The sequence below is a fragment of the Anastrepha obliqua genome, chromosome 1 (assembly GCF_027943255.1).
Source record: "Anastrepha obliqua isolate idAnaObli1 chromosome 1, idAnaObli1_1.0, whole genome shotgun sequence".
Lineage (NCBI taxonomy): Eukaryota > Metazoa > Arthropoda > Insecta > Diptera > Tephritidae > Anastrepha > Anastrepha obliqua.
Window position 1 is genome coordinate 172048911 of NC_072892.1, and position 72089 is coordinate 172120999.

Below are 72089 nucleotides of genomic sequence, written 5' to 3' on the forward strand. Positions count from 1 at the left end.
CTTTTTGCTCAGAATTTTTAAAAAAATTGTTCATATAAAATTTCAAACTTTTTGCTGAGAATTTAAAAAAAATTTCTTCATCAAAATTTCAAACTTTTTACTGCAATTTTTAGAAAAATGTTTTATCAAAATTTCAAATTTTTTACACCGAATTTTTAGAAAATTTTTTATTAAAATTTCACACTCAGAATTTTTAAAAAAATTGTTCATCAAAATTTCAAACTTTTTGTTCAGAATACTTAGGAAAAAATTTTCATCAAAGTTTCCAACTTTTTGCTGAGAATTTTAAAAAAATTTCTTCGTCAAAATTTCAAACTTTTTACTCAAAATTTTTAGAAAATTTCACAGTTTTAAATTTTTTACACCGAATTTTTAAAATTCTTTTAAAATTTTTTCATCAAAATTTCAAACTCAGAATTTTTAGAAAAAAATTTCATCAAAATTTCAAACTTTTTACTAAAATTTTTAGAAAAATGTTTCATCAAAATTTCAAACTTTTATCACCGAATTTTTAGAAAATTTTTTATCAATTTTTTACTCAATTTCAGATTCAGAATTTTTAAAAAAATTTAAAAAAAATTCTTCATCAAAATTTGAAACTTTTTACTCAGAATTTTTACAAAAATTTTTTATCTAAATTTCACACTTTTTACTCGGAATTTTTACAAAATTTTTTCATAAATTCTCAAAATTGTTAGAAAAAGTTTTCATCAAAGTTTCAAACATTTTGTTCAAAATTTTCAGTAAATTATTCATCAAAATTTGAAACTTTTTACTCAGAGTTTGTAGAAAAATTATTCATCAAAATTTGAAACTTTTTACTCAGAATTTGTAGAAAAATTTTTCAGAAAAATTTCAAACTTTTTACTCAAATTTTTAGGAAAAAATTTAATCAAAATTTCAGACTCAGAATTTTTAGAAAAATTGTTCATCAAAATTTCAAACTTTTTGCTCAGAGTTTTTAAAAAATTTCTTCGCCGAAATTTCAAACTTTTTACTTAAAATTTTAAAAAATTTTTTTATCACAATTTCAAACTTTTTGCTCAAAATTTTTAAAAAATTTCTTGACCAAAATTTCAAACTTTTTACTCAAAATTTTTAGAAAATTTTTTATGACAATTTTAAACATTTTACTGAGAATTTTTAGAAAAATTTTTCATCAAAATTTCAAACTTTTCCTTTAAAATTAAAAAAAAAATGTTCGTCAGAATTTGAAACTCTTTACTCAGACTATTAGACATTTTTTTTATCAAAATTTCAAATACTAAAAATTTTTTACACAGCCTTTTTAACTCAGAATATTTGGAAAAATGGTTCATAAAAATATCAAACTTTTTACTCAGAATCTTTATAAAATTTCGTGTATGCAGTTTTATACTAGGTCATTGAATTTTGTGCAAGCTTCAATTGGTTGCAAATTTGCTTTGATTCTGACAATTTTTTTCTGCTGACGGGTTTGGAAGAAAATGCACAAGATCGCGATGGATAAAAAATTTTCACATATAAGTGAATGATTTTTGACCTACTAGAAACTTGCACTTCATTCTATGAAAATTCAATAGTCTTTAAAACTGCGCACCTGAAATTTTTGTAAAAATTCGAATATTTATAAATTTTATACACAACTCGAAACTTTGACTTACATGGTTTTGTTGAAGTATGAACAAATTTTTTTATAACAAGATAACTCAAATTACAATTACAAAAGTTTAAAATTTGGATGCAATTTCTTCGTAAGCTTTTGTAAAATTTAGAATAGTTACCAATGGAGGAAATGCGCAAGAACGCGATTTTCCGATATTTTATAAATTTTATACAAAGCTTTCCTTACTATGGTTTTTGTTGTAGTACAAACTGTGTTTTTATAATAGAATAATTTAAATTAAAAAGTAAATGGTTAAATCCCTGACGACCCTCTTTACCACCTAGACAAACAAACTCAAACTGCAGATAACGGCGAAAGTCGATGACACACCAATACCGACAGTTAACAACCCGAAAATTTTGAACGCCGTCTTTGAAAGTTCGCTCTCTTTCTCACCGCATACAACCGCAATTGCTCCTAAAGTTCAAAACCTCAACAAGGTCTTACAATCGCCAGCCAGTAGCACTTGGAGCACAAAGACAAAGAAATGTTGCTGGCAAGATTTAAAGCAATTGATCGGCTGATACTAAATTCCGCACTAATCGCAGTGGACAAAGCTACAGACCTGTTAAGATACTGCTATCAGAACTGCCGCAGGATACCTCTCCTGACATCTCCTCTACAACACCTTTATAACGCACAACAAAATACTGAGCAAGCAATTTATGCTAGAGTGCTACCGTAGGAATCACCCTAGCAGAGATTAGCCGGAGCCTGGGCCACCTACCAAATGAGTCAGGAGACATCTCTTTGACTACACCGACAAAATCTAGGACGAAACCCAACTGCAGCTACTGGATCGGATAGTATATCGACAGGCATCAAACGAAATTCATCGGGAGACTCTCATCACTTTCCTAAACTTAACAAATGCCGTTATCGGAGTCCAACCGCTGCGTATTGCAGACAAAGATCTTCAGCTGTCTCATGAGACCTGCGCAACTTTGGCTTAGTTATGATTTGCATGCTATAGCAGATTAAACTCCTACATATCCAGAATCGACTCTGCCGTGCTCGTAATATGTATGTCTTGTGAAGGTACGCCGATACGATACGAACCGCCTATTCACATGCCCTCATAAACCCACTCATCTAACACTTCACCACCTTTGGACCCAGCTTGTCGAAAAAGCAGGTTTTCTGAACCTACCGTTAAAAGAGTTAGACGATATTGATTAGTGATTAAGCCACACTGGCAGGGCCTAGTCAACTGCTACAACACCAACAGTTTCTACTACCTTATTTTTTTCCATATGGACACCCTCTATTTCCGACTAGAAGACACTACAATAATTAGGAAGATGCACAGATTTGTCAATGCTAAGTCTATGGGAATATTTCACCAGCTCCAACATCACAATTCATTTTAGAGCCATCTGCTAGACTGTTGCGGCGAAGTTGTTTAGTGAAACTCCCTTACTTGTTTGGGAATGCTGTTGGAGTGACAGTTTTTGGTCGGTTATGGCTTTAAACAAAATGAATCCGGGTCGTTGCGGTAACAAAGAACCAACTGCTGTAGGAATGTTCTTTGCTCAAGTCCAGTTGTTTAATTTTACGTTTAGCGTTCAAATGTTGTATTGAGTCAGTTTGTAACCGGTTCAGGAAGCTTTCCAAGTAATAATGTTTACGAAAAAAAAACACTCATGAGCTATAGAAATCACCGCTCTTATGCAGGATTGGTTAATAGAGTAAATTGGACACGATAATATTAATAATACTCAAGTCATTAGGTACAGATTTGTAGAAAAAATGTGGTCGAAATTACTGCAAGGATTGGGCGACGAAAGCTTCTGACCTGAAGACCAATTCACCAACTTTAAAAAATTCGACAATTCGAATATTGTACAATACCTACAATACAATTTTCTAATATCGTAAAGGTTTGTATTTCAATTCACCAAAATATAAAGTCTCTGCATATGCTTCTTGAGAAAAGATTTCATCCGATTTATTTTTGCAGATCTATTGAAGCACATAAAAATTATTTGACTCCTCCGGACGACATTACAGAGCCAACGTAGCCACTGGATCTTTATTCGCTGCGCTATGTCTATGTCATCGTAAAGCTCATACAGATCATCGTTCCATCGCCTGCGATATTTGCCGTTGTCAACGTGCAAAGGTCCAAAAATCGTGCGCAGAATCTTTCTTTCAAACACTCCAAGCGACGCTTCATCAGATGTTGTCATCTTTCAAGTTTCTGCGCCATACGACAGAACGGGCATGATGAGAGCCTGGTAGAGTGTCACTTTTATTCATTGAGAGATTACTTTAATACTCAATTGCCTACTTAGTCCAAAGTAGCACTTGTTGGCAAGAGAGATTCTACGTTGGATTTCTGGGCTGACATTATTATATGTAGGTGTTAATGCTGTCACATGGATTACCCTGTACTATATAATATACAAAATGCGCATTTTTTCAAATTTAAATTATTTTATTCAATTTTGAAGTCCTTTAATTTTTTACACAACTAATTAATTCGTAATTAAAGTTACTTACTTTCCCTTCTTACTTTATTACTTATAATAAAGCAAAATGCATAATTTAACAATAGCGCCAATGTCAGCTGGGCGTAAAGCTCGCAAAGTGCAAACTTAATTTAATTACTCAGAGTTCTCGTATTACATGGAAGCGCATGTGCGTACGTCTGTATGAATTTTGGCCACTTCCGCTGCAGACACTGCCGCTGCTCGATGCATGATGCAACAAACAATAACAATACATACAAACACACACATACATATTTACGCACACTAACTCTGATGTTAATTTATTTAAAATGAGTTTTGTGTTGCGGATAGCGTCTCGCCAATGCCAGCCTGCTGGAAATATGAAATTGTAATAAACTTTAATTAATTGTGGAAAGTTTTGCAATAATCAACAATGCAAATTAATATTTTTTTTGTGAGAGAAAGAATTATGCAGAGCACTGAATGATGGGTTGACTCTTCATTGCCTCTCATTCACATTTTTGTGCCGATTTTGTGCCGAATAATCGTCATTTGCGGGAAGTGTTGATTTTCCGCCTGCATTCGAAAAAAATTGCGGCTGAAGCGCATCGAGAGCTACAAAAATTTTATGGAGATGCTGATTTAAGTGAAACAACGTGCCGAGATTGGTTTCGTCGCTTCAAAGACGGTGATTTTAATGTTGACGACCGTCCGCGTGGAAGACGGTCAAAAACCTTCGAAGCCGCTGAATTGGAGGCATTGCTCAATGAGGATCCATGTCAAACGCAAAAAGAGTTTGCTTCAGTATTACGAGTTAATCGCCAATCCATTTCTAAGCGATTGAATGCTTTGGGAATGATTCAAAAACAGGGGACCATGGTTCCTTATGAGCTAAGTCCAAAGGATGTTGAACGTCCTTTTTTCGTTTTTTCGCCTGTGATCAACTGCTCCAGCGGCAAAAAAGGAAGGGTTTTCTTTATTGCATCGGGACGGGTGATGAAAAATGGATTCATTACAGCGATCCAAAGAAGAGAAAGTCATTGGGACTGCCCGGTCATGTTTCTACGTCGTCGTCTCGGCCAAATATTCGCGCTGCGAAGGTTATACTATGTATTTGGTGGGACCAAGTTGGTGTTATTTATTATGAACTATTAAAACCAAGCGAAACCATCACTAGAGATCGGCTTCAATTGATGCGATTGACTGCGCGAGAAGCGGCCGCAATACGCGGAGAGGCATGAAAAAGGCACGCTCGGCCTCACGTTGTCAAGCCGTTAAAACCTGACTGGAAACACTGAAATGGGAAATCCTACCCCACCCGTCATGTTCTCCAGATATTGCGCCGCCTGATTATCACCTGTTCCGATCGATGGCACATGGTCTAGCTGACCAGCAGTTCCATTTATATGAAGACATCAATAAATGGCTTGATCGGTGGATAGCCTCAAAAGATGAACAGTTTTACCGTGTCGATATACGAGATCTACCAGAAAGATGGGAAAAAGTAGTAGCCAGCGATGGGCAATACTTTCGATGATTCACTTGTAACCATTTTTGGAGAATAAAGTTGTATTTTCATCAAAAAACAGCGAAAACTTAAAATGACAAACTGTGTTGATATATCTGTTCAGTTCTGTTCATCATGAATTGTTTAATGCCACAATAATGCTTCCGAGTTGTGGCAATTTACTTTTGAAAAAATAAATGTTCGCGAAGTTCATAAAGCAATGGAAGTTACGGGGGCATGGCGAGCACTATCGAGTCATGCTGAGTGAATATTTGTTTTCAAACATTGACGACATTTGGTTCCAACAAGAGCGCGCTTAACAGTCGCTTTATGGCATTATTCAAGCCACCACTAACGCCGTGCGGCCAGATTTATTGGAAAAAATAATTGAAAATTGGACTAACCGAATAAGACATGCAACTCGTAGTCACGGCGGGCATATGCCGGAAAAAATTAATGCTATGAAATACCAGATTGTAATAAATATGTTTTGTAATATTATTTTACATTTTCAAGCTCTTCAAAAACAACCGAAATAATATGAGCTAAGGTGAGTTGAGCTGGCTTGATGTGAGGTGAGATGTAGTGGTTTGAAGTGTTCGATCTTCCTTTAACAATACAAATAATATACTAAATTTGTAGATCAAAAATAAATTTTTTTTCATTAACAATGAAACTTGTTTTTATTGAAAATAAAACTCATTTCGTGAATATTATTTATTCTTTCAGAAATGAAACTTAACTTTTGACTTTTATTTTTAATTTTGGCAGCTAAAAATCTCGAAACGCCACACTTCAACTCAGCACATCGACACTCACTAATGTGTTAATTTTGTTCATACATGTCACCAACACAATCTCAGTTTTTTTGTAAATAAATCGCTCTTTCATGACCCAGGTTACTTTTGCCCACCAGCTGATCTTTTCAAATTCGTTGAAAGCAGGTTAACAGTCTAATATTGAGCACAACTTTTTAGTTCTTTTCTCCATGCAATTTTTCGATCTGCCAATAAAAATAAAACTCAAAAACTAATTTTTTTATCAGAAATAATATTTTTTTCCGGTTTGCAATTGTGATCAAAATTAAGGTTTTTTTTTATCGAAAATGAAATTTATTATTTTTAATTTTTTTGTTTTTATTTTTATTTTATTTTAATTTAATTTAATTTTATTTTATTTTATTTTATTTTATTTTATTTTATTTTATTTTATTTTATTTTATTTTATTTTATTTTATTTTATTTTATTTTATTTTATTTTATTTTATTTTATTTTATTTTATTTTATTTTATTTTATTTTATTTTATTTTATTTTATTTTATTTTATTTTATTTTATTTTATTTTATTTTATTTTATTTTATTTTATTTTATTTTATTTTATTTTATTTTATTTTATTTTATTTTATTTTATTTTATTTTATTTTATTTTATTTTATTTTATTTTATTTTATTTTATTTTATTTTATTTTATTTTATTTTATTTGAGCTTAATCCATCTCGGCTATTGCCGGAGATTACACATCCCGGATAAAATTTTCAAGGGATTGTGCTCTGGTGGAGCGTAGTCCAAGTTCTACGCCCATGCGATTACTATTGCTTAAATATTTAAAAATCTACGAACTATTGCACATGTGTCCAGTATGGTCGACTTCTGCATGTCTTCTAAGAGGTGTTGGCAGTCATACTTCTTCAAGTTTTTTATTAAATGCTTAGGCACTAATCCAGTGGACGATATAATTATTGGAATTATATTCACTTCCCTCGCTTTGTACATCTGTTTCAGTTCTATAGCCAAAGCTGCATACTTCGATACTTTGGTGGAGTATGTGCTTTGGATGTTGCGATTAAGGGGCACCGCTATATCGATTACTTCGATCGTTTTATTTATCTTGTCGAACAAGATAATGTCAGGTTTGTTGGCAGCTGCTGTTTGATCTGTGGATATAAATCTGTCCCAGTACAGTTTAAAATTTGCATTTTCGATTATTGCCTTTGGTTCATATTTAAAATACAAGACTTCTGCTTGTAAGAGACCGTGTTTTATCGCAAGTTGTTGGTGGAGGATCTTTGCTATATTGTTATGTCTCATGACATATTCACGGAGGGCAAGTACGCTACATCCAGCAATTATATGGTCGATTGTTTCGCCGTAAATGCCGCACCTTCGGCATCTATCTTCTATTGCCTCGCCATGTATCGACCTTCGGAAATTTCTTGTTGGAATAACTCGGTCTTGGATAGCGATTGCGAAACCTTCTGTTTCAGAAAATAGTTTTCCTTTTTTCAACCATAAATTGGATGATTGTGCGTCGATCCATTCCATTTCGAGATCATGGGGGTGGGCACCGTGTATTGTTTTTGCCTTCCATGCTGCGATCATTTCTGCTGGGGATTTAACCCCCTCAGGTACTTATTTAATTTTATTTTATTTTATTTTATTTTATTTTTTTTATTTTTTTTTTTATTTCATTTTATTTTTTTTTGCTTGGCTGATGACAAATTGAATTTGAATATTTCGACCTGCCAAGAAACTGAAAACTAGTTTCTTTTAGAAATAATATTTTTTTCGAGTTTTATATTTTTCATTAAAATTTTTTTAATATTAATCGAAAATGAAACTTATTTAGAGGGCTTTATATTTTCTCTCAGCAATGAAAAACTATTTTTTGTATTTGTATGTTTTTTATAGATTAAAAAGCTCAAAAAGCCAAGCCTCAGTCACTGCATCTGAACTCACCTCAACTCACATCGCATTAACTCATTTAATCTCATCTCATGAAAATTTTATCACAGTCACATGAAATCGAAGTCCATGAAAGTTCTGAAGAAACCCCGCTCAATTCAGTTTTATTTTATGTTGTCTTATGTTATTTTAAGATGGAAGCGTACAACTACTCGTATCACAGACCAGAGCAAGTTTACGACAATTTGGAAGTACCTTACGCTCGTGGTTCCCACGACTGCAGCACAATAATGTACATCTTGGCGGACTGATATGAAATGCAAAGGTTTCGATTATCCAAAACCCGCTCTAATTCAAAATTAAATATTGACAACACGACTTTGCGAGTTATAGAACTTCCACAGCATTAAACTAAACTCGGCAAAAAAAAAGAAGTGACTCATACGCCACGTCTCACATATTGAAATGGTCTCTAAGCAGTCAATGCGCCTAGTACTGGAATGTACCTATACAATTACATACTTATAAAAAAAAAAACAGTTCAGAACTCCACGCAAATTTCTCGAGTGCGTATCGAATTTTTTCTTTCGAACGGAGAGTACAGCGGCTTCAAAAAAGAAACATACTTGGAACTCTTTCTATCATTTCCATTGCAGATATTCACAGTGGTGCACGATGTGCCTCGTAAAAGTCGTTCGTGCGGACTGCTGCACCAACTGTTTCTATTTATTCTTCTGCCCACAATCCACGCTTCCTCTACTTCTCGCTCGCTCGCCACACGCCACTCAACACAAAGCGAAACATCAAAATGAGCATTCTTGAAACATTAAAATAAAATTAAATCAACTGAGCAAAGCTGAGTGCAATTCTTTTTAATTTAATTTGTAGCAAAAATAAGAGACATACTTTTCAACCGCTTCCCTTTAAATTATTCCAGAACTACACGAAATCCATGCTAGTAATCCATTCTATTTGCATTCATTACTCTTTTCCTTCATAGCCACAATTGCAGTTGCGCATTTGTATTTCCTTATTATCTTTTTGTCTTTTGCCAGTGCGTTTATTTTTTTTAATGCTTCTACATTATTTTTTATACTTTCTGTACGAATAAAGAATTGTCTGTATGTAACGAAGTGTGTGCCTGTGTGAACTGGCAACTGCAGCTTTCAGCATTCAAATGCATGACTGTGTAACTGTGGGGCGTATTTGTAAATTTTTTTGGGGGTGATTTGTAAATTTTTAAAATTAAAAAAAATTTTTTCAGAAAACAGTCAGCATAATCATTCGGAGAGTCAGCGTACAATTGGAATTTGGAGAAAGGCATTTCCCCGAACAGATGGTGTTAGTCGTAGGATTTGTTTAAAGGACCACTTTAAAAACTTCGCAGAAATTAGAAAAGACCCCGAGGAATAACATAATGTAGCTATAAGTCAACAACTGTACGCAGGAGGCGTCTAAAAAAAATGAGATTTGCTGGGTGGGCAGGAGCAAAAACGCAACGTAACTGGTCTTTGAAGCAGTGAAGATTTAATCTGTGATATATTTCCATTTTTATAAAGGGTGGTTAAGTTTCAAGGGCCGGAGTTGATTTTAAATCAAACACAATTTTTTTAGGAAATCATTTCTCTTTATTATGATAATATTGGTATGGCCCAATTACGCACGGAACAATATATTGGCCAAATGGCCGCCGCGGCCTCGGCGGCACACCTCCATCCGATGGTCCAAATTTTCGATGACGCTGAGGCATAATTCAGGTTCTATGCCGTTAATGTACCGAATTAGCTCATCCTTTAGCTCTTGAATTATTGATGGCTTATCGACGTACACTTTTTCTTTCAAACAACCACAAAGAAAGAAGTCCAACGGTGTCAAATCACATAATCTTGACGGCCAATTGACATCGCCGCGACGTGAGATTATTCGACCATCAAATTTTTCGCGCAAAAGAGCCATTGTTTCGTTAGCTGTGTGACAAGTGGCACCGACCTCTTGAAACCACATATCGTCCACATCCACATCTTCCAATTCGGGCCAAAAAACTTCGTTATCATCTCACGATAGCGAACACTATTCACTATAACTGCCTGACCGACCTCATTTTGGAAAAAATACGGCCCAATGATGCCGCCGCCAAAACAGCACCAAACAGCACTCTTTGTGGGTGCATTGGTTTTTCGGCAATCACTCTTGGATTATCATTCGCCCAAATGCGGCGATTCTGCTTATTGACGAATCCACTGAAGTGAAAATGTGCCTCATCACTGAAGATGAAAATTGCCCATTCACTGTTGCCATTTCCTGCCACCATTCTGACCATTGACGACGCTTGAAATGGTCAAGAGGATTTAGTTCTTGACTCAATTGCACCTTGCAAGCGTATAAATGCAAGTCCTTATGCATAATGTTCATCAACGACGAGCGTGAGAGGTACAATTGTTGGGCACGACGACGAGTTGAGGTAGACGGCTCTTCAACCGCACTATCGCGTACAGCAGCAATAGTTTCTGCTGTACGAGCTGTACGAGCATGCACTGGAGTTTTCACATCTCCTACAGTCCCGGTTTGCTCAAACTTTTGCACAATTCTTCCGATTGTACGTACATTTGGACGATTAAATTGACCGAAAAATCACGAAGTGCGCGATATGCATTTTGGTTTGAACACCCGTTTTCATAATAAACCTGAATAACTTTAATGCGTTGCTCGATTGTGTGTCTTTCCATAGTTCAAATTGAATTAGTCTGAAATTGAAAAATGTCAAATGGAATGTAGAAAAAGCTTGATGTTTAGGTGTGGTTCACATTCAACATCGGCCCTTGAAATTTAACTACACTTTATATTCTTTCTCTCTCTCTCTCTCTCTCATTCTCTCTCGGGTCTCTCCCTCTTTCTTTGGCTGCCTTGAAAGCTTCACTTCTGTTATGTGTACTACGCTACACGCACTTTTTTTGTATTTTCTTTTAAGTGAGAAGCTAAAATTCTAAAAGTTTCTTTAGATAATTCCAGCTCTCTTACTAATTCATTTAGCAATGAGGTTCTGGTTGGCTAAATATATACACTACATTATCTGATTTTTTTATGTTTTTAATCAAGCATTTTTTATCATATTTAATAAGCACTAAAAGCACTGAAAGCTAACCAAAAAATACGTCTCACATTCTTATAAAAATTGCAACCCCAAACCCCTCTTGTGTGCAGACGCCCTCGGAACACTCTTCGCAACTGCACTCATCTCCGAGCTGATTCTGGCTGCCCTGAAAGTAAGCACTAATTAAATTAAGTGTGCATGCAACTTTTCCTACAAACACAGTCAGGTGAATGTCAGCAATGACTAAAAAACACTACACAATAATTACAAATATGTTTCTTAGAATAATAAAAATAAGTAGCACAGTACGCGATATATATGTATATGTAGGTACGTATGTATGTATAAGGAGCGTAAATGTAATGGAAATAAGTTGGTGGAGTTTTACTGCGAAGAGAAAAGCTTTGAGTGCATTTTCGTTATGAAAAAAAAATCCTCCTGAAAACCATCTGGCATTCAGCGGTGGCACAAAGAAGAAGTAGGGACAAAATCCTGAAAAAAGTATTCATGTGCATATATTAGAATTAATGCTTTCTTTCTTTATTTCTTTCATAATTATATATTTTTTTTTTATTTTAATTTATTTTACTTATTTGTCTTTATTTTTAACATTTATTTCTTTATTTAAAAAAAAATTTTTTTTGTGTTTCATTTATGTATTTATTTATTATGAATTAATTAATTTATTTATTTATTTGTTTAAGTATTCATTTCTTATTATTCCTATTATTTATTTATTTTATTTTTTGTTTCTTTCTATTTTTGTATTTTTTTTTCATTATTTATTTCTTTATTTCTCTTTTTACTTTTTTTATTTATTATTAATTATTTAATTTATTCAGTTAAGTTTTATTTTATATTTATTTATTTTTATTGTATATATTTTTTTATATATTTATTTATTTCAATTTTTTTATTTATTTATTTTTTTTTTGTTTTATTATTTGCTTTTTTTAATTTTTTTTTTTATTTTTGCATTTTTCTTATACCTATTTATTTATTTTTTTCTATTTATTTATTTTTTTTTTATTTTTTTAATTATTTATTTATTATTTATTTATTACTTTCTTTATTTGGTTAAGTATTTATTTCTTATTTATTTATTTATATTTTTAATTTTTTTTTTTTATTTGCTTTTTTCCTGTTTTTTTTTTAATTTTTCTGACATTTGTTTCTTCATTTATTTATTTTTTACATTTGTTTCTTTAATTGTTTATTTATCATTAATTATTAAATTTATTTATTTACTTTCATTTTTTTATTTATTTCTCTATTTTTGTTATTTATTTATTTATTTTTTTTTTTGTTTTATTTCTTTTTTTATTCTTTTCTTTATTTCCTTTTTTCTTATTTCTTTGATTTTATTTTTATTTTATTTTATTTATATTTTCATATTTATTTTTTTATTTCTTTATTGTTTGTTTTTTTTTTAATTATTATTATTTTTTATTATTTATTTATCTATTTATTCATTATTAACTAATTAATTTATTTTTTTAAGTAATTATTTCTAATTTAATAATTTTTTTTTAATTATTATTTTTTTATTGTTGTTAATATAATATATTTCTGTATTAATTTTTATTTTTTTACTTCTTTCTTCTTCTTATTTATTTATTTTTTTATTTATTTATTATTAATAAATTTATTTATTTAAGTAATTATTTGTTATTCATTTATTTTTTAATTTGCTTTTATTTATTTTCAAAGTATTTATTTCTTATTTATTACTTATTTATTTGCTTATTTATTCATTTATTTCTTCTAGTTGAACTCATTAAGAGCAATTGGTGCGTTTCGGGCAAACAATTTTTTTACTACTTCCATAAAAGGGGTGGAGATTTCGAAGTTTTCTTCGTGGAGCATTAAAATTTATTTTTCTCGGATGAGCAGCACAGTCAAAATCTCCTTTTAAAATGCCATATACAAAGTTAAGGAGAGTACAGGTCAGAGGATTCAGACTTAAAAGCAGTAAATTAACATTTTCTGATGGGAGAGATTCTTCTTCTTCCCCACGTTTCTTTCTTGTAGTAACCGCCGTCACTTAGAAACACCAAGTGAAGCTAAGCCCTTCTCCACCTGATCTTTCCAAAACGCAGAAGAGGTCTTCATCTTCCTCTGCTACCACCAACTGGTACCGCATCAAATACTTTCAGAGCCGGGGTGTTTGTATCCATTCGGACGACATGACCCAACCAATAAAGCCGCACTATGTCTATGTCGTCGTAAAGCTCATACAGCTCATAGTTCAATCGCCTACGATACTCGGCGTCACCAACGCGCAAAAATCCTTCGCAGAATCTTTTTCTCAAACACTCCAAGTGACGCCTCATCGAATATTGTTATCGTACTTTGGTTCGTCGAGATAGGATGTTTAGACTGCTACTCCTTGTTAAACTACTTTGTTTAAAGAAACCCATTTATCTTGCTGGCTTTTGTATCCCTAAGGTCATCAGTAGCATTCGAGGACGATAAGCCGAAGTATCTAAACTTAGTGGCATGCCATGCGGAGCAGTGACAGAGAAGATATCTGATAGACTCTTCCACCTTCTCATTCTAGTAGCTTCTGCAATAGTAGAAAGGCGTTACTTTCAATCTTAAAGCATTTCCACCTAGGAGACAGTGGCTTGTGATCATAGCAACTAACAGGGAGGCGTTTTTCCTTGAATGTTTAAGTATCGCTTTTGAGCGCCTGACGTCCCATTTTGGTCAATATGTTAGGCACACAAACTTTCATCGCAATCGGTGGTATGCTTTAGGAGTCCCTACGAATGCAAGACAAATACACAGCCACACACTTTTATTGAAAATTTTGAAACTTACAAATTAAAAGTATTTAAATTAAATAAATATTTATTTGTATTTGCATCAAAAGTGGTGAATATTAATATAAATACTTCATGTGGCAATTGTGTAGATTTGCTTGCTACAAATTATCTTATCAATTTTTCAATTTTCTCGTAAAATTTTATGGCATTCCATTTAAACTTTTTCATACAAATTTCAAGAATTTCGAAAGTAATCCAACATGTAAAATCCTTTGTACAAATGCGCTTAATTTCATTTCAAAGGAAATGTCTGTAATAGGAATTTACATATTTGAAATTAGTTTTTATTTCTGAATACTAAAAACGTACTTACATGAATTCCTATTGCAGATGTGCCATACACAGATACAAAATAAAGCCTGATCGTTTATCTTATAGACGTTTTAAGTAATTCCTTTTACATAAAAGTGTATTTTTACCAATGCATACTAATTTTGTGTAAATTAGCAATCAAAAGCATAAATCATATCAAAAGTCATAGATACATACATACAGTCGCTCACAGCTTATTTGATACAGATACGATTTTTTGTAACGTATTCTATATTTCATAATTTATTTATTTATTTATTTAAAAACGTTAAATAATAATACAATTACTCTTACACGGATAGTTAGCTTACAGGTCTTACATGTAAAAGTGAGACTGGAAAAACTCTGACATTTTTGATATATTTTCTGAAGTAGTTCTTGACGGTGTAGAAGATATTTGGTTGCGGAAGACACTTTTTCTGATTTTTGCAAAATGTGGGCAGTCGTTGAATAGAAGCAGACCGTTAAACACGTGGGTGACATGAAGCATTGAACTGGAACACGGCAAGAATACACAAATCACTGACCAAAGGAGTGACAAATCCAATTGGCACACTACAGGCACCGGATAGTACTTTTACAAGCAGTTTTGACGGAACACAAGAGGTTCCTCTCAGAACTCACTTTCCGACTGTAGGCTTAACGCAATCTGTGGCACTGATCTGGCACTGCTTGTTCATGTCAACACACACACTCTGTTCAGGTCAAAAAACCCTACTATCTGCTGAATGGTAAACTACGAAAGGGTAGAGTGGGAAATCAACTCGTTCAAACCCTACAAATCACACGGACCACATGATATTTTTCCAGCCCTGCTCTCCAAGTGCACTGTGAAATTGATACAAATTCTGGTACAAATATTCAGATCAAGTCTTATCTTAGTCTTGGGTTATGTCCCTAAGATTTGGCGGGAGGTCAAAGTATTATTCCCACCAAAGGGAGGCGATAAGCTTCCTGAGTCTTCGAAATCCTATAAGCCAATCAGTTTTACGTCTTTTATTTCAATAATCCCAGCACTACACACAATTGTTCGCGATATAGAAAAGGCCCGCGATATAGAAAAGGCCATCCCGACCTTACAAGTGTGTTTAATTGCCCTGCGCTCGCTGAGTTGACGAGAAGCCCACCTCTCCAGGAGGAGACCACAGCTAGTCTACGCAATCCCAATCCTTTCGTTTTTCGGGGTAACTACCTGGCCAGTCCCTTGTCTAGCCAGCTCATCTGCCTCGCAGTTTCCTGCAATGTCGCTATGGCCAGGCACCCAGTTGAGCCTTATATTGAAGAATTCGGATGCAATCGAAAGTGAAGTCATGCATTCCCCAACCAATTTCGAGTGTACCATCATCGAGTCTAGGGCCCTGATTGCCACCTGGCTGTCGGAGTAGATACTAACCTCCGTGACAGTTATTACACAAGCGAGCAGCCAACCAGCTTCGCTACCTCTGCTTGGAGTACACTGCAGTGGTCCGGTAGCCTGAACTTGAGTCTGATGGAAAGCTCCTCGCAGAATACTACTCCGACAACCCTTCCATCCAATTTTAAGCCATCCGTGAACAGGTTCATCAAGCCCTGACCTTGGGATAAAACCTAAGTATTTTGCTTGCTGGGCTAGCGTTAAACTAACGCCGTCCAACTTTGGGACATTCAAGTTTGGTATCATGGTTTTTACTCGGGTTCACACTTAAACCACAGTCTGTGTCCCAGTTGCTGAGTAATCCCAGAGCTGCTTCCACGATCTCTCTGATTATTGCTGGAAAAATTCTTGAAACTATGATCACTATGTCATCCGCTTATCTTCTTCTTCTTGATTGGCGCGATAACCGCTTACGCGATTTTGGCCGAGTTTAACAAAGCGCGCCAGTCTTTTCTTTCTCGTGCTTACCGACGGCAGTTGGAAACATCAAGTGAAACCAAGACCATTTTCAACCGATTTTTCCAACCTAGAGGAGCCATTTCTCTTCCTTTTCTACCACCAGCTAGTATCACATCGAAAACTTTCAGACCCGAAGCGTTTGTATCCATTCGACCGACATGAAATAGCCAACGTAGCTGCTGGATCTTTATTTGCTGCTCTATGTCTATGTCGTCGTAAAGCTCATACAGTTCATTGTTCGATCACCTGCGATACTTGCCTTAGCCAATTTGCAACGATCCAGAAATCTTTCTCTCAAACATTCCAAAGACGTCTCATCGGATGTTGTCATCGTCCACGCTTCTGCGCCGTACGATAGGACGGGCATGATAAGAGCCTTATAAAGTATTTCAGGCTGTGAGGCAGTGAGTATTGTTAGTAGTCTATGCTTCTCTCAGTCGAGCGTATAACCTTATGAAGAGCTGTCGCAGCTGAACTTAGTTATTGCTTTCTTTTTTTCTTCTTAAAAAATATATTAAAAACTCTATTTTAGGCATATTAAAGTAACTTTTAATTTTCTTAAGTACGTTTTGTTAATTTTTTAAATTGTAATTTTTTTTTTCTTAATAAAATACTTAAAAGTTCTATTTTAAAATAAAAACACAATAAGCCGCACAATAACGGCAAAAGTAAACTATTCTTAAAATTTAAAATCATTTATATTCCACATTTCACACCATTAGTATCCATTTCGTCTTCAGGCGTTTCATTTTCCAATATAGCAGTAGCGTTTGCCGAGTCCGCTGAAATGTGATGGAAAATCAAACCATCTCTGCCAAATCGCAAACAGCCGAAAGAGAATTGCATCAAATCGTACAGAAGTACGCGAAGCAGAAGAGTCGCGCACATATTTACATTCCGATTGATGAGGCGAATATTGTCTATGCGCAGGCAAATATAAATCGGTAGTGGTGTCAGTAGCGGCATGCAAGCGGCGGGTGGTGCAATTAGGGCAATGGTCCTACTAAGGCTATAGCGTTCATTAAGGCACATATCGAGCCGTATTGCCAATTCGGAGGGAATGAATTGCGCAGAGAAGCAAACTGCGGATGAGAGGAGAGGCAAATTATGTTTAATAGATAAGGAAATTTTTTTTTGTTTGTATATTTTTTGTGGATGTCAATGTAGTTTATTTCGGGTTTCGGAGTGGGATTCAGTAAACTTTGTATTTCAAATTTACAAACATAGATATTTATTTATTTTAGTCTATCGCTACCAATAACTTAACTGCAGTTAAATGCTCTGTTAAGTTCCAGAAATATAATACTGCGCGTCTCCATGGCAATACAATTAACTGCAACATAAAATTTTTGTTTATATTTTTGTTTATGTAAGGGGTGGTTAAATTTCAAGGGCCAATGTTGAATGTGAACCCCACCTAAACCTCAAGCTTTTTTGTGTATTTCGTTTGACATTTTTCAATTAAAGACTAATTCAATTTGAATCATGGAAAGATACATAATCGAGCCACGCGTCGTCAATAGTTAGAATGGTAGCAGGAAATGGCAAAAGTCAATGACCAATTTTCGAAAAAATCATCTTCAGTGATAAGGCACATTTTCACCTCAGTGGATTCGTCAATAAGCAGAATTGCCGCATTTGGGCGAATGATAATCCAAGAGTGATTGCCGAAAATGCTGGGTGCATTGGGTGACTGTTTTGTACGGTTTATGGGCTGGCGGCATAATTGGGCCGTAGTTTTTCCAAAATGAGGCCGGTCAGGCAGTTACTGTGAATAGTGTTCGCCATCGTGAGATGATAACGAACTTTTTATGGCCCCATTTGGAAGATATGGATATGGACGTGGTTTCAACAGGACGGTGCCACTTGTCACATAGCTAACGAAACAATAGCTCTTTTGCGCGAAAAATTTGATGGCCGAATAATCTCACGCCGCGGCGATGTCAATTGGCCGCCAAGATCATGTGATTTGACACCGTTGGACTTCTTTCTTTCGGGTTATTTGAAAGAAAAGGTGTGCCTCAATAAGCCAGCAACAAATCAAGAGCTAAAGGATGAGATAATTCGGCACATTAACGGCATAGAACCTCAATTATGCCTCAGCGTCATCGAAAGTTTGGACCATGGGATGGAGGTGTGCCGCCGGCGGTCCTTTTGCCAATATTTTGTTCTACACGTAATTAAGCCATACTAATATTATCATAATAAAGAGGAATTACAATAATTTCCTAAAAAAATGGATTTGATTCAAAATCTACATTGGCCCTTAAAACTTAACCACCCTTTATAAAATGGAGCATTTCAGTTAGAAAAAAAGATAGAACTGGAGCTATGATTTTTTACAAAATCAGTCTGCAAGCCAAAAATCGCAAAATTTGATTCCATTAATTTTCAAAAAAAAAATGTTGTTGTCCCCGAATGCTCTTTAGTTTCATTGTAGAACTCAGAACTATAGAAAAAATTCTAGCAAAATCGAATGTGACGGTCAAAAAGGTGTTCAGTTTGAAAGAGCATTGATCCAAATTAGCGTAGAGAAATGGCTATCCATCAAAAAAATGAAATGTCTTCCTTTAAGCCGCAACAACATTGACTCTTATCCTTTCTTTTTGACATTTTTTTAAAAAACTTTTTTTTTACTAAACGGACTTGTTTCTTGACTTCCATTGAATCAAGTCATCAAAGCGCCGATCTCTGTTTGATTGTTTGATAAGAAAATATGGTAATTTACTATCTCACTTTCACTTTCTTTCTTACCTGCTTCATCTGCCTTTATCTTTATGCAATTTTACATAATATAAAATTACAAATACCTACATACATATATAAGTACCTACTCACAATTATTGTTCAGCGATTCGCCCAGTTTTAGTCCCAAACAACATCGGCATGCGCTGTTGGTGCACCGGCAGGGCTGCCATAGTTGCGTCAAATCCACCACACTCTGGACACCACTCCGCATATATTCCTGGGCAGTTGCTTCTTGGCCCGTGCGAGGATCATAGATGACTAATCGAAAGGGACGTCCTTTCGAGTTAGTTACAGCTGCAAACAAATCATTTTTTACTGCGCTGCTGTGATCCATCAATCCAGAGACGTTCAAAGCGACGGCGATAGTGTTTAGTTGCAATAAAAGTTGTATTACTAGCAACCACTGGCGATTTTGTTGGACAGATGATAATCGGAGTGAATTCCTTATATTCATTTTCTCAGTTGTTTCAACTAAAAATATTATAAAAACTTAATGAGAACCTTAACGCACTTCAAACTGGCACTTTATTACTATGAGTAAATAGACTCTAAGCCTGCATCCTCGAAATTTTTCCAAAGATTCTGATTAAAAAGTTTATTATATTTATATATTATGAAGTGAAACTTCTTAGGCGTCGATGGACGAGCGAGAATGGTGAGTAAAATTTCAAGGCCATGCAACGTTTTGGGCATATATGGGAGAAAAGATATAACGTAGGCGAAAAAAATGGAGAGACCTTATATATAATATATCTTAGATACACTTTAGGCTATTTTTCCTGAGTTTTTCCTTGCGGTTGCTAATTTCTAGTGAGAAATAACACTGGCTACTTTTTGGCACTTGTTTGTTGATGTAAACTTGTAGAAAATATATTTTTGGTGCCTTCTTTTTGGCGTTATATTTCCGCTTCCTGGCTATTGCTTGGGCGTACTATAAAGTGCTATCCATTCCGGCGTCGCATTTATTGGTATTGCCTTGCAGTAATTTGTGACGTCCGGCGTTTACCTAGACCGGACGACCCTTCTCCGTTTTTTTGTAAATTTTGTCTATTTGTATTCTCTGAAAGTTTCACTTCTGTTATGTGTACTACGCTACACGCACTTTTCTGTCCCCATCATGATTACCTATGTTTAACCGACCGTTTTTTCCAACGGAAGCGGATCAGCTAATAACCACCTATCAACCCGTTACCCGCTGCGTCGGCCTAAGTTAAGTCTAAGTCTTGGCTAACAGAGTGATAACAGAGCGAGCGGCTTTACTCTGAACATTACTGGTCGGTAAAGCGATGACCAACCAAATTATGTACTATATGCCCAGTAATTTAGTTTAGTTTAGTCTTTATGAAGATAGTAATATTTTCATTTAATACAGCTGATTGCAGTCAAGGATGAAGAATTACCAAGTTTGATCAACCAAATCAAAATTGTTTGACTAACTTCGGTTGTAACGTCACTGGCGACTCGGTAGCAGAATTCTGCCCGCTCACTTCAGTGAGCGCAATCAGTGAGTGAAGACTGTGTAGAGTTCTTTGGTACATCACCAACACAATCCCAATTTTTTCGTAAGCAAAACGCTCTCACAACAACGGTTACGCCAGCAATCATCCGAAATCGCTGAGAGCCAGTTAACAGTTTAATGTTGGCCAAACATTTGCATTCTGTATAAATTATAAAATATGGATTTCATAACAAATAAATTTAGAATAATCTTGTAAGCTAAGCAAAGCTAGCAATCGTAGCCATCTCCAAGCTGGTCCATTTGAAAAGAACTCACATTAACCAATTCTAATCGAATGAAGGTGAACTTCACACTTAACTGCTCTGTTCGCTCTCACAGCAATCGACTCCCACTTGCATAGCAACTGCGAGTGTGCGTATGATATTCGCTGTTAACTGCACTCGCTCTTCCAATAACTGCAAGCGATGCGTATGATCTTTGGTGTTAACAGCACTGGCTCTCACTGCAGCCGACTCACACTTGCATTGTAACTGCATGGGATGCTTTAGAGTCGTTTGCGTATGATGTTCGCTAGTTGGACAGCAGAGAGCATATTCGTTTACGTCGTAGGCGATTGCAGTAGTATCCACAAACATTTATTCGCTATCTCATACAAAATTTTATATTTTTAGATACATTTCTTATACTTTCATATATTCAAGTGACAAAGGAAAATAATAATATCGAAAAAACATTCTTTCATTTTATGGATGTATAAATCTCTAGCCTCCGAGTGTATTTCTGTCATGCAAAAGTTCCTCATAAAAAATATTTGCCATTCGTAGTCGGCTTAAAACTGTAGGTCTCTCCATTTGTGGAACAACATCGAGACGCACGCCACAAAGAAGAGGAGGAGCTCGGCCGAACAGCTAACAGAAGTTTACGCTGCAATTATTTGTGAAAAAGTCGTGCCTTAAATACGACTTTTACAATATCTTGGCGATAGCTCCATGTAACTGAAGCGACAGTAATTTTAGCTATCAATGAAAGTCTCAAAAGTATAGATTGTGCCTATCCGAACAAACAGCCGGACAGATAAACAGACCAAACAAAAACTTTAAACTCCTTCTTTGAATAGTAGTCACAAGCGACTATAGTATGAGCTGAAAAGAAAACTTTTACTTCAATATCGCTTACAGACACTTAAATTTTATTTATATGCGCGTAGATAAGTTAAAATTAAGTTATGTGAAAGTAAAACTAAAAGTCAACATAAAACCATGCATAACCTTAAATATGCACGAACATACACATACACACACACATACTCATTTATTTGCACTCATCCGAGTATATTTGGCCTATCGAATTCCCTCCACAAAGATATCGCAGAGCAACCAAAGAAGTTTTGCTCAACAAAAAACCAACCAGACTAGCCATTTTGCATGAAATTACGTAATTTCATTTCTGTCCTTCTTTATAGGTATGTTTATCAACTTTTTACAAGGAAATGACTGGCTGTCGACTGGCCAACAACACTTTGTAATTTATGCTGTTATGGCGATGATACTCTTAAGTCAAAGTTCATTTGTCTGGATAGACCAACGTTTGTTTGTCTCACTGAGCTTTATCTGGCCAGGCATCTGCATAAGTATTTTGCGAGCATCTACGCATTCGAACTTGTATTTGTTTTCGAATTTTAATATATGTATGTACAAAACCTACGGCAGCATAAATGAGTGCATACACTTATGCTCACTTATCTAAGTCACTTGAACTTTTTGATAAAATCTCAATATTTTTTTTTTCTTGTAAACTTTTTCGTGAATTCATATATATATTAATAAAAATTATATATACTTACATACATATATAAATTATAATAAAAATATAGCTCATTGTATAACAAAAACCTTGTAAATAAAATCTCCATACTTTGTACAAAATTCAGAAAAATTTTAAAAATTTCAAAAAATTATCAACAAAATTTTAATATTTTTTAAACAGAACCGATATAATTTTTCTGGGTATGCAGTTTTATAGAACAGTAAATTTTAGTCTAATAAAGTGACAGCACCAAGTAGCTTTAAATTCTCTTTGATTTTTGACAATTTCCTTTTCAGGGGTTAGGGGCAGTAAGAGGCCCGAGTAAATTGTGAACAAATTAAATTTTCAACAACTTTTTTTGAAATGGAGAGTAAAATTTCAAGGTCATGCAACGTTTTGGGTATTTTCGTTCCACGAGAGAGAATAAAGATATAACGTAGAGGAAAAGGAGAGAGAGAGCTATACCTTATATATATCTTAGATTAACTTTAGGGTGTTTTCCCTGAGTTTTTCTTTGAGGTTGCTAATTTCTAGTGAGAAATAACACTGCCTACTTTCTGGGGTTTGTTTGATGGCGCAAGAGTGTAGGAAATATATTTTTCTGCCTATTTTTGGAGTTATATTTCTTTGGTGCCTACAGTTCGGGGCTTATTTCTCTGCAAATGTTGTAAATTTATTTAGATATATATTCTTTCTCTCTCTCTCTCTCCCCCTCATTCTTTCTCGGGTCTCTTCCTCTTTCTTTGTCTGCCTCGAAAGTTTCCCTTTTGTTATGTGTACTACGCTACACCCACGTTTTTTTGTTTTGCTAGTCCATTGCTTTATTTCACAAAAATAAAAATATAGCATTAATACATCACGTTTCGGCTTGACTTTAGCAAAATTAAAAAAAAAATTAATAATTGTAATAGTTATCGCTGTTTGTGTGGAGCCCGATTCTCCAGAAGTCCCTTGCGATGATCGTCACAAGTCCTGAAGCTTCATCTTAAATCAACCGGACAAGAGAAATTAGTTTCATTAATAGATAATCTTGTGCCTGATCGAAGCCTTTTTTTCAAAATTAACCAAATGGCGGACTCAGGAAATGTTTTTCAGGTTTTCGAGAAAAAAACCGACAATAAATTGTTAAAAAAATCGAAACTTTTGAAAAAAAATTCCTTCGATCAGGCACGATTCTTTAACGTTCTTTAAAAGCAGTATAACTTTTATTGAAATCTATCAAGCGGTTTTAAAGTTACAGTGATCACCAGTTCAAAAAATAAAGCAGCTAGCTACTTGCTCTCGAACGCTCCGAAGCGCCCGAGCGCCCTTTGTTAATTACTGATTCACTTCAAATTTTCACATAATATTTTTAAGATATTATACTTAAAACGAATGGAAAAAAATCCAATTTTTTGGAAATTCTGACTACCCCTAACCCCTTAAGGAGGGCCTCTTATCGATAGATATGTATATTATGCAATCGATAGATATGTATATTATAGCGGAATTCAAAGTGATTTCGGAGTAACAGGCCTGTGTACCGTCCCTCGTGTGAGTATACTGTCTACCTTCTGAAAACTTTGAACACGTTTTCTCAAAGCCATGTGTTTGAAAATGGCGTGTAAGGTTTAAAAAGCGACGAAAGTTATCGTTTCAAACCGGTAATCTATAAAAAGATAATTAAAATGCGCAACTAATTAACTAACAAAATACAAAAAAAAATTCATTTTTCAATTTTATTTAACATCTTTTTTGAAAAAAAGCGAAAAAAGCATTTTTTTCAATAATTAATTGTGTGTTCATTTTTTCATATTTTTATACAAGAGTAGTCTATTATATGCGGGAAAGCCTTCTGAATAAGACAATATTTTTCTTTTGAGTTTCAGGTGAAAACTACGACCGCAATCTTACACGCCGTTTTACTAGCGCGCAACGAGAAGCTGTGCGAGATCCCTCATATGTCCGCCATTCTGCTTTTTTATTTACGTTAAAGCTCCCGAAGCTAGGCAACAACGAACTACTTCGCAAAGATCATGCAAGGTACCTCGGAATAATACTATATAGATAGTAAATTGCTGTGGAAGCACACTGTTGAGGAAAGGGTGAAAAAGGTGAGTAATGCGTTGTACGCATGTAAAATAATGCTGGGCGTTACTTGGGGTCTATCACCCTCCCTGATGTATTGGTGCTACACGGCGGTAGTTAGACCGATATTGCTTTATGGTATAGTGGACTGCGATAAAAAAACTAACATACTTAATGCCACTGGAAAGGACTGAACGACTCGCTGCTCTGTGCGATGGAAACCACTCCAACGGCGGCGCTGGAAATGATACTCAGCATGGCACCTACTAACCTTATGGCGGAAAACCTAGCAGTGAAACCCGCGGAGAGGTTAGTAGCTGCTGCAGTATTCACCTGTAGTACCTTCGGAAATAGTTCAATAGGAAAGAGGAGTTCCGGTTGTTAGTCTGTGACTCCGAACTTTAATTGGGAGTGAAAGTTTCGTTCTACACAAAGGCAAGAAGCCTGGCCATAAGACTTTTCACGGCCGAATGCAGGAAATGCAGAGAATATGTTGAAGAAACCTTAGAACACTTTCTCTGCGTTTATCCGGCATTATCAAAAATGCGTTTAAAATGTCTGGGAGCCCCATTGTTTGAAGGTCTGGAGTACGTCTCAAAAGCGGATCTCCCAGCGCTGCTTAGATTTGCCAAAAGCGTTGGCATCTATTACTACTACTACTTTCACCTTTCTACTTTAGGTATTTATAGAAGTGGATCTCGATCTGGTATCGCTAGGGACCAAAAGGTCTATGCGTGACTTGTTGCCAACCAGGGTAACCTAACCTATGTTAAAAAATTGTTTATTAATCTTCAATCATGCCTTCAAATAAATGCAAAAGATTATTCCTGTACGTCGCTTTTTTCGCCTCGAAAAAAAATTGAGAAGAAACACCTTTTTTTGAAGCCACTGATAAGAGGACCTCCATAAGTATACCTTCAGAAATGCAACTTTTTAGACTTTACGCACAAAGTGTGCCATGGCTTTTCCCATAATGCAATCTATTGTTGTTATCAAAGGCTAAACACACTAGCGAAATATTGGAAAAAAAGCTGCGGTCACTATCTCAGCCACATCTCGAATTATTCGTATTTAAGTTGGGTGCCTAATGCTTTTGGCTGTAAATGACTTTAAATTTAACGAATTTTTGTAAATTTTTACAAAGTTTCGAACTTTGATTTATAAGGTATTTTTGTTTTAATGAAATGAAGCATATTTTTTTAAGAACTAACAAAAACAATTCAGCTTGAAAAATATTGCGATTTTTGTAAAAAAGCAAAGTGACTTAATTTTGTGAAAACGAGTGTATGTGCATATATAAATACAAATACAAATATAAATATAAATTTTATTTACATATTCAGTTACATGTTTTGTTTTTTGCTCGCATTTCGAGAATTTGCAGATTTAAGCCTTTAGTGCAGGGGAAATATTTGATATTCACCATTTAATAGACTGGTTATCACTGATTAAAGTAAATATTTATGTAAATGAATTTCATATTTTAGAAATTAAGTGGTAAATACACAAAATCACAAACCATTTTGTTTGATTTACTTCGCTGTAGAAGAAGTGTGGCTAGACGATTTCGGTTAAATTTTCCATAGTTTCACAAAAATATTATTTTTTAGTGGTAGACTTACCTAACCTCAATATATTTATATAATTATACGTTTGTTTTAGTTTTATTATTGTATTTATCACTCTCTCAAAGTTACTTTTCGCATACAGTTCCAACCTTTTGAGCTTCTTTATTCAAGGAAGCTGACCCACTGACTAGTAATCAGTTGTGGATGCAAAATATATTAGGTACAGAAAAATGCTAACCAATTCTTACTTTTAGAATCGATTTTCACTTTTAAAACCATATAATTGTAGCACAAGAAAATATTTAATAAAATTGCCAAAATAAAGGGTTCGAATTTTTCAACATGGAAAATATTTCTTCGTTGAGTTCGAAAAATCAATTAATCGACTTTTTCGTCTGCATCCAAAAGGCGGAAAAACTTTTAAGAGCTCCGCTGTAATCATAACTAGAGCAGTAAAATATCTAAAGTGACTGAGTTCTTTTCTGGATCACAGGCTGATCCTCTTTGAAATCGATTTCGTTCAGTCTTATCTCCCCTTAGAAACTCTAAAAAACTGGCTGGATTCTTTTTCACAGGCTTTTCAGTAAGAAGTTGAGCAGGAGTAATTTATCAATTTCCACTTCGGAACAACTGGACAACTAAATGGAACACAAAAAGGGTAGCCTATCCAATATCCTTTAGCAAGCAAAACTTTCCTGCCTAGTGGAGCAAGACGCTGAGCGACTTGAAAGAGAAGGTCAGTCGGTTCTACGTAACCGGAACGGCCCGGATTTATATCCGCCAAGGACTGTCACTTCAGCGGTATTCCTTGTATATATATGAGAATTGTTTATGCTGCTACAACAACAACAACAACAGAAACACAGGAAAGCTTTCAATGACTGCTATCAAATTAGGAAGTTTCAAGCTTGGAAAGAGTAATGCGAATCTATTGAATGCGTCAAAAGACGGAAGATCCTCTCCAAGGACGATTCATGTAAAACTTTTGTCAAAAGAGATAACGAGGAGTGAGCTGAGTCTTTAAACAATTTTATTGATGCCCATTTTTCGGAAATATCTTCTGCTCTAGCTTGTAATGATGACACGAGTCGACAGAAGGGGTTACCTGAGCTTTCACTAGATCTATCCTGCCTGTCAACAGAATCAACTGAGCAATTGAAAGTTTTTCCTCGTTGAAATCTCGAGGTATTGGCGATATCATGCCAGTGATACTTCTAAAACCTTGGTGGTGTCTCTCCTTTATAAGATCTCTTTGGCGTGTAGCGCATTAAGCCATATTGCTGCTAGCTGGATGGAAACCGGAGTGGTTTTTTCCCAAAGCGGGAATGAGGGGTCACGCCTTGGCAAGGACTTCAGGCATGTAAATCTTACCTCCTATGTTGTGATGGTGTTCGAAAGAGAGTGATCGACTATCACATTGGAGAGCAAGCTGAAACCAAATTATGTCCAGCTCAGCATGCCTACCTAGGCTAAAAGGTCGGTTTCAATAATTTTAGGGCTGAGTCAATTGTCACTTCCCTAAATAAGCGAGTGCTGTGGTCGGAGTGGCCAGAATCCCAGATTCGTGCATAGGGGTACACCGCAGGATGATGCCCTCTCGCCTCTCTTTTGGCTAGTAGCTATTGACGAAGTTCTAACTCGTTTAAAAGGGGGTGGAGCAAAGGTGATAGCACCTGGGTAACGAAATCTCTGACTCTTTAGCTAGAATGGGCTCTAAGACCAACTTCCTTGGCCCGAAGCCCGTTCTGCCAATCCCTTCTGCAACCATCAAAGCCACGGTTAGTAAACAGGTTACTCTAACTCACAAGCGAGTATGGCAGGCTGAGAGAGGCTGCAGATGGGCAAAACCCTTATCTGTTATGTCCGACCGACTGTCGTAGTTCCTCCTGTCACTAAGCAGAGGAGACTGTAGGCAGCTGGTTGGACTGATGACGGGTCACAGCGCGTGGAGAGAAGGATGAGACAGCGGACCACTTTAGGTGCGTTTGCCCAGCCTTCGCTCGAATCAGGCTTGAGGTCTCTGGCTCTGATGTGTTAAGAAACGACAAGAAAAAAAGCTGATAGCATATGCCCACACTCGGCCCTACTGAGCATTGGCTGCACTCAGTAGTTGGGCTGCCAGTTGCGGTCTCAGGGTCAGTTCTGTCAGAACGAAGTTGATGCTATTCACCAGGAACCAAAACTGTACATTTTACACTTCCTGGATTAACCAACCAGTTTCTTTCACTCTCGGCGAAAGTCAAGTATCTTGGCTTAATACTTGACCCCATTGGACTCCAATGGAAGCTGCACATTGAATATCGAGCTAAGAAGGCCAGTATAGCTTTCTACTCCTGTTAATCTATGTTCGGGGAAAAATGAGGTCTCAAGCTACGTGTCGTACTATGGATGTACATACATCTTAGTGGTGCTGCCAAGTTTGATGGTCAACTCCTGTAAGGAGGAGCTCAAACGACTCGAACGCGATTTCTCTTATCTTCGTTGCAGGGCTTGCCAGGGAGGCGACCGGCTTGGGAGGCTCTAAGCTACCGCCGGCATCGGTCTCAGTATAATTACATCTACGAAGCCGCCACAAGATAACAATCCTTCAAGGTGGAATTGTTTAGTATTTACGAAGTTCTTATCAATCCTGATACCTAAACTTTTGATGCTGCAAAGCGAAGTACGATAATTTATCGAAAGCCAAATAACACTGATTTAAAAATTAAATTTTTTTTGCGTACTGGATGCTATTATCCAGTTACTATGTAGAATCGCCAGCTGATCTCAAAAAATATAGCTAATTTTTTTATGGAAAAGTTATTGAGATATTTGCAGTTTACCGATATTCTATTAAAAAAAGGTTCCACTTTATCACTTTTACCAACTAGTAAAAGAACTATAGTTTTTTTTTCTTATTCACTCCTCTCGGGAGCATAGGACCTCGACAAGACTCAGTCTTGCGTTGGTTTCGTTAATCTATTTTTGATTTCTGACAGGGTAGGTGATTAGCCTGGCGCTACCAGTCCTAAGTTGTGCCCACCTGTCGTTGCTTAGGAACAACGCCTTTTTACTGCTTGAAGCACCATCTGTGTTTCACATTTTTCTGCCAGAAGGATCACACAGATGGTTGAGGACTGCGCTAAATTTGGTGTGTCGCGCTATTACCGCGGTTTCCCGCTTCCATTTTTCCATAAACTATACAAAAATACAACACTTTTTCACACAAAAGTTTTTCATGAAAAAAATGCACTGATTCCAAATTTAATTTGAAAAAAATTTGAAAAGTAACAAATTTTTTATACATTTTACCCCTCCATATTTCAAAATTAAAAAGAAATCGTCAATCAAGAAAAAAATAAATAATAAAAATTACAAGTTTAATAAGGAAAAAATTGTCTAAGTAACAAAATTTAAAAGTAACAAATTTGTTTGCTCAATAATTCAATATTGCAAAAAATTAAGCTACTTACCGGGCAAAACGATGGATAAAGCAGAAAGCTGTGAATAATCAGATGAAATTCCCAAGTCGCGAAATGAATACGCATGTATGCATGTATATGTATATGTACATATCTTCGGTTTTATTCAATTTTATTCTTTATTTTGTTACTTTCACTCGTTACCATTTATGATGGATCGTCAAGTTCGATCTTAAGTTGTTCGACACACACCACTTCTGCCACTGAGGCTGAACACATCAATCTTTTTTCTATTAATATTTCTTTAGCAACATTTGTACTTCTATGTATATGTATTATATGTACATACATATATTAAACTTCTACACCGGCTTATTCATTTGGCATTTTAAGCCACTCACAAAAAACTCTGAATGTAGCTGAACGCATGGGCTTGTAAACAGAGAGCAAAGCACATCATACTACACGGCACCAGAGAGAAAGAGAGGGAGAGAGAGTGAGACATGTTTGCTTTTAAGCTCGATTACATTCATAATTTAAGAGGCACATGATTTGAAAAGCAATTGATTCGAATGCCAATCACATCGAATACAACAATAAATTTAAATGTAAAGAGTACAAAAACTTAACAGCATAACCTATATAGTTAAGAGAAGCAGAGTTTACTTTCATGTTGGAAAAAATAATGAGATGACGCCTATCGTGGTCTCGTTACTTTGCTCTCAGCGAATTTGACAACGAGTTACGTGATTTTAGCTCCAGTATGGCCAGATTACCATTTCCGTAACTTCATTTAGCTTTTTGTTTTGTTATTTAGTCTCGGAGTTTTAGTTCTTTTTTCATGACATTTTTCTAGCCTGTTCTAATTAAGAGTAGTGTTTATAATTTTCAAATATCTCTCTCGTTACTGCAGTGTTATCTATCTTTGGATGTAAAAGCGCACTAAAATGCCCATTCAAAGAAAATAGAACAACAAATTTTTATTGAATTACTTAAAGAACTTTGTATGCGTGACAAATTGTCTTTAGAATGTGCGTGTTTTTTTTTTAAATAAATGTGTTATGCTTATGTACAATTTAATTTATGAGTTTTTTTTTTTTTGTTAAGCGAGACTCTTTTGTTAAGGGAACGACTTATTTGCTATATTTGAGGTTATGTGACTAGATAAGGTACTCTTTTTGTAAAAATGTCATTATGGTTTCTTCAGTATTTTCTGCTATTTTGTGGCTTATTTTTACAATGAACACACCTCTTGATGCCCTATGTCCGACTAAGGATTGATGGCCGAAAGAAGCGATTACACTTCTATGGTTTTAATCCGCATTCAGTAAATTCAAACGCTTTTTAAAATGTGTCAAAAGTTTTCAATCTTAAGAAGAGTTGAGAGAGGGACATTAAATATTCTTGCATAACCTTAAAAGGAGCAAAAAATTAAATTCACACTTTCAAAATATCAAATTTTATAAGAACCAACTAATTTTCATTAGCAATAAAATCTTCTTAGAGTGGCCTTTTTTAACCTTCCTTTGCTTAATAATACAGCTTTTTTTTAATTAAGGTTTCGGTAGCTTTAAATAAAAAAAAAGAAACAAACACGAAACTTCAAAGTTTTCGCATTTTCGGTATAAAAAAGCACTAAATTTATTGCGAAGAGCAAATAGTTGGCAATACTGCTCAACTCGGAAAAACGTGACGTCACGCACTCTCTGATGGGCGCAATCTTTTTTCTATCATTCTTACCATATACATATATAAGTTGTGATCTGCCTTCGAAAATAACGGATAATTATTACATTTTCTCAAGAATGATTATACTCTCCAGCGTAATATTTTTGATGCTTTTCGTGTATAGAGCGAGGTAACAATTACAAAACAAGAAAATATTTCAACCCGGGGGTTGTCGCTAGGCGAACACAAACGATCGCAACCGGGTAAAAATTACCACATAATAAATAGGTGTACAATTAATTTAATAATTATTTTATATATAATTATTTTATTATATTTGAAGCTGCAGGTCACGAGATTTTTTAGAAAAAAAGTTAGAAGTGGTTTTATTACCACTGTGGAGTTTTTTACCCAGTAGCGACGAACGCCAGGCTAAGCAATGAGATTAATTTCGATTGAATCAGTGCTTGTATTCTGCTTCAAAGTATTCAAGCGCTGGGAAAGTCATCAACATTTTAGTACACTTCTTACCGCTGTTTCCACATCACAACAAACTTTTTGATTTTTTAATCACTTTTGCAGCCGCGGCGTAAGCTAATTTGGGCCCTTTCGAATGCGTGCATAAAAACACCGCCTCAAAAAGCTTCGCGGGCTTCTCACTCATCTTTATTTGGTTGTGCTTACAGGAAAGTTTCGAACGACACTAACCCTGAGTTAGCACTGGCGACGTAGTCCTTGAGTGGGACTATCACGCAGCAAAAAGAAGAACGAAATTTATCTTGAAGTTACAAGAAGAAAACCGATTCTTTTCTTCTGACACAGACTGTAAATTATGTACTTCAAATTACTTATAACTATAAGAAATATTTTTAACCATAAATGAGCTTTTATTATACAGAGTAAAAAAATCGTTGGATAAAGTAAACCAAGAATGACAGAAAGAAGATTGCGCCCATCAGAGAGTACGTGACTTCACGTTTTTCCAAGTTGTGCCAAGCATTTGCTCTTCGCAATAAATTTAGTGCTTTTTTATACCGAAAATGCGAAAATTTTGAAGTTTCGTGTTTGTTTCTTTTTTTTTAATTTAAAGCTACCGAAACCTTAAGTAAAAAAAAACTGTATTATTAAGCAAAGGAAGGTTAAAAAAGGCCACTCTAAGAAGATTTTATTGCTAATGAAAATTAGTTGGTTCTTATAAAATTTGATATTTTGAAAGTGTGAATTTAATTTTTTGCTCCTTTTAAGGTTATGCAAGAATATTTAATGTCCCTCTCTCAACTCTTCTTAAGATTGAAAACTTTTTACACATTTTAAAAAGCGTTTGAATTTACTGAATGCGAATTAAAACCATAGAGGTGTAATCGTTTTATCCGGTTCTCAATCCTTAGTGGAACAGAAGGCATCAAGAGGTGTATTCATAGTAAAGTTAAGCAAAAAAATACCAGAAAATACTAAAGAAATCATACTGACATTTTTACAAAAAGAGTACCTTATCTTGTTACATAACCTCAAATATAGCATATAAGTCGTTCCCTTAACAAAAGAGTTTCTTTTAACAAAAAACTCATAAATTAAATTGTACATAACTATAACACATTTATTTAAAAAAAAACACGCACATTCTAAAGACAATTTGTCACGCATACAAAGTTCTTTAAATAATTCAGCAAAAATTTGTTGTTTTATTTTCTTTAAATGGGCATTTTAGTGCGTTTTTATGTCCAAAGCTAGGCAACACTGCAGTAGCGAGAGACAGATTTGACTGCTGAAGGCAGAAGAACACCACCAACAACTGCAATCGCGGGCAATGCTACCAGATGTTAAAAAAAAGTAAAGCTAAATAGAACTGAGTGAATTATTGAACTAATTTAAAGAATAATTTTACAAAATTATAAACATTATATTTTAATTAGAACAGGCTACAAAAATGTCATGAAGAAAGAACTAGGACTCCAAAACTAAATAACAATAAAAAAAAATACCAGTCTAACGGTTAGACTTGATAGAAGTGAAACCTTCCGTAAAACAAACTGAGAGAGAATAAGACGAAAGCAGCATTAGGAGCGGGATAATTATAGGTTCATTATAATATTGCTATAAGGTTCATATTTTATTTTCTTCATTTTATCATTATTCATCCTCAATGTTTTCAATTTCAACAAATGATACGAGTGGCTTATGTTAGATAAAATATGATACAAATGCTTTGGTTTCGATATTGTCAAAAAAAAATACCCAAACGGACCGAAGAAACAGACTTACAAATTTCTTCCATTTTCGTCTACTTGTATTCATATAAAAATTTATGTCTCTTCCCACCAAAGCTAAATGTATTAGTATATTTCTTTTTGTATTTATTCAAGGCTGAAATCCCGGCGGTACTGCAATACCGGGTCAACCCGTGGCAGAGAAGGAGCAAGCCCCTAAAACACTCCGCCCATTTCCAAAAATTAGTTTAACATTTGTTGTCCTCCGATGGAGGATCTATCAGATGTTAAGCTGATAACCACACTACCTAGTCAATAGATTTTCTAATAAACCTTTTGAGAATTACACTCTCACAAAAATTAATGTACGAAATGTTTATACCGATTCACTTAAACTGACTTTCAGTATCTAAACCAAAAAACTGTTTTCAATAAATAATCAGAAATGCAAATTTCAAAAAAAAACAAAATTCCATTTTCGTCTACATGTATTCATATAAAAATTTATGGCTCTTCCCACCAAAGCTAAATGTATTAGTATATTTTTTCTTGTATTTATTCAAGGCTGAAATCCCGGCGGTACTGCAATACCGGGTCAACCTGTGGCAGAGGTGGAGCAAGCCCCTAAAACACTCCGCCCATTTCCAAAAATTAGTTTAACATTTGTTGTCCTCCGATGGAGGATCTATCAGATGTTAAGCTGATAGGAACAGATACCACACTACCTACTTCAATAGATTTTCTAATAAACCTTTTGAGAATTACACGCTCACAAAAATTAATGTACGAAATATTTATACCGATTCACTTAAACTGACTTTGAGTATCTAAACCAAAAAACTGTTTTCAATAAATAATCATAAATGTCCTACAATGCAAATTTCAAAAAAAAAAAAAAATCCATTTTCGTCTACATGTATTCATATAAAAATTTATGGCTCTTCCCACCAAAGCTAAATGTATTAGTATATTTTTTCTTGTATTTATTCAAAGCCGAAATCCCGGCGGTACTGCAATACCGGGTCAACCCGTGGCAGAGAAGGAGCAAGCCCCTAAAACACTCCGCCCATTTCTAAAAATCAGTTTAACATTTGTTGTCCTCCGATGGAGGATCCATCAGATGTTAAGCTGATAACCCTACTACCTAGTCAATACATTTTAAATAATAAACCTAATAAGCCTTTTGAGAATTACACGCTCACAAAAATTATTTATATCAACATATAATATAACGCTTCGTAACTAAATAACTTTTAGGCCAGCGACGACAGCATGGCGCGGTAGCCGAGCGACTAGCAATGTGAGCTTCCGATCCAAAATCCTTGGTTCGAATCACAAGAAAAATAAAAGTTATTTTTATTTAGTTCGTCGCTACTTTTATATCAACATATAATATAACGCTTCGTAGCCAAGAAGGTCGCTTTTTCGTTTCACTTTTCCTCAAATCACTCCCAACGATTCTAAAGAAGTTTTCACTTCAAAAAATCCGAAATCAAGTAACGAAAATGGTAGTCTGGCCATACTGGAGCTAAAACGAGGTAACTCATTGCCAAATGCGCTGAGAACTAAGTAACGGTACCACGATAGGCGCCTTCTCATTATTGTTTTCATCATGTGTATATGGTATATCACAACTAAGTTAACAAATATGAGCATAAAGACTAATAGAGAGAGTCAAATTGCAAATTGTTGTTGTTATGTAATAATGCGGAATAAATTGATTTGGATAAAGTAGCAAGCAAATTAAGAAGCGTGAAGAAGAGATGTGAGATTACATGTATTGCAGTGTGAGTATAAGGAAATTCGTTTACAGATTCACAAGAATTGTCTTTATGGTCTTTCGAGAAAGAAAGTTGTGAAATGAGAAGTCCGACATTAGGCGATACTTTTTTTATTGATACGTTCCATGTTTCTTTTGTAGCGAGTGAAAGTAAATGTAGCTCTAACGGCGGATTTGAGTATCTTTCAATTGAAAATTTAAACAAACTGCGGATGTCAAACCTAACGCAAGCTCAAACCAAATCACCTCTCTTATTTGAAGACGATTTTAGCAGCAACGATTCTATAGAAGATCCAAACTATACTGTCTCAACATTTAGCACGGAATCAACATTACAGAGTGAGACTGATCTTACTGAGGAAAACCAAACTGATTCGAGCAAGCGAGTAACTAAGAATACGAGAAAAGAAATAAAATGCAACCAGAATTTGGGAAAATCGTATATTACAAAAACGGCAAAAGTAATTCCTAATAGGAAATGTGTACCTCTTGAGGCTTGTCGAAAAAAATCTAACCTTTTAACCCTCCGATGTTCATATGGGTCTGGCCAGACCCATTCGATCTTTAAATGCATGTAGATCTTTTATTTTTAATATCTGAGGCTTCTTAGTCCATGACTTCCTAAAATGTAGTGTGCTAAGCACAATGAAGTAGCAAAATTAAGATTTTTGCTTTATTTGTTGTAAAAATAATAATTTTGAACTAATTTCGTTAATTAAGCTCACATGGGTCTGTGCAGACCCATATAAGGTTCTCATGTAAATTGGTTAACCGTTAGGTGTAATCAACTAAACTGTTAGCGGAGGCAGCGGCAGAGATAGTTTTTTAGTTGACATTTGAAAATTAAAGTGAACACGTGTTTTTTAATTAGTGGGAAGTGTTTTTTTAAATAAAATGGAACAAGTAAATATGGATGAAGTTGATGTGAGGACGCGTTTGCTTCGTAAGCTAAGTGCAGCAAATGTAAGTCCGGAAGAACGTCAACGACTTCAGGCACAAATTGAAGAAATTATGGGACAGGAGTCCGATCCATTTGAAACAAGTGGCGAAGTAGAAGATCATGAATATTTTCCAGATGAAGATGACTTCGGTGAAGCATCAGATATAGAACAGGAAATCGAGTTAGAGGCTGTTCTGGATGAAAACCATGATGATATTGAGGATTTGGATAGAGAAGCTATCGCCCTTCAGGCTTCAATCACAATGGAATCATGCAGCACATCTATTACCCAGGGCATTATATACAAGTCGAAAGATGGTAAGATGTGGAATTCAAATCCTCCACCACCTGGAAGGCCTCGTTGTCACAATGTTACAACTTTTACTCGTAAAGGGCCACTACGAGGAACGTCACCGAGTCATAAAGCTCTTTTCAAGCTATTGCTGTCTCCTGAAATCGTAAGTATCATTGTGCGGGAAACCAACAGAAAAGCGTTTCGTCTATGGAATGAAAAGCATCCCAGTAATAAACAGCGTTCTTGGGTAATGACAAACGAAGACGAAATGTATGCTTTTTTTGGGATGCTACTTATTGCTGGTGTATTCCACTCGAATTCTCAGGCAGCGAAAGAATTGTGGGCCAGTTATAAGATGCCAATTTATAAGGCCACTATGTCATTGAATCGGTTCAAGAGCTTAACTACTTTCATCCGTTTCGATAACAGTGGTACTCGTGCTGAGAGATTGAAGCAAAGCAAATCTGCTGCCCTGGACGATGTATGGCTCATGCTGATGGCCAATTTAGAGAAAGCATACACTCCGGATTGTCATGTAACCGTCGATGAACAGTTATTTCCATATCGTGGGCGCACTCGATTCACCCAATATATTCCGAGTAAGTCGGCAAAATATGGCATGAAAGTGTGGTGGATTTGTGACTCTGTTTCAAACTACCCTTTGAAAGGTATAATTTATACCGGAAAACCACCAGGTGGCCAGCGAGAAACGAATCAAGGTGAACGGGTCGTCATGAAATTGATAGAAAATTATATGGACAGCGGTAGGACTGTTTATGCTGACAATTTTTTTTCAACATACAACTTGGCAGAAATGTTGATGGATCGTAGAGTGACTTTCGTCGGTACCGTAAGAAAAAATAAGACCTTCATCCCGCATGATTGCTTAACCCGAAGCGTAATGTTAAAAGCACTTTATTTTGTTATCTCAATAATAATATCGCTCTGTGCTCGTATATGGCAAAGCCGAAAAAGCTATTAATTATGTTATCCACTGCCCATTACCGTCAAAGCACCGATCCATTGAAAGGATTCGAGCCAGGTCAAATTTTGGACTACAATAAATTTAAAGCCGTATTTCTTACATTATTTGTATGGGTCTGGGCAGACCCTTATGATGCACTTACCGCATCATAAGGCACCGAACATCGGAGGGTTAATTCCACTTGAAAAACATAAGCAGATTTTTAAAGATTATTGGAATAAGGGAAATTATCAAGCGCGATTACCTTTTATTTGTGGCCTTGTGGTAGTTAGCGAAAAATTAACGCGAAAAGTGTCGACTTCAATCAAAACCAAAAATCGGCGCATTTGTGAATGTTGACAATGACAAGGCAAATGTTTGCAAAGGATGTTTTTTAAGATGCTTTGGTGAAACGAACAGTTTTTTAAGAACGGCGATTGAAAAAAAAAAATTATCCAAACTTTCCGTTGGCCGACAATAGAGGTAAATCAGTGCCGAAAAATAAGCTTAATGAGTTCCAAATCGACGCCGTAAAACAGCACATTAAAAGCTTTCCTGCCAACGAAAGTCACTATTGCAGGCGTGACTCGAGTGAAAAGTATTTAAGCTCCGATTTGTCCATCACAAAGATTTTTACCTTGTACTGCCAAAATAATGAGGCTCCTATTAGCTTGTCAAAATATACGGAAATATTCCACACAATTAACTTAAAATTCAAGCCACCAAAAATGGATACATGCAATAAGTGTGACTACTTCAAGGCTCAGTTGGACTTTATCGCTAAAAATAGTCCCGAATTCACAATAATGAAGAAAAAACAGGCATTACATCACAGAGATGCAGAAATAGCTTTCAAGGCTAAGAATTTCGACAAAGGTATGGCTAAAGCCCACAAAAATATTAAAACGTATACATTTGATTTACAGCAAGTATTGCCAACACCTTATTTGACGACTTCGGTTTGCTACTACAAAAGGCAGTTGAATACTTATAACATAACTATCTATGATTGTGAAACAAGCAAAGCTTTTTGCTATATGTGGCATGAAGGAATAGCACAGCGTGGAGCTAACGAGATCTCTTCATGCATATTTGACCACTTGAGTGCGTCATTAACAGATAAAAATGTCGACACAGTTATATTTTAAAGTATTTCCTGTGTTGGCTAAAATAAGAACTCATTTCTTAGCTCAATGTTTATAGCCTTCCTAGTGAATAATGATAATATAAAAACGATTGAACATGAGTTATTGGAAGCAGTCCATACTCATATGGAGTGTGATATCGCTCACGCCCTTATTGAACGAAAGAAAAATAAAACTACAATGAAAATCCATCATCCAGGTGAATGGTACCAATTTGTTTTGTCTGTTGGTAACAAAAACACATTTGATGTGATTGAAATGGAAAACAAATTTTACAACTTTGGGTTCGTTGCTAAAAACAAATTAAATTGGAGAAAAATTAATGTTGATGGCGAAACATTTATTTGATCCGCCGTAAAGTGGCTCCGCTATACAAAAAATCATTTCGGCTCTGTAGAATACAACACTTCACTCGAAGAAACCCAGTCATTTAAAAACTTAATGTAGTAAAACGTGTAGTAAGTTCTATAATACTCAATGAAATAGATAAAATTACGACAACTCCTGTAATATCGAAGGAAAAAAAGGAAGACTTGCTGAGAGTTTTAAATTACATCGACCCCATGTTTCACAGCTTCTATGAAAATGTAGGCGCTGAAAATATACGTAATATTGACCCAGATATTGTAGAAGCATCTGGCATTGAAGATTCAACTGAAAATAAATCTATCTGTATCTCATGTATCTCAATAATTTTATATATCACAACTACCTAATTATTTTTTTCACTGGAATTTCGATCTTTTTTTCATTTTAATTTTCCATATTTGCTTAATCAGACTAATTTTATGAAATAAATACAAGTCTATTCTTTAAAAAAATTGTTTTTGGTTTCAGTATGCATATATTAGGTACCAAACTGTGAGAAGCACAGTTCTTATTCTACATATTACTATATTAGTTTTTATTTATACTTAGGAAAAACAGCCTATCTCGGGTTATTTACTTAAAATATTATATCTAACACAATGACACAACAACATAACTTGAATTAAGTAGGTAGGCGCTCTTAATGATAACTTGGGGTAACATCATAGGTCAACTTAAGCATTTCGTTATTACAAACTTGTTGTTACTTTTTTAAGCCTATTTCAAAAGGGGTTAGTAGTTTTGAAATTTTTTTAACGGTATAGTATGCTTTTTACACTACTTCAGATATTTATGTATAAAAAAATGGACGCGATTTGCCAGATCACTTTTTTCACAACTAACTTTGAATCTTTAAAATGCTCTCCTGTAAACCACAAAAAACACACTTGCCTTGTGACCACAGATTTGTTGTCGAGTGAATGTAAAGAAAATTAATGTGCTTGTGCTCATGCTGTGTTCAATGTATAAATTACAAAATATTTATTTCTCAACAAAAGAATTTACAATAATCTTGTAAGCTTAGCAAAGCTAGCAATCATAGTCATCTCCAAGCTGATCCATTTGAAAATAACTCCCATTAACCAATTCTAATCGGATGAAGATGAACTTCACACTTAATTGCTGTTTACTGTTAACAGCTCTGTTCGCTGTCACAGCAGCCGACTCATACTTGCATAGCAACTGCATGGGATGCTTTAGAGTCGTATGTGTATGATGTTCGCTAATTGGACAGCAGAGAGCATATTCGTTTACGTAGCAGTTATTTCTGCTTAACTTACATATATATTTGAGAGAAAAACTATTAAATTGTTTTACTTTTTCCTTCTTAAAATTTAAATTTATTTTAATTTGTCGAAAAAAAATTACTTCAGAAGTCAGAAATTATTAGGTGAATTTTTGTTTTTTTTTATTTAAAAAAAAAATTAAATCTAAAGTCTTTTCCTCTGAAACTATAAGGTCAGAAATTATGAGGTTAGTCCTAAATAAATGTGAGAAGATGAACACGAAGAATTGTATAGAGTCTTCCAGTGCACATCTCTGCTGTTAACCAGTGTAATCAGGCAGCGTTTTTGAGCGCACGCTGCAACTACAACAACAGCGATACACAACCGCCGCAGAGTGACAGCCAGCACAATGATAACCTTTCAATTTGTTGTTAATTTGGCAGAAAGAAAACTCAGTTGCAAACTAGAGTACCCAACAAAATGTAACACCAACAACAGCAACAACAACGACATTAACAATCGTAAGTTGTAAATGCAACATTTCAAAGTTTAACTGCAATTAAGCAAATGAAAGCGAAGGCAAAAGTAAATGGACGCCATCAAAAAGTTTTTCCCAAAAGCAGAAAATTACTTCCTACTTCAATTAAAAAGTAACCACACAGACTGCACCAGCACCGCGCGCAAATAACAATAACAAGAACACTTCAACAGTAAGTCAACAACAAATCAAATAGAGTAGCAGTGCAGCAACAACATCAGCAACAACAACAGCAAAAAGTTCATCAATTTTGAGTGCATTTTTTGAGTACACTTCACAGATACTCAGCGACAGCGACCAACAAACAGGCTTAAATGGCAAAAGCCGATAACTAAAGAGCTGAATAGGCGTCAGGTGAAATGAATGGATGCGCGGACAGACTGGCATAGGATTGAAAGTCAGCACAGTTGGTCAGCTTCGGAATGGTATTAACAGCCAAACTAACTGACAAAGCGAAATAGAAATAAAACAGCAGCAACAGCAACAACAACAACAGCGGTAACAACAACAAATAGCTTCAAGTGCAGCCGCAGCAGTGTCGCCCACTGGGCTGGTAATGGCCAAAGGCGTTCACTTTTGCAATTTTCACGCAAAGCGCGCCGGCATCGTTGACTTGATGGTTACTTAGGTAGCTGTAGGTACTGCCAGCAAACGGAAGGAAAATGAAAAAGCGGTCGAAATGTCAAATAGTCAAATAGACAAAACTATTTTCGCGAATATGTAGATGTGGCTGTATATTTGTGCATAAACAATGCAGTTTTAGAAAGCATTCAGACTGGCAGTCTGGTGCGAGAAACTGAGTATTAGGAAAGAGGGAGTAGCGATACTGAATTGACGACAGCCTGTGGCGAACAACGCCCCACATAGGCGGAAGTTAAGAAATAGTCCCAAGCAAATGATGATGAAGTAGGAAACAAAATAAGTGGGCTAATTACATCTTGAACGTACAGAGTGACCGATGTTAATCAGTGCGATTTTTTAACAGCAAATTTCTCACCTGAAATGTTTGGGTCATAAATTAAATGCATAAATAAATTTAAAAAAATATATTTTACATTTTTTGGAGGGATTCACTGAAAACCCGAATACTAGTTTAAATGATTTAAGCGGTTTTGATTTAAAAATTAAAAAAAAATTAAGAAAAAAATGTTTCTGGTATACAGGGTCCAGCATGCGAAGTGTAACCAACTTAAAGGACATAAATTAAGTCCGGAAAATTAATTTCATTCAATTCAAAGCAAAAAATGTGTGAAAATAATACAAAATTAAGAATCAAATGAGGCTAAAAGCGGTTAACTGATGTTTCGTATTGAAGCCCTCATAGCCCTGATTGCAGTGGATGAAATCAAAATATTCTATAGTGCCAAGTACTGCTTGACCCTTCGGTAGTTAGAGCTCTTCTGTAAATATTTTGCGTATGCTACGTAGGGGCTAATTGTCGCTGGTTCGTACACCAATTGTCCTTTTGAAGGGCTGACCTGAGGTTGACCATGAGTGAAAGGATGTGCTTTACTCCACACTTATGCAATTGAAGGATCGGCTATTGTCAGGCAAGTTCGACATTTTGTCAGACTTGACTTAGGTCTAAGCGGTCGTGCCGGTCGTACCCATATATAGGGGCCTGTTGGTGGCCTATGCCACTTATAGGTCCGCTGTACGGTACGAATCATCATTGAGGGCTGTTACTCTGACGGCGTTTGATGCCGTCTCAGCGTATCATTTTGCTAGCATTCATACCTTTATGCCCAAGGCACAGGGTCCGGCACTCAAAGTGTAACCAATTAAAAAGGTCATCAATTTAGTTTGGAAAATTACTTTTATTCAATTCAATTAAAATATGTGTGAAAATAATACAAAATTAAGAATCAATTTACTTTTGCTCGATATAACCACCTTTTGCCTTGGCCTTGACTATAGCCTTGAGACGGTCCAGAAACGAATCGCACCCTGCCCGAATCTGACTTGCAGGTATTTTGGCCCACTCGCGGACAATCACATTTTTCAGCGCCTCCAGACTGGTGAATCTTTTAGTTCGGACGACGCCCTCCTCTGACCTGGCCCAAAGAGAATAGTCCACCGGACTCGCGTCTGGTGAATTAGAGAGCCATTGTGTGGACGTTATGAAGTTCGGAACGTTGCTTCTTAGCCATTCTTGGTTCACTCGAGCTTTGTCAGACTCTGGACGTTCATGGACTGCCACCGAAATATTTGTCTGCTCACGGCTTCGAAGCAAACTCCAGAATACTTTTTCGATAAAATTTCGGTTTTACCTTCGCCAGGCTCGATGAAAACGATTGGGGAGCGGTCATCTGCCGTAACAGCGGCCGAATCCATTACCTGGGGCGGGTGCTGCCTCCTGGCGGCCAATTGATGGCTCAAGTTCTCGTATGAACGGTCGGTCAAATAAACCCTATCGTTTTGGGGTGTTTACGAATTGCTCAATATGAAAAATTTTCTTGTCAGAAAACACAATGTTCTAACAATCGGAAATTTACCACTTTCAGCCAAGCGAAATAACTCCTTCGCTCACTCAAGTCCGACTTGTTGCTACTTTGGTGTGTGATCATACGCCTTTTGAATCTTGTAAAGCTTGACTTTGTGACTTGAGGCTTGACTTTTTCAGTATACAGTGGATGCTATGATCAGATATTTTCAGTTATTTCGCCATTTGATTGGCACTTCGTCGGGGATCTCGCTCAAGTCGCTTCTTCACTTTCGGAACCATTTCACGTGATGTTGCAGTCTTTTGATGACCACCTCCATGACGTCTCGCGATGATACCAGTATCATTGTAACGAGTAGTGGTGCGATAAACAAAAACTTTATTTACTTTAAGGTGCTCGAGCTCACGAGCAATCGCTGGTTGTTGCAGTGTTGCTTTTCTTTCGCCTTTGCTTGTCATTGTCCAGCACTCGTAGCCATATGACAGCCCCGGCCATTTTATTGACTAGTGGAGCGCAATGGAGCGCTAACACGAATGTTGCCTAATATTGGCGGCCCGCAAGGCAGCAGAAGTCGTGTCTTATCGACGTTTGCCTCTCCGACGGAGAGGTTGACTACTATCTCACTCAAATACTGAGAGGCCACAGTTGTTTTTTGGAGAACCTCCATCTGTTTAATCTGGAGGACACCCCGCCGCGATAGAAAGTGAGGAATACGCAGGTGACATCCCTCGTGTCACCGAGCAAGAAGGCGTCTAATAAATTAAAGTCTAAGAAAGTTCCAGGTCCAAAAGGCATACCAAACAGAGACCTGAAATAAGCAATATCCAAACGTCCAGACATATTTCAAGAAGTATTCCAAACCTACTTTAGCGAAGGCACTTTCCCAAAGAGGTGGAAGAAGCAAACACTTGTACTTTTGCCCAATGGCAACAAGCCTGGCGAACCCGAGTCTTACCGACCAATATGTCTACTAGACACAATGGGGAATGTTCTGGAGCGAATTATTTGCGACAGGCTGTCGTCTTTCACTGAAGGCAAAGGTATATCCCTCTGTTAAGCAAAACTGGCCACCGAGTGTTCTTCTATGTCCTTACCACGAGCCGCCCTTCTTCACCTTGTGCAAAATGGTCTTGAACACTGGCACCTTGACAGGGAACGGATGAGGCACCTTGACCGGCACATATTTAATCACCTCAAACGGTACACGTTTCTCCACGGGTACTGGCACAGGCTTCTCAACCGGATATGGAACCACACGTTCTACGGGTACTCGGAGCTCTTTTTGAACAGGCACAGCTACGGTTTTTGTTTAGAAGTGACAAAGACGTTGAGGAGTATATCGTATCAGCAGGGGTTCCTCAAGGATCAGTTCTGGGCCCACTGCTATGGAACCTAATGTACGACGGGATTCTAAGACTGGATATGCCCCTAGAAGTAAAGTCATTGGATTCGCGAATGACATGGCGGTGGTAATGGTAGCAAAACACATTCACGAAATTGAGGCGATCGCCAGCGAATCATTAAGCAGGATCAAGACTTGGCTAAGGTCTATGAAGCTGGAATTAGCTGAGCATAAGACCGTTGTAGTTCTAATAAGCAACAGGAAGATAGGAGAAACTATACATGTAAATGTTGGATCTGTAACCATTAGTTCAAAACCCGCTATAAAATACCTAGGTGTGATGGTTGACAGCCGTTTAAACTTCAAAACGCACCTAGAATACGCTGTGAAGAAGGCATCGAGTGTGCAGTCCTGCCTGTCGTGAATCATGCCAAACAATGGCGGACCTAGCCACAGCAAAAGAATGCTATATAGCAGGGTAGTCAGCTCTGTTCTTTTGTATACCGCACCGATTTGGACTGATGCACTGAACTTAAATAGCTTCACAAAAAAACTGACAGCCGTCTAACGGCTAAGCGCTTTGCGGACTATCTGCGGCTTCCGTACAATTTCGAACGATGCTTTCTTCGTTATAGCAGGGCTAGTCTCCATAGACATTTTGTCGAAAGAAATGCAGCGAGTGTATATAAGGCTATCTGAACACGACAGTAGAGCAAGTCGTATAACCACTACAGAAGAAGAAAGGCGTCGTTCGATCGCTCACTGGCAAGACCGGTGAAACAGATCACCGACAGATAGATGCACGCATGGGGTAATACCCATTCTTACGACATGGTTAAAAAGGAATCATGGGGAAACAAAATTCCACCTAACCCAATTTCTTTCAGGGCACGGAGTATTTCGAAAATACCTCCATAGATTCAGCCATAACAGTTCCCCACACTGCCTAAGCTGCACGTATAGGGAAGAAGCCGCTGATCACGTCTTGTTCTAATGCCCACGTTATGCTCCCGAAACTTGTGGTATATTAAACGGAGAAAATACTATAGATTTTATGCTAAAATCGAGCGATAACTGGAAGTGAATCTGCGCGCATGCAAAATAATATCCACAATGATCTAAGACGCGCGGAGGTTCGTAGACGAAATAACTAGCAGCCTATGAGGTAATTCCTTCTTGGACAATTCCGCGGGGAAAGTGGTGCATAGTGGAGAGGTGTTTATTACGTAGGTATAGCTGTGAGGCTACAAGTCGTGCATACTGCAATGCCAGTATAGCAGTACTCATGAGAGTTCCCTCTTCACGGGCGTCATCCCGGAACAAAAAACAAAAAAAGCTGTGACCGGAAAATCTAATCACCAAGATGATCACATCAAATACTTGCTGAAATGCAGCAACAAACTATGCAACAATGATAAGGCTATATCTTCAACGCGCAGAGTGGCAACGCAACATGCAGCGAAGCATTCAGCAGCAGCTTTTGACTGGAGGTGGACTGCCTACAATCTGACGATAAACCACAGACGCCTGAGCTTAATGCTCACGATGGTATCAGACTACGACATATCGGTAATACTTACGACACCTTTTCCGATGTTCCGTTCGGTGCAGAACCACTTATGAGAAACCAATGTAAGAGGAACCTGGACGCAGGTACCTGTTGTGTCAAAAGACATAAACGCGGCTCCACCTTGACGAAATGTTACCACGATCCCAGGGTGGAAGTCAGCCGATAAGGAGGGTTGTTATAGTGTTAGTGGGAGCATGCCCCACATGCTCACAACGTACTCATTTCGTGGTCTAAGTGGCATCGTTGTCTCTATGTGCGATGCGGCTGCCAAACCTAACCTAATGCCCCACATACCATTGGTGCGACGGCTCATTTGATGATGTTTCTGACATTATGATTTTAACCTCCTTGCAAACAAAAACTCCCAATGAGGCAATGAATTGAAATATTCATATAAATAAAACAACTCCCGATATCTGTGCTTATATATAATAATAAATATCGCGAAACTTTATTAGAATCGTCAAAAATATTAAATACATTTCATGAGTATGAGAATAGGTGTGGCTTAAAGTGATACAACAACAGTCTATGAATTATTGTATACTCGTATGGATATGTACATATGTATGTGTAACTCTTACTGTGTACTCCTTCAAATAATTCCGACCTCTGTTAAGCAAAACTGGCCACCGAGTGTTCTTCTATGTCCTTACCACGAGCCGCCCTTCTTCACCTTGTGCAAAATGGTCTTGAACACTGGCACCTTGACAGGGAATGGATGAGGCACCTTGACCGGCACATATTTAATCACCTCAAATGGTACACGTTTCTCAACGGGCACTGGCACAGGCTTCTCAACCGGATATGGAACCACACGTTCTACGGGTACTCGCAGCTCTTTTTGAACAGGCACAGCTACGGTTTTTGTGACAGGGACGTGAATGGGCACCGGTTTGTTGACGGGTACGATAACCGCATGCGAAATTGGAATATGAACGGGTTCACGCACGGGAACGTGCACCTTTTTCACCACCGGATAAGGAATGTAGTTGATGACATGTGACGGGGAATGCCCACCTTCCGAGTGTCCGGAGTGCTCGGATGCATAATTAGAGGAATCATCATATGAAGACCCCGACGAGCCTGCATCAGCTTCTCCGCCACCATCACCGCCATGATGCTGTGAAAATGAAACCTCCGCATCACCACCCGATGCAGATGTACCGCCCCCATCCGAGCCGGCGTACATATTCAGAGACTCATCAAAAATTTTATCATTTGACTGCTGCTGCTGCTGCTGATACTGAGATGTTGCTGCGTATGCTGTGGAAGCGGCTGCCGCTGAGTATTTGCCACCAAACACGGGCTGGAAACCATTGTGCGCGCCAGCTGTTTGCAAATTATAAAGCGCTGTATTAAGGGCCTCATTGCCACCGAAACGGCCAGTGTTATAGTTCTTACCAGTACTAATGCTCCAGCCGTTGCCGCTGCCGCTGCTGCCGTATTGATTGTTTTGCCCATAAGTATGTCCTGCTGCGCCCGATGCGCCATAATCGTTTTCTTGCTGTTGTTCGTAAATTGGTTTTGGTGGTTGTTGTACCAAAGCTGCTGCGTACGGACCACCAGCACTGCCGCCAAAACTGCCACTAATGTGCTGCAAACCCGAGAGATTTGTGATACCATTAAGCTTTGCTGCCCCATAGTTGTAACTACTGCTGCTGCCACCGCCGCCATTATTGCCGCCATTATAAGCACTGAGCCAGCCACCCATATCACCACCACCACCACCACCGCTGACGCCGCCACTGGAGCTGAATCCGTCGTAACTTCTACGATTTTTTCCAGCTGGATATTCTGCTACTGTTGCTGCTGCTGCAGCTGAGTCGGCTACAGTGGAAGTATCAATGCTGTTATGATTGCTGCGTGCTGACCGTTGTTGTCCCATATGACGGCTGGTATGGATTTCCGCTGTCTGCTCGCGCCCTCCGGCCGTTGAGGAACTTTGTGCTGCTGCAGCGTTGCAGACAATTGACAATAATGTTGCTGTTGCCACAGCGAGTAGCAGCTTCTGTAGATAGGCAAACGTTACCGGTAAATGATGCGAAAATATGAAAAAAATTGGAAGAAAGAAAATGAAGTAAGTACACAAAGTGTTGATAATTTTCGACGAGAAATACCCTTTTCGATAGTTTGATAAATAAAAAAGTAACTTAGGTGGGCATGCAACCGAAGGGTCTGTGACTAAGAAATATGTATCATGGGTAAAATGTGTACAGTGACTTACCGATCGAACGAAGTGTTATACTTTTTAACGTGGATACCTATAACGGGTTTCTAATTAACAGCGCTCGAAGTTCAATAATGATTAAACGGCTTTTATTTTCTTATTTTTTTATTTTTTATAAAGGGTGGTTCAGTTTTAAGGGCCCTTATTGAATGTGAACCACACCTAAACGTAAAGTTTTTTTCTGACATATTTCAATTTCAGACCAACTCAATTTGAACCATGAAAAGATACGCAATCGAGCAACGCATTCAAGTTATTCAGGCTTATTATGAAAACAGGCGCTCAAATCAAAATGCACATCAAAGAAAATCATCCTCAGTGCGGTTTATGGGCCGGCGGCATCGTTGGGCCGTAGTTTTTCCAAAATGAGGCCGGTCAGGCAGTGAAGAAAAAGTGAAAAATTTTTTGGCCGAATAATCTCACGTCGCGGGGATGTCAATTGGCCGCCAAGAGCATGTGATTTGACACCGTTGGACTTCTTTCTTTGGGGTTATTTGGAAGAAAAGGTGTACGTCGATAAGCCGGCAACAATTCAAGAACTAAAGAATGAGATAATTCGGCACATTAACGGCATAGAACCTCAATTATGCCTCAGCGTCATCGAAAATTTGGACCATCGGATGGAGGTATGCGGCGGCCATTTGGCCGATAGTTTATTCTATACTTAATTGAGCTATACCAATATTATCATAATAAAGAAAAATGACTATAATTTCTTAAAAAAATGTATTTAATTCAAAATCAACACCGGCCCTTGAAACTTAACCATCCTTTATAATTTTTCATATAGTCCGAAAGCATCTTATTTGTTGATTAAATAAATAAATAAATTGATCAAATTTAGCGAGAGGAACTTAGCGCCTTGCAAACATTAGCCTCCTTTATGCTTAAGGATGCATTGCCGTGAAACTTGCGTGAAATTTCGTATGTATCTCACGGCAAAGTATTACTCAGTTGACGCCGTGAAAACACCGCAACATACCAGAAACATGATGCCAGGAACATAATGCCAGCAAAATGATGGCAGCAACATTTTTTCCCCCACCTATCAAAAATGCACATCTCATTTAAAATTGAGCGAAAACTGAAAGTTTGTTTACGAGTGAAGTGTCTGAGTTCGAATACTCTGAATATATGGCATTTTTAAGCGAAACGCCTCGCAAAGAGTGTAAGTAATATAAATTTTCTTTGTATTATTTTCTTACCAAAATTTACCAATTACTTCTGGGCCGATCCTCTTAAATTTGACGTGTCTTCTTCTCATTTGAAAATCAATGTTGCTAGCAACATTTCCCGGCCAGGCAAATTCATGTTGCTAGCAACATTTAACGGCTGTGGTTTTGGTACTAGCATTCAGGAACTTATTAATCCGGTAGCAAAACTGCTCCTACTGGGCATTAATCGTTTGACACACCCACCAACGATTACTGTAGGCACAGTATGCATTAAAATTAACTAGGCTCCCATGAGTATCAACTATAAATAAATGTAGATCTTCATCTTCAGCTTTAATGAGAAGGTGGCAATGAACAACTGAATCTCTGAGGGATTTGTGCAGCCAAAGCTTCCAAAATATACTGATTATTCTTCAGTGCCATTAATGACCACAGGACAAGAATGATGAATTTGTTTCTTATTTAATTTTAGTAATTTTTTTATGAAAATATAGTTTATGCTCTTACAAAAGCCATATAAACCTGAGTCTCAAAAAGTCTCTTGCTAAAATTAAAAACGGAAATCATCAAATTTCGCTGCCTAAAGCTTCAAAACCTTGAGGTGCCTATGAACAACTGAACTGTGATAAAGTTGGAGGACCTTTTAAAAAAATAAAGCACCACAGCGCTGCTACTTATTCCTGAAGAGAGGTACTCGAAAAAAATCAACATAGACTCCGTTCCTTCCTCAGGATGGCCAAAGTTGAGATATTCCCCGCGTCTGCTGCTCCGAATGGCGATCTGGTTGAAATAGGGGAAGAGGCTAGTCAACTCGCAGAACTACGGCTTTCTGCGACGGGCGCGGTTCCAGAGCCCAAAAGCTCCATGAAATCCTCGGAGACCATGGAGCAATCTTAGGTGAGCGTCCTTTGAGAAAGTTATGTTAAAGGTAGCACAGATTAACCTTCGCAACGCTGGCTTAGCCGCCGATAACCTCTGTGTCATCTTCAGGGTAAAAGACATTGATATCTGCCTGAACCAAAAACCCAGGTTTCGACAGTCGAAGATCATGGGTCTCCAGAGCGATCTTTTTTTGTCGAGTTGGAAGGTAAGCCTAGTGCTTCTACCTCGTTAGGAATACTATTTCGGGTATGCTGTTTATAGCCCTTTTAGTATATTCAAGCGCAATGCTGAAGTGACTCAAATATCCGGTTAAGTTTTGACAATTGCTTTTTGCTGACGGTGCTGACGAGTGTCTTCTTCCACATAAAAAAGGGAGAATCATTCGATGTAGGTATGAAGAAAATGCCCAAAACCGCGTATCGTCATCGTCGGTATCATCCAACGATATGCCCAGAAAGCAATTTATCTCGACGAGGTGGTCCCAGAGAGGGAGAGAGGTATTAGATGTGTATGCTTAAAAAGTTTATGTGAAGAGATGATTGGTGTTATGATTGTACGCTCACACGCCCGACATATAATATATTGAATATGTCGAAAACGATTTTCAATAATTAGGAGCTTAGCCTAGGGCAGAATCCATATCGATGGCAACATCCGATGAGGCGCCACTTAGAGTGTTTGTGAGCAAGATGCTGCGGCAGATTTTTTGACCTTTGCACGTTAGCGGCGGCGAGTACCGCAGGCGATGGAACAACGAGCTGTATGAGCGACGGCATAGACATTGCGCAGGGTATAGAGATCCAGCTGCTTCGTTGGTTGAGTCACGTCGACCGAATGGATACAAATTCTCCGGCTCTGAAAGTATTCGATGCGGTATCAGCTGATGGTAGCAGAGGAAGAGGAAGGCCTCCTCTGCGCCGGAAATATCAGCTGGAGAAGGACTTGGCTTCACTTCGTGTTTCCCACTGACGCTGATTAGTTCGAGAAAGAAACGACTGACGCGCTTTGTTGAATTCGGCCAAAGTCACGTTAGCGGTTATCGCGCCAAGCAAACAGAAGAATATGTACCCATTATGGTAATTTTGCCAAGATAACGCAAGCTTCTTGAGGTGACTGAAGCTCGTGGTGGGACTAAAAGAAAGTCTCTTTGTCGCATTAGGCAACTACTGAACAAATTTCAACTCGCTCGCCTTGAGTGATTTATATGGGATTGCATTCCATGTTTTTTAAGACTTTTTGTTTTTTTTCCATACTTAACTAAATTACCGGTTTTGAATAAAAATTCCCAAATTGAAGGCTTTGGGGTCATACAAAATCAGCTGCTTGGAGAAAATTCAGTTTTGCCAGAATGAAAGCAGAGTAAAATGCTGCCAATGTTCTTCTCAAATAAATATCCGATACTTTCAAAAGCACCCGATTCTTAAATTATCAACGCCAAAGTACTCGATATTTCCGATCCGTACCGCGCTTACACCGCGTTTGTTATTTAATAGCATTTCTTTACAGACTTTTACTTGTAAGAACCAGCTGAATCCCAAATTACACAGAGCATTAAGCACTCACGTCAAGTCATGTGCGGTATACGAATTGGTTGCCCAAAGAAAGTGTCGATGAAAAATATTAAAATGCGTCATTGATAAATGCGATTATGTAGCTCACACAAGTTGAGCCCATCAAGAATATAACCAAAGAGGAGTTTCGGTCGAACAAAAAGGCGGAATGCAATGCATGTACACGTTTACGCACACACATACACATACACGCATTGCAGCTGATGGCACTCGCATTAAAGTGTCCCGCACGAGGCGAAGAAGCATGAAGAAAGGGCCTTTAGAAAAACAGACAAATGCGTGAGTGAATGAATGCATCAAGAAACGTATGAATTATCGTTCATTTTGGGCTTAAGTGCGGGGATTCATGCGGAATTATGTAGAACAGCTTGTCGTGCCGCTGCATTGCCGTAAGTGAGGTTATGGTCTTCTCCATGCGTTTTCGCATAGAGGCGGCACAATGCACAACTAGCAACGTCGAATTGCTGAATCGTTGACCAACAGCCAGCCGATGCGTGATTGATTTGCGTTGCGGCCACTTGCGAGCAAATACTTGCATATTCACACTGGATGTGCCACAGGAGGAGCAGTAATATGTGCCACACGTGACGTTCGTAGGGGCATTCTTGTGAAAAGAGAATTGAATTGGGCAAACAATTACACCCGCACTTTAGTGATTTAGCTGAATTTGTTTTTTTAATAATATTTTTTTTTTAATAAATTTTTTTTTTTCATAAAAAATTTTTTTTTTTTTTTAATTAAGTTCTTTTTCTAAAAGAGCTTTTGTTTTTTAAATAAATTTTTTTCTTTTAACATAAATTTTTTTATAATAATTTTTTTAGTGATTTAGCTGAATTAGTTTTTTAATAAAATATTTTTTTTTATAAATTTTTTTTTTAATTTTTTTAATACAATTTTTTATGAAGTAAGTTCTTTTTAAATAATTTTTTTTAATAAAACTTTTTTCTAATAAATTTTTTTAAATAAAACTTTTATTTTTAATACTTCTTTTTAATAAATTTTTTTTTTCTTTTTAATTCATTTTTTTAAATAAAGCTTTAATTTATAATAATTTTTTTTTTAAGAAAATTTTTTTAGGTAATTTTTTTTTAATACATTTTTTTTAATAAAACCTTTTTTAATAAATTTTTTTTTATCATTTTTTTTAAATACATTTTTTTAGTGCGCAATCGAAGAAAACATACTCATATAATAATTTTTTTTTAAGTAAATTTAATAAAACTTTCTTTAATTCAATTTTTTTTTAATAAAATATGCTTTTAATGTTTTTATTTTAGTTTTTTTTTAGTTAATTTTTTTTAAATAAACTTTTTCATTAAATAAGTTTTGTTTTTAATAACACTTTTTATTGAATAAATTTTTTTTTTAATAAAACTTTTTCCTTATAAATCTTTTTAATATAATTTTTTTTAATACATTTTTTTTCTTAATAAATTTTTTTTCTTAATAATTTTTTGAATTCCATTTTTTTAAATAAAACTTAAGTTTCTAATAATTTTTTTAATAAAATTTTTTTTTAAGAAATTTTTTTTTAATAATTTTTTTTTAATAAATCATTTTCTTAATACATTTTTTTTTCAGATAAATTTTTTTAGTGCGCAATCGAAGAAAAGATACTCATATAATATTTTTTTTAAGTAAGTTTTGTTTTTAAATAAACTGTTTTTGTTAAATAAAATTTTTTTAATAAAACTTTTTTTAATAATATGTTTTAGTGATTTAGTTGAATTTTTTTTTTTATATTAATAAAATATTTTTTTAATATTTTTCTTTTTTTTAATAAAATATTTTTAATAAAATCTTTTTTTAAGTAGATTTTTTTAAATAAACTTTTTTTTAAATAAGTTTTGTTTTAATAATACTTTTTTTTGAATAATTTTTCAAATTAATTTAATTTAATCAAATTTGTTTTTAATCAAATTTTGTTCTAAGTTTTTGGATTTGTTATAATTTTTGTAAAATGGTTTTTGATAAACAATGAAAATGAATTAAAAAGAAAAATAATGAAAGTTTAATAGAAAAAAAGAAAAAGAGCCAAAAATCTCCTTTTTTATATGGAACCTTAAAAAAAGCACGCACAAAAAAATGCCTGTATTTGTCTGAAAGCTGCTCAGCCTGCAAAAGAATTCCCCATTTACATGTGAATACATACATACATACGTACATACATAGCTAGTTTGACAGAAATGTATTTTCGCCTTCAGCTACGCAAGTATATTAAATCGATTTTCAATGTCTACAAATGATCAAAAGCGGAAATGGTCAGAGGGTACCGAATAAATAAATTGCTTGCATATGCAACATTCGCTGCGGTTACTTACATATGTATGTGAATAACTGTATGTATGTACATACATGCATATGCTTGTAGGCTATGCAGCTGACCCAATTCGATGGAGACAAATAAAAAGGTATTTTTGAAACAAAATTTAAGGTTTTCAATTATATAGTACAACAAATTTAGATTTTTTCATTGAAACATAAAGTGGAAAAGTAATTGAAAAAATGCCAAAGCAGAAGAAATCCTGAAGACAAAAGAACATTAAACTCGTACACCCAAGAGCTCAAAGATATTCTAAAAAATACCACAACGCACAACTCCAGAACTACCTCAGTAACTGCGATGTAACCCCTGCCACTGACTACTCACTTTGGAAACCTGTCAAAAATCGAAAAAGGTCAGCTTCAATACAAACAGTCATTAAACTGGAGAATAAAAAATGGACTAAAACATATCTTGAAAAAGCTCACGCATTTGCTTGGTACTTATGCCGCGTTTTTACACCAAACGAACGATCGCTAAGCACTGCTCAAGAAATCAAAGACATCCTGGAATTCATTCATCAAATGAACCCTCCCAAAAAAAAATTGTTCAGAAGTAAAAGCACCAGTAAAAAAGCACAAAGAAGGCTCGCGGTAATGATATATTCACAGCAGAAGTTCTTAAACAATTGTCAGATGAAGGAGTCTCTTTTCTCACACATACATACAATCCCTCAATATTAACTGGCTTTGTTCCTCCATCCCAATGGAAAGTCGCACAAATAAAAATGACCCCTAAATCCGGAAAAAGTGGCGAGAAAGGGGAGTGTTATCACCCTATCAGCTTATTGCCCGTTGCCTCTATAGTTATGGAGTCCCTATTTTTCAAAAGAATGATGCCGATAATTGAAGACCGAAGATTTGCGTAACAGCGGCAACTGGCGAGTAATAACCCTGCTCAACGACTCCTACAAACTTCTAGCCACGATCATACAAGGCAGACTCCAATGTATCGATCGCTCCTTCAGGGACGAATAAGACGAAGCCAAAACTCTTCGCTTCATATTATAACAATCAGTTAAGTGAAGCTGCCGGCCTTGTATGCTGTTCGTTCACTTCAAGAAGGCATTCAACACAATCAAACGAGGCCAACAATGGCTGGCGTTGAATATAATAGAGTTCTCTATTAAATAATCCGGCTCAGAGCCCTTTACGAGAACTCCGAACTGGCAGTGATTCACAACGACAACATTAGCGACCCATTCACCACCAACGCAGGTGTAAGGCAAGTTGTACCCTGTCACCTCTTCCCTTCGCCATCTTCCTAGACGACGCCTTGACCCTGCATAAAAGAAGCATCGTATGAAGTTTCACCAGGCATCTTGAGAACCAGGACTTCGCTGATGACATGTGCCTTCTCTCTCATAAACTCACTGGCGTGCAAGCGAAGGCGGACAGACTAGTCACTAGTCGGACTGGAGGTCAGCATTGCCAAGAAAAAGTCTATGAGAGTCAACCACTATTAAGCAAGACATATATGGGTTGACGGGTGCCCGGTGGAAATTGTCGAAATCTTCTGCTACCTCGGCTGCACTTTCACGCCAGACGGCTGAGTAGATGAAGATGTCAACTGTAGGCTAAGCAAAACAAGAGCGGCGTTCGGCTGCATACAGAAAGGGCGAGTTCACAAATCTCCAGACGCACTAAACTGCAAATATTCAGCTCATGCGTGGAGTCAGTATTGTTGTACGGATGTTAAACATGGCTGGTCTCTAACACCATCACACTGAGGCTACAATCTTTCGTCAGCAAATGCCTCCGCATCACCTGTAGAATATTCTGGTCGAACACCACGAGCAATGACGCGCTATGGAGATCAACGAATGCAGAATCCATCCTATGGTAAGTCAAACGCATAAAGTGGCGATGTATAGGTCACACGCTTAGAAAACCACCAGATAGCATCACGAAAATGGCACTGTACTGGAACCCGCATGGGAGCAGAGGTCACAGTCGGCCAAGGATCATTTGGCGAAGGTCGATGTTGCGTGAACTAGCAGATGCCGACATCACATGGGACGACGCAAAAACAACAGCCCCGAACATTGTATGATGGAAAAGTCTTGTCGGGGCCCAATGCTCCCGAGCGGAGTGAACAAGGATATAAAGAAAAATAAAAATTTAAGAAAGTTAATATCAAATCACCACTTTGCCTACAGAAAGACACACGGTGTCATGGAACAGGTACACAGGCTCGTAAATAGTACTCACAAAGTTTTTGAGCGGAAGTATTGCACGAGTTTAACATTATGGATATCTATTCAAAAGAAAAGGCCCATAAATTATTACAATTTTATCAAATCCTACCTCATAAACATACACTTCTATGTTAAGCAAAATGAAGAACACTCTGAACTATGTGGGAGATTAGTGGGTGCACCCCAGGGCAAAATAATGGGCCCAACAATATACTTGCTCTACACCCACCATTTACCAGTCACTGAGGAAAACTATCATCGGAACTTTTGCAGATGACACCGCAGAAGGTTTCCCTTAAACTCCAAAAAGGACTTTGTGATTTAACTCAATGATTAAAATATTGGATAATAAAATCCAATGAAACAAAGTCAGTTGAAGTAACTTTTACGGCCGATCGAAACATTTGCTCTCCCTTGAAACTCAATAATGTTACGAAATATCTCGGTATGCACCTCTACAGCAAGCTTACATGGAAAACACATATTTTCACTAAACTTAAGGCACTTGAAATCAAACTTCGAAATCTAGACTGGCTCAAGCTCTTACTCTATTCAGTCATATTAAAACCGTTATGGACCTACGGCTTATGGAAAACTGCAGCCCATTCTGACATCTAAACACTCCAAAAATTCCAATCGAAAGCACTTAAAATGATTACAAGCCCACCGTATTATATCATATATGTCCAAATCCATAGTGATCTAAAATTTCCCACAAAATAGAAATAAAAAACTTGCCACATAACACAATATAAGCCTCCAATCGTACCCAAATCCTTTAATTGCAGAAATAACTCACAATCTCACCTCCTTTAACAGACTGAAGAGGAAATCAAATTTATCCCTTAAGTCCCAAAGCTATTTTGTTTGGAACTTGAAGCATTTTACTAGACATAAGACAGAGGTTGAATTGTTAGTCAATGAACTGGCCCGTACAGCATATTTGGATATTTGAACGAGCTCGCTGTGCGTCTTGATGATGTTCCACAAATGGAGGGACCTACAATTTTATACCGCCTCCGCACAGCAGATGGTTTCTCAGGAGGAGCTGTTTCATGGCAGAAATACTCTCGACTTTTTGAGGCTCAACACTTACGGATGGTAGTCACACACACCGACCTCTATGGCGGCTACCTCATTTCTTTTACTATCTATAAATTTATTTTCCTTGTTTGCTTTAATTCCTTAAGTTGCAAAAATTCCTTGCGGTTCGAGATTTTATAGGAAAATCCGCGCAGGCTGAGGCGGTAAATTAGAGTTAATGGAAGGTATGTAGGTTAGATGGCAAAGTTATCATGAGTACACTATAAGTAGCCGTTTAATACCATAAATAAGACAACTATACGCGAAAAAATACAAAACTTAAAAGAAGAAGATGGTTTTTCTTCCGTCAGGAAGAAGATGGTTTCAGCCGTCCGGTGCTGTTTAAGTAGTGGAGAAGAAAAAAATGATATAGACTGGAGAACTGCCTGAAATTATCCTCAAAAGGCCTATAAAGAACCTCATACGCCTAACCGCTAAGCCCGGACATTTGCGAAGGCAGTGTTCAACCGTCTCTTACTCTGCCGGATCCTCACAGCTTCTCCAATGGGGAATGTACGGAATTCCAAGCTTCTGCGTTATGATCACCCAGTGACCGATGAACACCACTATGAGTTTGGAAATTGTGTAGCGGGGATCCCTAGCACTTAGGCGTCCTGCTTCTGTCGTACTGAAGCCAAGGTCCATTTGAAATAACACACGATAAGATAGAACCACCTGCCTTACACTTATGAAAGAAATTGTGCAGTTTCCCTCTAACAACAGTCAAAGAAACACTCTCCTGGTAAGCTTATTCGTAATTTTATTTCCTTCTATGTTTGTATGTCCTGGAACCGGAAATGTTTGCTGCACGTTAGAGATGTTTGATCTCCTCCTTACGGGAGTTGACTAGAAGAGAGTGTTGCAGCTCAACAGCAGATGAGAACAGTGCCTTGATTGTAGCTTGACTATTGGAAAAGATATATATGTTTCCCTTCTACAGCGATGCCTAAGCATTTTACATGCCTGCAGGATCGCAAAGACCTCTGCTTGAAAAACTCTACTAGATTTCGGCATTTTAAGGGGGACTGAAATATTGGCTGATCTAGAGAAAAACCCTGCACTGACTCCAGACTCCATCTTGAAGCCGCCGGTGGATGTAGCCTGCTTGGAAAGATAGTTATAGCACAACCCTCAGAACGTAGTTTGGGGATGGAGAGATTTATACGAACTACAGAGAAGGAGGAGAAATCAGCCTCTAAGTGCTGCAGTAACCTACAGGAGATTGCCTCCACAGGCCAACCTCCTTCAACCTAATAGCGCTCTGAGCAGTAATATCTTAAACTTGAAGATCAACGGGGAGTCGACCGAAACTTATAGATCAGATCTGGCTGAACACACCAATGTGGTCATATTGCTCTTTGTAAGGGTGATGCTTTCAGAGACTATCAGTCACTGCATCAGTTCCCATTTTATATGCAATGGATAAGCTTAGACCCAAAGCCTTTAACATGTGTGCGGGCATCATAAGCACTTGAGCCAGTTTAAGTTATCAAACCCGAAACACCAACTAAACCCAAGTCGTTTAGTAATATTTTGATATTTCCAGAGAAAGTCTCCACCTTTATATTTCAGAATGAACTGGTGATGCCAAAAAATTGAAATGAATGACGTTCCTTAAGAAGGAAGCGCCCATATCCTTTTGCTGGCAACTCTTAAAGTCACTGAAGAGCTCATAAACATTCTATGCGTTGTCAGAATTCGCACCCGTCGAATGTTTGAAGTCTTCTTTCAATTCTGCGGACAAGAGTTTGACAAGACACCTGTCGCTCATACACAATACGCATCCCTCCTTCATTCTTAATTCGAGCCAACACTGGATATATAAAATGTGGTTTAACATTTTATAATCTTCCCTAATCTCTTTTTATTTATAATATTTGCTTTTAATCACTGTGCGTATATTTTTGGTAGTATTTCACTGCAGCACAATCACTTTCGTATTTAGAAATGATTTCTGTTTCAATTTCACACACTCACACATCTTCATACCAAAATCATTTTATGTAACTGCGAAATCCTTTTCAGCCACTACGAACTTACCCATATTCCAGCAGACGTAGCCATATTCACTTTTTTAACTTTCTGATCCTTTCGTTGGGTGGGTTCCTATAGGAAATTTTGTTTGCCTTGCACCTGTTTGACTTATTTTCACTTGCAACTCAAGCGACCTTGGTTGTGTTTGTGTACGAAAGCGAATGTGCATAAATTCGAAACTGCATAACATTTTATACCTTTTTTTCTTGTGCTAATGCCGAAATGTAGTGAATACCGAAAGTATAAGCACACAATCATACATACGCACGTAAAATTATTCGATTGCGCAGACGCGGCAGCGCAACGACGCTGCTTTTAGATTATTTGGTGTAAGTTTTCCAGCGGATGTTTCAATTGAAAAATTATTGCACAATTTCGCTTATTTCTCTTCGCTTCTTACTCGAAACGCCAATGCGCCAAAGATTTTATAACAAAATACCTAATTTGGGTGGCGATCAGAGTGGTGGTGGTGGCTTGCTGCAGCGAATGGTTTTAAGATAACACTCAGAGAATAAATTCTTTGGCTTGAAAATGTAGAAGTGATTAATTTTGTTTTCCCCAATTGTATCTGGTTACTCTTTTGAAAGTTAAATCAAAAGCGAAATGTAGTCAAATCGGCAGAGGCGGCAACAAGCCGGGTTTCGCCTTCAAAATTTTAAGAAATAAAATTGTGGAGAACTGAATTTTGCCTAGAAAGACTTCGAGTTTTTTAATAAATTTTAGAATAAATAACAAGTTGTTAGGCTACAGATATGAGTATTAATAATGGGTAATTTTTTAGCTATTATCTTTTTAAGCAGTTGGTTTAAACAGCTGACGCACGTTTTGTGTCTTGTTTCACTGTCGAACATCTTCAGTTTGGTCTATAATTTAACCATGAATCGTCTTACAAACGAACAACGCTTGCAAATCGTTGAATTTTATTAAAAAAATGAGTGTTCTATTAAGAAAGTTTATCGCACGCTTCTTCCATTTTATGGTCAGTTTAATCGACCCACTGAAGCGGCTATTCGAGCTATTGTGACTAAATTTAGAACCAAATTTACATTATTGGACATCAAAGCACCAACACGCTTACGCAGAGTGCGAACTGAAGGAAATATCGCAGCTGTATCGGCCAGTGTTAATGATGACCATCAATTATCGATTCGTCGCCGTTCGCAGCATTGGGTCACTGTTACTCAATAACGTGGAAAATTTTGCGAAAGGATTTAGGTGTGAAGCCTTTCAAAATACAGCTGGTGCAAGAATTGAAGCCGAACGACCTACCGCAACGCAGAATTTTTGGTGAATGATCTCTTGGAAAGTTGGCCGCAGATCCACTTTTTTATCGAAAAATTGTGCCCAGCGACGAAGCTCATTTTTGGATCAATGGGTTAGTAATTAAGCAGAATTGTCGACTTTGGAGTGAAGATCAGCCAGAAGAATTGCAAGAACAACCAATGTATCCAGAAAAGGTCACAGTATGGTGCGGTTTATGGGCTGGAGGTATCATTGGACCGTACTTCTTCAAGGATGCTGCGAATCGTAACGTAACTGTGAATGGTGAGCGCTACCGTGAAATGATATCCAACTGTTTTTTGCCCAAAATGCAAGAGCTTGACTTGCATGACATGTGGTTTCAGCAAGACGTTGCCACATGCCACACAGCACGCGTAACAATGGACTTGTTGAGAGGCGAGTTCGTCGAACATTTTATTTCACGTTCGGGACCTGTCAATTGGCCACCAGATCGTGTGATATAACGCCTTCAGATTATTTTTTGTGGGGCTATAATAAAGCTCATGCCTACGCAGACAAGCCTGCTTCAATTAACGCATTGGAAGGCAACAGTAAAGCATTTATATGTGAGATACTGGCCGAAACATTGGAAAGAGTATGTCAAAATTGGACTAAGCGGATGGACCATTTGAAGCGCAGTCGCGGTCAACATTTGCATGAAATAATCTTCAAACATTAAATTATATGGACTGTACTATCGATTTAAATAAAAAGTGCATACATTTTTCTGAATTTTACGTGTATCTTTTTGAAAGACTTTCCTATAGCTCTTAAAAATCACCCGTTAGTTTAAATATTGCATGGGTACCTTGCATTATACTGTACATTATACAAGCAAAAAGCGTCCACTTAAGTAGTTTAGTCTTCAATATTGTGGCTTCTTAAAAATATGGAGCTTTTGAACAAGTATGTATATTACTAGAACAATAATATACAGCCCGCGAAAAATGGTATCGTCTTAAAATTTTGAAGAATATTTTTTTTTTAATTTTTTTTATTAAATTATAGTTTATTATCTAACATAAGACATATGAACCCGATTTTTAAATTTGAACTTTTTTTAATAAAAAATTTTTGAATTTTTCGTTTTTTATTTTTTGGTTTGTATTAAGTTATAGTTTACATAAGCCATATAAATGGAATTCGGTAGCTTTAATAAACGAGCAAGTCGTCGTTAGTTTAAGATGCGCTATATCCGCTACATCCTTTAAAAATACCGTATCAAGAGTGCGCAGCCGCCTCAAAGCTAAGCTTTCACACTCACCTAAAAGGTGCCTGACTGTCTCCTCTTCTTCTGTATTAAGACAGCTTCTACAGAAATCGAAGTACGGGAGTCCTAAACTGTTGAATTGGTATCCATCCTCGTCAGGCTCTACACGTAGCTCTATTGAGAGCCTGTTACTAGGCGAAAATGAGCTTGGCTCAGTGGAACCACGAAAGCAATGGAGATGCAGGCGATCGCTACAAACCCTTTAGCTGATCCTGGAGAGGCCACGCTAACTCGGTGCAGAAGGGACCAGAGAGTACTGGTGGGTGTAATCACAGGGCACTACATCTGTGTTCAGCATATGGCTAGCATGGGGGTCGTAGACAGCTCGATATGCCTATCCTGCCTTGCGAATGACGACACAGCAGATCAATTTCTCTGTAGCTATCCTGCATTTCCCGAATCAGACTTAGGATATGAATCCAAAATATTTGTGGAAGAGTGACCTCAAACTAATTTATCCGTCTTACCACCCACTCTATATCTTTCCTATCTGTACTCTTTCTACTGAAATCTATCCGCGTGTAGTACAACCCCCCTCAAATCTGATCTAATCTAATCTAATCTAAACTTCTAGTTTAGTTAAAGTTTAAAACATTCTATGACTGTTTTCGACGAGTGTGTTTTAGATTTTAGCGCTTTTATTGTTGCTTGACTGTCCGAGTATATAAAGGCTTCATTGTGGATATAAATCCAATTTTTAAATTTAAAATTTTTAATTCAAAGTTTTTGTATTTTTTTATTTTAATTTTTGTTTTTAATTTAACGTTTTTTTTTGTAAAATAATAATGAATTTTTAATTTAAAATTTTTTTTATTTTTTTTTTTTTGTATAAAATGATAGTTCATTATCTAACATAAACCATATAAATCAAATTATAAAATTTTTAATTTTTGTATAATTTTTTTTTATTTCTTTTTTTATAAAATATTTTTTTATAAAATTATGGTTCGTTGGCTAACATAAATCATATAAATCTAATTGTCAAAGCTTAAATTTTTAATTAAAAATGTTTTTATTTTTGTTTTGTTTTTTTTTTTTAATTTTTTTTTTAATTTAAAGTTTTGTTGTATAAAATAATAGTTCATTGTCTTAGAAAAGCCATATAAATCCAATTTTCTAACTTAAAAGTTTTTTTTTAGTTTTCATGTTTGTTTATGTAAAATTATAATTCATTGTCTGCCATACCTTCTGCTCAAATATGAACGAGACGGTATCAATAAAACGGTCCGCGGATGACATATGGCAAAAATAAATTTTTTGTTTCTTGGTAGGACTGTTATAAGCTTACATGGCAAATTTCAGCGTGATATGTCACATAGTCTTTTTTCTGTGCTACTGTAAACAAGTCAAGCCACACCGGCTTTCTCAGCTGATACTTGCACTGCTTGGATCCTCCCTGTCATGGGATGGTAGTTGTAAGACGTTTTATAGCTCACTAAATTTTGCTATAAGATAAAGTGAGCGTTTTACATCAATGAAAAGTGCCGTTGATTTTTTATAATTTTTTTCTTAACAATTTTTTCCATATAAGAAAGTCGTGCATTCGTGCATTTCGTCAGCGAAAAACAATTTTCAAAAAGGGCGATTTTTGAAACCCTCCCCCTTATTGCAATAGAATTGAATGGGTTACAAAACTGCATACCCGAAAATTTTCTAGAAATTCTGACTAAAAATTATGGAAATTTGAAAAATTTGTAATAAATTTTAATAAAAAATTGTTGATGTTTTTTAATTTTGACATAGCGTGAAACTCAAATTTATATGGCTTTTGTGAGGGAATGAACTATTTTTGTTGTAAAAAAATTAACAAAATTAATTCAGAAACAAATAAATTGTCAAAACTTTTCAATACGTTATATAGGGTTTTCCCAGCAGAGGTGTTATTTTGATATTCAAAGAAAAATGATATTTTTTAATACAAATGATCGGGTATTTATTTCATTATTTAGAGGAAGGTATGCCCGTTAATAGTGAAAGATAACATCAGGCAAATGACCACCACGACCAAGCTTACAGGACAATATAATTGTCCTCGATAGCTTCACGAATTCCATCTTTGAGGTCGTGAATTGGCCCTTGGCTGTTGGCGTAGACCTTCTCTTTCACGTGGCCCCAAAGAAAAAAGTCACGAGGTGTTAAATCACAAGATCTCGGTCGCCAATTGACATTACCTCTTTGAGAGATAAAACGGTCTGGAAAGATCAATGTTTTCGTTGCTTGTGTGGCACGTAGCGCCGTCTTGTTGAAAACAAACGTTGTCCAGATCAATACCATCGAATTCCCATCCAATTCCAGCCATAAAAAATCGTTAATCATCTCTCGGTAGCACAATTCATTGACCAATAACACCTGTTATTGGAAACCCCTTAGCTGTGGAATGTATAAATAAATATCTGATGTGACTTGTAAGGACAACGGAATTTCGTATAAAGGTAAAATACGGTTTTTGAACTACTCTTACAAATTGCGTCTCACCTAAATTCGAATAAAGCAACTAATTGCAAATTATTACTGTTAATCCTCTTCTTTCTTCATTTCAAAGACTTGTTGCTGTTACTATTACTGTTAATGTTATTACGAAATTTTTTCTGCCCTTGAACTTTTTTATTACTAAAAACTTAAGACTCTCTAAAAGATATATTAAAACTCTAAAAATTATGTTATGCAAACAAATACATTTATATTTGTACAACTGATTCTGATAAATTTCTTTGAGGGCCTCTACTCTTTAATCTCCCCCAATAAGTCAATCGCTCCGCCTCTGTAGCCTTCCTTCTTTCACCCAAATTAAAAGTGTTACGCGATCACTCCACATCATAAACCAGTCGAAATGCATAACAGACATTACGATCTAAATGAAACTAGATGGGACAACAAACCAATAACAACAGCAACAACTTTTACGAGCATTAACTGCGGAGGCTGTTCATACATATTTCTCTTGCACTCTTGCCTAGCACCGCACTGCATAGCAAGCAGCGAAGTTCAAAGTCAGCACAGTTGAAATTTTTGCTGTAGCGTGAATAATAAAATTACAACAGCTGCACAGGTGGCTAGCAAAAACAACAAAAATCTGAATAAAATACACAAATTACAAATATAGCAAATACAGAATGCACATACAATCAAGCAAACAGCAGCAGAGAGTATTTGTAAATACCTGCAATAGCAGAAAATGTTAGTGCCGCTGTTAGCGCCGCTGTTGGCAACAGAAGCGATTCATCGATTCTAAACAGTAAGTATTTTTTCGAATTGGTAAATGTATTTGCACGCACACAGGTGTGTGCATAAGTAGAGATGTATATATATATGTTTGTCCATATGTATGCCCACATGTAATGGAATCATTAGAGCGATTGCGCGTTTGCGCACTCATTTAAAGTTCAGTGGCTACTTTTTTTGTACTTTTATTTTACTTTTCTGTTTTAAATCGTTTCCCAGCTAATAGACCGCAAAGTGATTTATTGAATATGAAATCATTTCTTTGGTATTTCCGAAACTTGCAAGCGATTATAATGAAGAAATTAGTCAAGAAAAAGTATACTTAATACACGCCCTACGGAGTTTTTCTATTAATACACATATTTAAATATATTATTATAGTCTTTTATTTTTGTTTTTGTATTTTATTACTTTTTACGTTATGTTAATTAATTTGTGAGAAATTATGGCCTTAGCAGTAAGATTTGAATACGAGTTCAATATTTTACACCTTTGGGGAAATTTAGAAATTTAGGATAGACTGAATTATAAAATATGGATAAGTGGATGTTTTGCAACAAATTGCCACAACTATAAAAATCATTGGATACAAAAATTTACGTAAGGGCGAAATTTAAAAAAATGTTGTTCATAACGCCATTTACATTTCTGAAAGTATATAAAAAATGCCAGCTCAAGCGACCATATTCGAAAGCATATAAACAGAAATAAATTCAAAAAAGTAAACATCTTAAATTATTAGTTCCTGCACTTTTGACGGTGGTAAACTCATCGAAAAAGTTTTTACATCGTCATTGAGATAAATTATTTCAATTAATATAAAAAAATGTTTAATATAAAGGGTGATTTTTTAAGAAACTCGCCTCTCAACAAGTCCATTGTTACGCGTGATGTGTGGCGTGTGGCATGTGGCACCGTCTTACTGAATACACACACACCACATGTCGTGCAAGTCAAGCTCTTGCATTTTGGGTAAAAAAAGTTGGATATCATTTCACGGTAGCGCTCACCATTCACAGTTACGTTACGATTTGCAGCATCCTTGAAGGAGTACGGTCCAATGATACCTCCAGCCCATAAACCGCACCATACTGTGACCTTTTCTGGAAACATTGGTTGTTCTTGCAATTCTTCTGGCTGATCTTCACTCCAAAATCGACAATTCTGCTTAATTACGAACCCATTGATCCAAAAATGAGCTTCGTCGCTGAACACAATTTTTCGATAAAAAAGTGGATCTGCGGCCAACTTTCCAAGAGATCATTCACCAAAAATTCTGCGTTGCGGTAGGTCGTTCGGCTTCAATTCTTGCACCAGCTGTATTTTGAAAGGCTTCACACCTAAATCCCGTCCCAAAACTTTGCACGTTGTTGAGTAACAGAGGCCCAATTGCTGCGAACTATGACGAATCGATAATTGATGGTCATCATTAACACTGGCCGATACAGCTGCGATATTTCCTTCAGTTCGCACTCTGCGTAAGCGTGTTGGTGCTTTGATGTCCAATAATGTAAATTTGGTTCTAAATTTAGTCACAATAGCTCGAATAGCCGCTTCAGTGGGTCGATTAAACTGACCATAAAATGGAATAAGCGCGCACTAAACTTTCTTAACAGAACACTCATTTTTATAATAAAATTCAATGATTTGCAAGTGTTGCTTGTTTGTAAGACGATTCATGGTTAAATTATAGACGATGCTTTCCATTTCAATTCAACCGGGCTGTTCGGGTCATGTTCTTCGATTTCGATGTAACTCAAATATGTTGCTCCCTGGTCAAAATAATAAGACACGTATTTTTTGTTCGCCCGAAAAAAATTTTTTCAAGATTTATCGGCAATTTTGTTTTTCGGCTCAAAATCGATTTTTTTCATTATATAATATAAGAAAAACTTTTCTTTAAATGCTCATAACTTAGTCAAAAATGAACCGATTTTAATGATTCTGCGTTCAAAATCATCGTCATTACTAGCACGAGTGATTTCATGTAGAAACAATTGCAAAAAAGTAAACAAAAAAAATTTATTTTGCAAAAAACAAAAAGTGCGAAACAGGTTTTTTACTCAAAAACAACTCATTTTAGCTCCTGGGCTTGCAGCTCAATTAAAGTTTGAGATGTCCTTTTGATTTGGAAAAAGTTAAAAAAAATGCACTTTTTGAAATATTGAATTTCGAAAAAATTAAAATTTTTTTTTTTGCAAAATAAAAAATTTTCAACTACTTTTTTGCAATTGTTTCACTCGTGCAAGTAATGACGATGATTTTGAGCCCAGAATCGGGTTCATTTTTGACGCCATTTTTTTTTAGGTTTAGATTTTACGCCGTCTCCGAACAGCTGATGGTCCCTTATGACAAGAAATATTACCAGCCATTGTCTGCCGGGGAGTGACCACGTGATACCAAATTCAGATATCGTGCTGTCGGTTGCGACTTAAAATCGACGAAAAGATACTGTGTGTCGATTCTTCTTTCATTGTTATTTTCCAAAACGTGGTGTACCAGATATTGACGGTCAATTGTGCAAAACCTTCTTATAATAATGAATATGGCATAGTATTCACCCCTTTTTTTATTGAGATTTCTTTACATATTTTCTTTTTCATCCATTTAACCTATGACACTCAGATTTCGGAATAGACGTTTACTGACTAAAAATCCTACCTATTAATATCAGTTACTACGTTTATGGTGTAATTAGCGCACTCATTTAGTTTCCTACTTCAACATAATTTGCTTGCGGCTATTTCTTAGCTTCCGTCTATGGGAAGCATTGTTGGCCTCAGGCTGTCATCAATTCAATATCGCTACTCCCTTTTTGGCAATATTCCGTTTATGATGGCTGCCAGCCTAAATGCTTCCCAGCAGCTACATTGTTTACAGTTATGTATGCATACATACATGCATTCAAAACTACATATTCGCGAAAACACTTTTGTATATTTGACTACTTGACATTTTGACCATATTTCCATTTTTCCTTCCCTTTGCTGGTAGTACCTACAACTGCCTAAGTAACTATCAAGTCAGGTTGCCGCCGCGCTATTGCGTGAAAAGTGAAAAAATATAGAAAAAACTTCAGCCATTACCAATGCCATTACCAATGCCATTACCAGCCCAATGGGGGACAGTGCAGCGGCTACTAATGAAGGTAATAGCGGCTGCTGCTGTTGTTTTTTTTTTCTATTTCACCTTTTTCGGTTACTTTGGCTGTTGTTACCAGAGCTGTTGCTTTACGTTTTGTTTTCCAAACGAGTTTTACAAAAATCGAGACTGGGTTTGATTGAGGAGAAAAGAAACCATAATTACATATTTTTTGTTTTATTTTATTTTATTTTATTTATTATTATGTCATAACTGTTTACAACCTACAACAACAACCTTGCAGATTAGACACTGTGGGAATTATGCGTATAAGCATATAACTAGACCTTAAGACAAGTAACTAAATTATAAGACGTACAGGGTTTGATTGAAAAGTAATGAGCCTTATTTTTTTAAGCAGTTTTATTAAACCTTTTGGCTTATACAACTAATATTCTTCAAAATAGGAACCTTGAGCGTCAATACACCGCTGGTAGCGGTCCTTCCCCTGCGGGAAACATTTTTTAAACTCATCCGCCGGAATGGCGTTCAATTCGGCTGTCACAATTTTTTGGATCGCCTCGATGGAGTCGAAACACCTCCCCTTCAGCTTTCTTTTCAGGCGCGGGAACAAGAAGAAGTCCGGAGGGGACAGGTCTGGGCTGTAGGGAGGGTGGAGAAGCACCTGAACCCCCATCTTGGTAAATGCAGAGGTGCAGAGGAAGGCGGTGTGCGCCGGCGCATTGTCGTGATGAAGGGTCAAATTGTTGACGAGGTCGACCTCCTTCGGATTTCCTTGAACGAATTGTGCCACCGTTTTACCTGGGCACTGGACAGAGATTGGTCCCCGTAAGCATTCTTGAGTAGCCCAATGGTTTCGGTACTCGTTTTGTTTAGCTTTACGCAAAATTTGATCGAGTAGCGTTGCTCCAACGATCGCTGCATTTTCGCCACTGCAAAATCCGAACACACTTTTAAAACAGCTTTCACACGCGGAGCGATGTTGACTGCACCGCTGTTGCCAGCGAACTGGGACTGGTTTCTAGTGGAAGGGGAAGGTCCAACGATCATTTTCCCCCACCAGCCGATTCGGTTGATCGCTTGGCAGACGCTCCGCGCGGGAAGGCTCATTACTTTTCAATCAAACCCTGTATATGTAGCTTATTAGCTAATAAGAATCGTTAATGACAAGTAGTGAGTGAGTACTGTTCAGTGAAAAGACGCCACGGAACAAGTACGAAGAACAAGAATAAAGTTTTAATACGATTCGTGGATGAAAGAAAGAAAATAATTTAATATTCTAGAAGAAATATTACTAGGGAATAATTTGAGATAATATTAACGCAATCTTTTCTAAAACAGAAGGGCAGTTAGTAGAGCCAGCTGTGATGTTAATGACAAATGAGCACTTTAAATGGTTCTTCTGTTTTCAAGTATAGGAAAACTAATTTTAGCTGACAACGGGAAGGTGGTAGTAATGAAAAATTTAGCGAGCGGAGAGCAAATTTTAGGAAAATTGTTTGAACTCGCTCAAAGCGGTTGATTGAATTTTTCTAAAAGGCGTCCGAATAACGCCGCCTACTCTATATAATCTTGACCCAACCAATGCACAATACAGAGATTTAAGTGAGTAGGGGTTCGTAAACGCCTCCCAGTTTCGGCGAATAAAGCTAACAGCAAATACGACCGCGAAAAAATATGTTCATATCGGGAATGTTTAAATAAAACAAAACTGATTAAAATTTCAGGCAAATTTATTTTATCTCCTTCAAAATATGACCCGTCTGAAGCAACACACATGTGCCAAGTCCTCTATGTACCCCTGGTAGACCGACGAAGGAATGGCCTTTAGCTCCTTCGCCGCATTCACTTTGATATCCTCTATTTATTATCTATTATTGTTTCCCACATTTCCGGCCGGCCAGGCAGACACTGGCAGATGTGTGTCTTACAGTCCTACCAGCATAAGAAAAAAATGTGGGCCGGTGCCCACGTGCGCGGTTCGTTAAAATTAAATATTCCCGGTACTTTCTGATCATAGGGTGTATCGATCACTACAGCCACCTACCGAGAAAATAATGAATTTCTTTTCTTTTACTTGAACTTCCTTTTTCAAAGAAGTGGCAACCCTCTTCAATATCATTTTAGAAGTTTAGATTTTTCACTTTGTTTGATTATATTTAATTCGTTTTATTGGTTTTATTTGAAACTCATTTTTGAAAGAAGTGGCAACCCTCTACAAAAAAATTTTTTTCAGTTTTTTCAAATTTATTTATTATTTATTTATTATGAATTATTAAGATTTTTCAAATCTCCGATTTTTTGTTACAATTTTCATTGATTTTCTTGTTTTTATTTGAATTTAATTTTACAAACATTTGGCAACGCTATCAAAATTATTTTTCAAATTAATTTGTTTTGTTAAACTTTTTATTTTATTATTTTTATTTAAGGGAAAATTTTTCGGCGTTGATGGACGAGCGATAATGGAGAGTAAAATTTCAAAGTAATTCAACGTTTTGGGCATTTTCGTTTCGCGACAGAGAAAGAAGATATAACGTAGACGAAAGGGAGAGAGAGAGAGAGCTATACCTTATACATATCTTAGATACACTGTAGGCTATTCACGTCTTTCTTTTGTGCGGTTTTTCGTCTTTTCTCCCACTCCTACGCTAAGGCTCTAGTCTAAGTCGTACGACTTTACTGGTATTGTAGGAGCAAGAGAGAACCACGTATACATTATATACAAGGCGTTAGAATAGAACAGAGAGAGAAAGAGAGCGACGCGTCAACGTACCGCAAGAGAGCAACATATTGTTAGAATAGGATAGATAGTATTGGGCATGCGCGTGCCTTGTCTATGCACGTTATAGTGTTAGACGCTATATGTGCGCACGGCACTAACGCTATGCTAGTACATCGGAGCGAGAGAGAGCAACGTATAGTTAGAATACGACAGATCGTATTGGGCGTGCTGTGGCAGTACGCGTTGGCGACAGACGATATATATACGCTGTTGATATACCGCGTGTATTGTTATTCATTTTTGTGTTTTTTTTTTGTAAATTTTGTCTATTTGTATTCTCTGCAAATATTCTGAATTTATTTGGATATATATTCTTTCTCTCTCTCTCTCTCTCTCATTCTCTCTCCGGTCTCTCCCACTTTCTTTGTCTGCCTTGAAAGTTTCACTTCTGTTATGTGTACTACGCTTCTTTCGCGATCTTTTTCGACTTTTTCCGGTCTGGTGTACACAAAAACAAAAAAACATCAATGGCTATCGCCCCTACTAGAATCATATCATTATTTCAATTATTTCGTATTTTTTTATGGAAAAACGGAAAAAAAATCGATTTTTAGGGTGTCAAATTTAAAACCGCGACATTTTGTCAAATTTTAGGTTTTTTTGATTTTTATTGTAGTTTGGGAGGGGACATAGCTACAGTCATACTGATTAATAATTTTTTGGTTTTTGTTTTTCAGATATATAGAAGAGCCCAAATGGACAACAGCGTCCTGGTAACATTTTTTGGGAGGGTCTACTTCAGCGTCATTTTTTAAATTATTAAAATTTCGTTTTTGTATGTAAAACAAGTTAAATAAAAAGCCTAAAAAATTTACACAAAGTTTTTCATTTTTTTATTGTAAAATAATTCCTGAAAGTACCATAAATTTTCGAGCTCTAGACCACCGGGACCTCTTAAGTCAAAATTCTTATCTCGCGACTAAAAGTTAAGGATATACAACGAACGCTAAAAACTACTGGCATTAATCAGTTAATGGTCTTCGAAAGAAACTGAAACTTTTAGC

The 72089-nt window shown here is 36.6% G+C and overlaps 1 protein-coding gene, 1 non-coding gene and 2 pseudogenes across 2 annotated transcripts; all 4 read right to left on the reverse strand.

The window, feature by feature from the left end:
- Nucleotides 1-33464: 33464 nt before the first annotated feature.
- LOC129236507 (U2 spliceosomal RNA) lies at nt 33465-33662 on the reverse strand. Its single transcript, XR_008581677.1, has one exon. It is a non-coding gene; the product is annotated as a U2 spliceosomal RNA (small nuclear RNA).
- A 210-nt stretch (nt 33663-33872) lies between these two features.
- On the reverse strand, nt 33873-34058 carry LOC129236648 (U2 spliceosomal RNA; annotated as a pseudogene).
- Nucleotides 34059-34300: 242 nt separating this feature from the next.
- LOC129236582 (U2 spliceosomal RNA) lies at nt 34301-34484 on the reverse strand (annotated as a pseudogene).
- An 11960-nt stretch (nt 34485-46444) lies between these two features.
- Nucleotides 46445-47647, reverse strand: LOC129235853 (keratin, type I cytoskeletal 9). Its single transcript, XM_054869904.1, has 2 exons — nt 47335-47647; nt 46445-47262 (listed from the first exon to the last, which is right to left on the reverse strand). The coding sequence occupies exons 1-2, from the start codon at nt 47642-47644 to the stop codon at nt 46583-46585; spliced, it is 990 nt and encodes a 329-aa protein (XP_054725879.1). The 5' UTR covers nt 47645-47647; the 3' UTR covers nt 46445-46582.
- Nucleotides 47648-72089: the final 24442 nt, after the last annotated feature.

Bases quoted from the DNA above. Each gene is read 5' to 3' on its own strand.
- LOC129235853 (XM_054869904.1), bottom strand. From the start codon at position 47,644: ATGGGTGGCTGGCTCAGTGCTTATAATGGCGGCAATAATGGCGGCGGT. The intron at 47,263-47,334 runs GTAAGAACTATA...ATTTGCAAACAG, and splicing joins CGGCTGGAGCATTAGTACTG to CTGGCGCGCACAATGGTTTC.